The sequence below is a fragment of the Spermophilus citellus genome (assembly GCF_964194105.1).
Source record: "Spermophilus citellus genome assembly, chromosome: 11".
NCBI lineage: Eukaryota > Metazoa > Chordata > Mammalia > Rodentia > Sciuridae > Spermophilus > Spermophilus citellus.
In genome coordinates, this window is record NC_138192.1 from 40,718,882 (window position 1) to 40,779,239 (window position 60,358).

Consider the following 60,358-nt stretch of genomic DNA (forward strand, 5'->3'; position numbering starts at 1 on the left):
AAATCAAGGACTATCTAGAATTGATTTTCTGTGTCACAAGCTCCTGACATAGTTGCTGGCACAGAAAAGGCACTCACTATACACCAGGTATTAAGAGGAATTTAGAAAAAACTTTTTGTGGTTCTGCAGTTGAATCCAGGGATGCTCTTCTACTGAACTACTTCTTCAGCCCTTGTTTTTTTTTTTTTGTTTGTTTGTTTGTTTTTAAATTTTGAGAAAGGGTCTCACTAAATTGCATAAACTGGATTAGAATTTGCAATCCTGCTTCAATTTCTCAAACTGCTGGGATTATAGGTGTGTGCCATCATACCCAGATATTTAAAGTGTTTAAAAAAAAAACCTCAAACTTGTGTTTTGATTATTTACATTATAAACTGAATGGATTCCTCATCTTCTCAGTATTGAACAATATGGAAAAGGACACAAGAGACCAATCCTCATCCCCTAGAATGGAGAATGCTGGGGGCTGGGGATGTGGCTCAAATGGTAGTGCGCTTGCCTGGCATGTGTGCGGCCAGGGTTCAATCCTCAGCACCACATACAAACAAAGATGTTGTGTCTGCCGAAAACTAAAAAATAAATATTAAAATTCTTTCTCTCTCTCTAAAAAAAAAAAAAACCCAAAAAGAGAGAGAGAATGCTGAAGGCAGGATGGGGGTAACATAAAAAGATAAAAGTCCCAACTAAAACAAGGCAAAGGGCTGGGGACACAGCTCAGTGGCAGGGCACTTGTCTAGTATGAGGAAGTCCCAGGTCCAGTCCCCAGTTCTGGGGAAAAAAGGCAAATATTTGAATAGATATTTCTTCAGGTTATCACTAAGCACATGAAAGGCACTCACTATTTTTGAATCATTAGCAAAATGCAAATCAAAACCACACTAAAAGTCTACTTTATATCCAGTAGGATGACTTGAATAGCAAGTGTTGAGGAGGATGTGGAAAAATTGGAATCTACATATGCTGCTGGTGGGAATGCACAATGTTGAAGCTGTTTTAGAAAACCCTTTGGTAGTTCCTGAAAATGTGAAATATAGAATTAACATTTGGCCCCGTGATTGCACTATCAGGTTATTTTATTTTATTCTTTTATCTTATTTAACAAACTCTAATGTAGTACTTGCTATAAGTCAGGCAGTTTTAAGAAACTTACAAATATTAATTCAATTCAAATTTACAATGTTACTAGAAGAACCGATTTAAGATTTGATCTTAATTTATTTTATTTTTTTCTGTCATGATAAAGTTCATAAATTGGCTGGATGGTTTGCTACAAAGGGTGAGGGAGTCCTTGGTGATAATGATTAGTATTGCATTTAGACTCACCTCCCATGACCTGTGACTTGTATTCTTGAGACACTATCTAATAACTATGGAAAATGACATCAACTAAATGTAAGTTATCAACTATGCTTATCTTAGGACACTGAATTTGCTCACCAAATGTTCTTCAATTAATATACTATCATCTTAGTGTTCTTGTTATAATTTCTTCCTTCTTAGTACAAATTGTACAGATACTCTTGCTGCTTACGAAAAGGACATTGAGGTTTTTCTCCCTAGCTGTCCCTTTAAAATAACAATAAATTAGTGTTTGTAGATACTCATTGTAAAAATGCAATACTCCATGACATTCTTTATTCTTCTCATGCTTGGAAACATACATGAAAACACCTTCAGAAATGAACTTGTGTGAACAGATAAGATGCTGCCTTAGAACTGAGTTTTCTTCTAAACACTTTTTCCTTCTTTTTCATTTTTTTGCTGGTGATTGGACCTGAGTCCTTGCCATATTAAGCCGACATTCTACCCTTCTATCTCTCTCCTTCCTTCCTTCCTTCCTTCCTTCCTTCCTTCCTTCCTTCCTTCCTTCCTTTCTTTTTTCTCTCCACCCTCTTTCTTTCTCTCTTTCCCTTTCTTTCTTCCTCCCTCCCTAGCTCCCCTCCTTCTTTCTCTTTCTCAGTCTTTTGTTCTTTCTTGTTATTGAGGATTAAACTTGGGGGTAACTTTACCACTGAGTACCATTCCCAGCCCCTTTTGAAAAATTCTGTTTTGAGGCAGGGTTTTGCTCAGTTGTTGAGTCTGGTCTCAAACTTGCAATCCTCAGTTTCCTGAGTAGCTGGGATTATAGCTATGTACCACCAGGCCCAGCTGTTCTGTCCACTTTCTATCAGAGTTCCAAACCTTGCTCCTCCCATCCTTTCCTGCAGTCTCTCTTTCCCTTTGTGTCAGCATGTAACCACCAAGGCCCTTCCCTTAGCTCTCAATGAAATGGGATCTGAGGAAGTACTCAAAAGGGAAAAGGGGATCTCAACTCAGCCTGGAAGTTGCTTGATTTACACCACAAAAAAAGGAATCTCAGATATTTGTGCATCAAAAGAGGGACAGATAGTGATTGTTCAAGGAAGCAAGATACACACTCAAAGGGAGGAGTATGAGCACTTGGGAATGAGGTATGCTTTGGGGGTCTCAAGCTTCTTCTTTTAAAGAAACTTTGTAAATGGTGAACACTAGAAGCATATGGTAATAGCATTAGCCTAAAGAGCTGGTTTCCTTTCAAGGATCACAGATGTGCAATAGTGGTCTGGTGCTCAGAATCTTGAGGTTGACCTTATTTAGTTAATAAGCACTTGAACTGTACCCATACCATGGGTCTTCAGCACTCTCCCTCTAGGCTTATTTTAATTAGTCTAAAAATACATTCTGTTTATATATACAAGATATATAGAGTGAATTAACTGGACATAGAGTAGTCTAAGATTTATTGGTCCTTAAAAGAATTTTAAGCCTGGAGAAAAAAGGCCTAGGTAGAGAAGGTGAGCAAGTTCATGGAGCTTTTAGCTTCATAACTAATATACACTTTTTTTCTTTCTTTCTTTCTTTTTTTTTTTTTTTTTTTGGAAGTACTGGAGATTGAACCTAGGGCTTTGTGCATGCAAGGCAAGCACTCTACCAATTGAGCTATATCCCCAGCCCTTACACTGGACATACATTTTCGGATTTAAAATGTTAATATTATAATCATTCTTGAGATAAAAGAGTGTTTGGATCTCTATTTACAAATGTTTGGGGAACAAAAAACCAAAAGCTGAATATTCTCTCTCTCTGATAAGTGGATGCTGATCCATAAGGGGGAGGGAGGCACTTTGGGCAAAGGAGAGGGAAGGGTAGGGATAGAGTATGGGGGCAGGAAAAATGGTGGAATGAGATGGACATCATTACTCTAGGTACTCATAGTATGTATGACTGCATATATGGTGTGACACTACATCATGTACAATCAGAGAAACGAAAAGTTGTGTTGCAATTGTGTACAATGAATCAAAATGCATTCTGCTGTCATATACCTAATTAAAATAAATACATTAATTAATAAAAAAAAGTTTGGTTCTATCAATTCTTGCCTCATCAATTTTGATGCTCTACTATTAAATCCCTTATTAGGATTGCTGCATTTTTGTGGAGGATTAACTCCTTTATAATTATACAATGATCCTTTTCATTCCCAGTGATCTTCCTGTTTTTAAGTCTGCTTCCTCTGAAATCAATATAGCTACTACCCTGTGTTCTTTTATTTAACATCAACATGGCATTTCTCTGGACTTTCTTTAACTTTTAGCCCATCTCAAATATATTTCAAGTGGGTTTCTTACAGACAGCATGCAGGAATCCATTAAGGTGTTCTAATCCAATCTCAGGATCTTTTTCTTTTATCTGATGTTCACATCTAAAGTAACTGTTGATAAAACATTTACCATTTTATAAAGTATATATGCTCATTGTATTTGTTCTCTGTAACAAATATAATTTGTTACTTTTTTGTATTTATAATAAGAACAATTTGATGGCATCTTGAAATTACATCATATGTAAATCTCAGCTATCTTGTAACAGTGTTTGGTGGATTGGCACTACTATTACCCACGCCACTTACCCATTTGCTGCAAACACCAACTACAATATAGTAACCAACTATATTGATACTGTCATTGCTTTAAGCAGTTAGTTATCTTTCAAATGAGGAAGAAAAATAAAAATAAAATAATTAATTTTATCCTAATGTATTCCTTTTCAGATGCTCTGCCTTTTATGGAGGTCCAAGTGTTAAACTTGTATCATTTTCTGTCTGTCTAAAGAACTTATTTGAACATTTATTTCATGGTTTCTGATGAAAAGTTCACCATAATTCTTATTCTTGATCCTCTGTAGTTAAAGTGTCCACTCCCAATAACCCCTGTGAGTTTTTAAAAATGTTCTCTTTGGTTTCTCTGCCATCTGAATATATGATATGTCAGGTAGGGGTGTGTGTGCGTGTGCATGTGCATGTGTGTGTGTGTGTGTGTGTGTGTGTTTGTGTGTGTGTATTTGGCAATTATCCTGTTTGATATTCTGAGTTTACTAGATGATGTGTTTGTAGTCTTATCTACTAGATCTTATCTATAAGTCTTATCTACTAGATCTGTGGTTTGTAGTCATTTTAGATATTTCTCAATCATTATTTCTTTAATACTTTTAATGCCTCATGTTTTTTTTTTTACTCCTTCTGGTATTTGTTACAAAGGTGTAACATATATTTACACCTTTTGATCTGTTTCACAGTTGTTGGGTGTTCTATTCTTCCTCATTCCTGCTCCACCTTCCTCTCCCTTGCCCAGTTAATTTTCTCTTTTGTATTTCCATTTTGGAAGTTTGAATTGTCTCTTTTCAAATTCACTGACTTTTTTGCTTTCTATTTTTATTATGGTAAATATACATAACAAAATTTACCACTATGACCATTTTAAGTGTACAATTGAGCAGCATTAAATACATTCATAATTTTGGCAAACTGTTACCACTATCCATTTCCAGAACTTTTTCATCATCCCAAATAAAAACTATATCCATTAAAAAATGATTCATTATTCTACCCTTCCCATGAGCCCCTGGTAACTTCTATTTCACTTTCTGTCTTTATGTAGTTACATATTTCAGATACATCATTTAAGTGGAATAATGCAATATTTGTCTTTTTGTGCCTGCCTTATTTTTACCATAGTGTTTTCAAGGCTCAGCCATGTCATTGCATATATAAGAATTTTATTGTATATTTAAGGCTGTATAGTATTTCATTGTATTATTATGCCACATTTTATTTATTCAGTTAATGAACTCCTGTGTTGTTGCCACTTTGTGGCTATTGTGAGTAATGCTGTAGTGATGAGTGGTGCACAAATTATCTGTTTGAATTTGCACTTGGAGTTCTTTTGTGTATGTACTTAGTGGAAATGATGTGTTTTTTGAGGAACTGCTAAACTGTTTTCTACTAAGGCTGTACTATTTTACATTCCCACCAGGAATGCACGAAGGGTCTGATCTCTTCATATACCTACCAATACCTTTTCTATCTTCTTCTTTAATAGTTATCCTTCTGGAGATGATATGGTATCTCATTATAGTTTTGATTTGCATTTCTCTAATGATTATGAATGCTGATAATCTTTTCAGGTGCTCTTGAGGCATTTGTGTATCTTCTTTGGAGAATTGTGTATTGTAGTCCTTTGACTTTTTCCCCCCATTTAGTACCAGGGATTAAACCCTGGGGGTACTCAGTCAATAAGCCACATCTCCAAACCTTTTAAATTTTAATTTTAAGCCAGGATCTCACTAGGTTGCTTAGGGCCTTGCTAAATTGCTGAGGCTGGCTTTGAACTCATAATCCTTCTGCCTCAGCCTCCCTAACTGCCAGGATTACAGCATACGTCAGTGTCCCCAGCCCTTTGTCCATTTTTTTAAATCAAATTGCCTTGCTGTTGGATTGTAGTAATTCTTTATGTACTCTGTATTTTGCAATTTTGGTGAATTAATTTATTTTCACCAGCATTTTTGTGTGTGTGTGTGTGTGTGTGAAGTTTAAGGGACTTCTATGTATAAAATAATGTCATCTAGGAAGAGAAATAATTTTACTTTTGCCTTTTCAGTTTAGATACATTTAATTTCTTTTTCTTGCCTAATTGTTGTGACTAAAACTGCTATACCATGTTGAGTAGAAGTCAGGAAGTGAGTACTATCTTTCTCCTGATCTTAGGGGAAAGATTTTAGTAATTTACCACAGAGGACTATGATAATTGTGGCTTTTTCTTATACTTCCTTTATCATGTTGAAAAAGTTTCTTTTTGTTCCTAGTTTATTGAGTATTTTATCATGGAAAGGTGTTGGATTTTGTCAATTTTCTGCATTGATTAAGATGATCATGTGGATTTACTCCTTCATCCTACTGACATGCTCTATTATAGTCCAATTCTTCAATGTTTCCACATCTTTGCACATCAGGATTAAAACTCACTTGGTGTGTAATCCTTTTAATATGTTGCTAGGTTCGGTTTGCTAGTATTTTTGTTTAGGATTTTTACACCTATGTATTCAGAAGGGATATAGGTGTGTAGTTTCTTGTGTTTTTATCTTGTCTTGCTTTGGTATGATAGCAATTCTGTCTCATCAGATGAATTAGGAAGTGTTCTTTTCTTCTTCCTCCTCTCTTTCCCCTCTTCCTCTTCTTTTTGGAATAGATTAAAAATAGATTTAAATCTTCTTTAAATGCTTGGGGAGTTGGGTGCAGAGACTTGGGTGGCTAAGGAAAGATGGTGCAGAGACTTGAGAGGCTGAGGAAGGAGGACCTTACGTTCAAGGCCAGCCTCAGCAACTAAGTGAGACCCTATCTCAAAATAAAAAATAAAAAGGATTGGGGATGTAGCTCAGTGGTGAAGTGCCCCTAGGTTCAATCTCCAGTACTGCCGGATATAAAACAAGACAAAAAAAAAAAAAATCAGTTTGGGGAGTTCACCAGTGAAGCTATCCAATCTTCATAATTATAGTTCTTTTCAGATTTTATATTTTATTGTGATTAATTCTGGTGGATGTGTGTTCTAGAAATTTGTCCATTTCATGTAGGTCATTCAATTTGTTGGCACACAAGCATTAATAGCATGCTCTTCTAATCCTTTTGATTTCTGTAAAACTGGTATTAATGTCTCCACTTTCATTTATAATTTGAGTCTTTCCTTTTTTGTTCTCAATCTGGTTAAAGTCTTGTCAATTTAGTCAATCTTTTCAAAATACCAACTTTTGATTTTTCTTTATTATTTTTCTATTCTCTATTTTTATTTATCTCTACTCTAATCATTATTATTTCTATCTTTATGGTAGCTTTGGGTTAGTTCTCTTTTTTCCAGATTCTTAAAGTGTAAAGTTGGGTTATTGATTTGAAATTTCTTCTTTTTTAATGAATGCATTATGGCTGTGTATTTCCTTATTCACATTGCTTGTTTTGCTCCCAGAAATTTTGGTATGTTGTGTTTTCATTGTCATTTATCTCAAGGTATTTTAAAACACAGCTTACTGATTTTTTACTACTTATTTTGAGTCTACTGATGAGTTTATCACAATTATTCCTCATTTATGAGATGATTTTAATCTAACATTTTCTTTTGATTTTTTTCCCTTAGACCTTTGTTAGCTTACATTAATCACCCATTCTTGCATGTTGTCTACTTCTTCAATTAGTGCCCCTAATGTATAAATCTTAGTTATTTTATACTCCCTGTCTGATAATTCAATTATCTTTGTTATATATGAATCTGGTTCTGATGATTGCTTTGTCTCTTCACACATTTTTTTTTCTTTTGCCTGTAGCAGTGTTAAATAAACATCACAGGAGGCCACTCTTTTGTACTAAGCTCCAACAGACCAGACTAAAAATCAAAATGGAGTGACTCATGCTAAAGTTGCCTGACACCAAATGGAAACTAAGCTGTTACCCAACCTTCAGAGAAATCAGGAAAGAAAGAAAACACTTGAATTTTCCAAACAGGTTAGTTTCAATGGACCTAATAATAAAGCTCTCTCTCTAATCCTTTCATACACACAGAGAAAGGTAACCTGAAGTAACCTGATATTAATCAATCTATTGTTTTCCTATTATTCTGTCTACCTGTCTCTGCCTTATGAGGAAAGTCATTTTGAAATGCCCAATCCTCTTTCTGTTCTTCATTTCTGCATTCTCAGCCTTTCTCCACCTAACCTAGGATAAAACCAAATTCTTCTGTTCAAATCATTGGAATACTCACACTATTTTATAGAATGAAGTGTTGCCTGATTCTAGAGTCAAAACTAAAGCCAATTAAGATCATGAAACAGCTGTAATTTTGTCCTTTGAAACATTGCTTTGTAAATTGCTGTCCAAAGCCAAGCATTTATATAGGATAACAGGTACAGAGTCCAATAGGTTATTATGGTGGTTGTTGTTGTTATTATTATTATTATTATTATGCGATGGTAGAGATAGAACCCTGGACCTCTCAACTTGGCTCTACCACTAAGCCAGACCCCCAGCCCTATCAAAAGCTCCCAATGTAAGGACGTATGTTAATCTGGCAGGCAACTAGACTGTCAGCGCGTCATAGCCACAGATACTAGAGGCTTCCAATGACTCAAGTGAGCTTATTTTCCCCTTTCTTTTCTTTTTCTTTCCTTTGTTCTGTGCTCAGAGTGTGTTCTTGTAGACCTTTTAGCTATAACCTACGGTCCTCATCATGGGAGCCTTGTTGGTGTGGTGGCAGTGTAAGAGCATGGTGGGGGACTGTCCCCCTCTGATCTTCAACTCAGTCATCGGGGTGGGATTAAAATTTGAGTCTGGTCCCTTTTCGGTGTTTCCAGTCCATTTCTGTGGAGCCTTGACCCTTTTTGACTATTGCTTGAGCTGTTGATTTTCCTTAGGTGGAACAGGAAGGCTAGAGAGGTCTGGAGGGATGGGCTCTTTCCTTCAGCCTTGAGGTTTTAGCATAGCCCTGGGAAGCCCCTCTTCTTCAAGGGAGGCTTTTGTTAGGGACAAGGGGTCACAGTTTTCCCAATGCCCTCCCTTCTACCATCCCCATCAGGGCCATGAGGATCTTTCTGTGATCCTCATTCTAAAAAATGTGGACTGGTTCCTGGAAGAAAATCCTCTCGAACTTTTGGTTCCCTTTATCACCCAGGCCCCAGCTTCCCACTCAGTCTGCAAAAACATGTCAAAATTTCTATGCAAGTGTTCCTGCCAGTTCTAGGTATCTCTAGACTTCCTTCCAGGCTACAGATCTTGGCCCCAGTACTTCTCTGGATATGTGCTTGGATCTGGGGGTGGCGGGGTGGAGGGTGGCCCTGTGATCTCAGTTCTCTGATAGGTCAAGGGAAGTCAATGATATTCAGTTTGTCCAACTTTTTCTTATTAAAGGATAGGATGATGATTTCTAAGGTCTTTACCTGTAATAATAACAGCAATAACAATAAAAATCACTCCCCCCTCGACCATGGAGTTTGAATGTGAATGTGGAGTTCAGGCATTAACGTCAGGACGGGCAGTTGTCGTGGGAACAGAAAGCTCTGTTCATTATAAACATACCTACTTTCACTGTTACGATGAGTTCTGTTTTCACAATTTTGAAGAGGACTTTAGAGAACAGAGAATAAAGAGTGAATAAAGCTTCGTTTATAATAACAAATATGGGAAACAACTCTAATGTTCAACAACTGGGGAGAGTTTCAAGTAACTGTCACCTATGAGACGGCCCTGCAGTTGAGGAATAGGGGGAGGTCTCCAAGCCCAAGGAGGAAGTCCTGGGCAGAAAAAAAAGAAAGAAAAGATCAAAGGTCACATGCATTTATGTCATGGGCCAGAAAAGTTCTGAGGACACACACCAGAATTTGAGAAGGAGGGAAGAAGAGGATGCCCTTTGCCTGACCTGGTTGCAATAAATGTGAATTAATTTTGTAACAACAGAGGGCAAAGGAAGGAAAGATGGAAAATTGATTTTCACTCACAGTTTTCCCTTCTATGCCTTTTGACTTTTCATCCCATGTATTTATTCCCAATATAGAAAATAAATAGAAAACCAGGGAGGGTAAGAAGCACACTCCCTGGCAGCTTGCAGGATCTCGCCTCACCCCTTCTTTTCTAGTCTTCCCACTCTCTAGCTTCATCCCAATGTGGCCTGCCACACTCCCACTGCCATTCCAGCCTCACCCAACCTGTCCCAGCTTCCCAGTGCACCCCGGCCATCCCTTGCCACCCCTAATGTGCAACCCTAGACAAGTCACTCAGGCTCTGTGGGAGAGCTGGGCGCTATTTCTCCAGTTTTTATTACACAGAGAGAAAACCTGTGATAACTTCTACAGCTGTATGTGAACAAAGATGGTTAGAAATGATCAGAAGGCCGGTGCGGTCTCACACACCTGTGATCCCAATAACTCCAGAGCCCGAGGCAGGAAGATCACAATTTCAAGACCAGCCTCAGCCATCCTTGGCACTTACTGAGACTCTATCTCAAAATAAAAAGTGAAAACAAAGAGAGAGAGAGAGAGATAGATAGATAGATAGATGGGGGTATAGCTCAGTGATAGAGTGCCCTTGGTTTAGTTTCAGGAGAGAGAGAGAGAGACAGAGAGATAGATATAGAGATAGAGGGGGAGGAGGAGGGGGAGGAGGAGGAGGAGGAGGAGGAGGAGGAGGAGGAGGAGGAGGAGGAGGAGGAGGAGGAGGAGGAAGAGGGGGAGGACGAGGAGGAGGCGGAGGAGGAAGAGGAAGAGGGGGAGGAGGAGAAAAAAAGAAAGAATGAAAGAAATGACCAGAGAGTTCTGAAAATGCCCACCCAGGCCTCTTCCATTCCCAGCACAAGATCAGACACCTTAGCTGACTCCAAAGTCCCTCTTTCTTCTCATTGGGTCACCCTAAGGCCTATGGAGTCTGGCTAGGCTGGCCCTTCCTGGACTTCTCTTACAGGGGAGGGCAGCCTGAGTGGAGTGTGGGGAGAGAAATCACCTGAAAGTGAGGTCATACTAACCTCTTCCATCCTCCCAGCAAGTTGCTCACGGTCCACTTTGGGGACCCCTGCCTGAGGAGGCTGAATAAGAATTTCTGGAGAGCTGGGGTTGTTTAAACCCCTTCCCAGGTGCAGAGCTACTGGGCCTTTTGATTCCTCCCAGGTAGGCATGACCCTGGTTCTGTGTTTCCTTAGCTCTGCTGCTGGGTCACTGCAGACCAAACCTTGCCATGGCTTTGGGTCCTTGGGTGCCCTTTGGTTCCCCATCCCTGCTAATTCTAGGCCCCCTTTCTGGGCTGGATGGCCTTGGTTCCTGTCCTTTCAAATGCTCTTAGGTTCTTCCCAGTCACCACAAGTGACTATGACTCAAGTCCTGATGAGGAATCACTGTCTCCTGCCATGAGAAAGGCATTTGGCTCTCAAGCAAAGTCATGTTTAAACTTACTCTGTTTCTCTCCCTACATGGATCATGGTCAACAAGAAATTAGAAAAGCATATTCAACATTTTGACGCTTCATTCTTTCAACACATATTTACTGAGCACTCACTCTGTCAGATACAATACAAAGCCAGATACAATACAAAGGCTATGATTGAGGGAGGGTGGACTCTCCCTGGGGTCTCAGCCTGCTTCCAGAAAGACATGTGGCTGGCACCCTTGGGTGCCCAGACATCAACGGCCTGGAGGAAAGATGGGGGAAGGCTCTGAGGTGGGCTTTTGCTGTGAGAATTCAGCAAGAGATTCCAGAGCCTGCCAAAGAGCAGGGCTTTTGGAACCAGGAGTGGCGTGGTAACCTGACCAACCCCACATGCTATCTGTTATGTGTCCATGGGCAAGTCACACGGGACTCTGCATCTGTGTCGAGATCTGAAAAGGATAAGAATTGCATTTTTAGGATGACGCAGGGTTGGGGCAGACTGATCCCCACATAAACCTGCTCACAGCCAGGCTCATTAACGTTGTGATCATGTGTGTGTGGGGCCTGGAAGGACGATTCAGATGTGGCTGTGCAGGAGAGGTGGCCTTAAACCTCCCCCTTGTCCCAGATCTGGATGGGCCCAATCAAGAGCAGTTCTGTACCTTTTTAAACCTGCAGTATCCAGCCTACATCCTGCACACAGCATGTCTCAGCGAGCTGCTGAATGAAGGCCACAGAATTTCTAGACTGAAATCAAATGTCAGACATCCAGGAGAGGCACCATCTCTGTTCTACCTTATGGGACTGCAGTCTTTGTATGAAATTCCTCCTCTGTCTTCTTCCCACAGTTGGGACTGGTGCATCTCTCTTCCCTACCTATGGAAGCTCTTCATGCAAGGTGATTTCTCTTACAGTTTGTCTACAATCTGATTCACCCACTTTCCCCTGGAAACAAATTTCACAGCTGCCTGTGGTGCCCCATCCTTTGCCTCTGACTGCAGTGTTTTGGCTGAGAGAGAAGTTAATCCTGTAGAAAGCAAGTGGGTCGTCTATCCTTGCACCTGCTTCCCTGACACTGGGCCAGAACGGACAACGGCCCTTCCTGGGGACACCAGCTGTCTTCTCCCTTCATGGTTCTGAATGTTTTTGTGCTGTGGCCTTTGGAGTGGGGGCACAACCCATTTCAAGGCAAGTTTTCCTGAAAGAGGGAATAGGGATGCTGAGTGTGGAGGGGGCAGAGAGAAAGGCCTTTGCCACTAAAATGTAGAATTGCAGATTTGAGAAGAAAAAAAAAATGGGCTTCTTCTCAAAGAGCATTTGGCTCTCCATGGCTTGGAGAGTGCAAGTTGAAGGAAATCATTACTCACACAGGTTAATTTGTCACAGAAAATCCAGTAACACCCATCAGCAAGGGTTGGCAAGTTTTGGCTAGCCCTGGCAGTGTTGCATAATAATGCAGGACCTTGGCTGATTCAGGGCTCTTGCTGGGATGGGACTGGTTTGGCTTCATAGTCCCTAGCACAAGCCTTTTAATGCTCACTCACCCCCATCTGTTTCCTGCTCCAGGCCTTGAACCTCATGCTTCTCTCATACCCATGCAGAAACATAGGTTCTCTTAGCCTCCTCTCATTTTACAGTGTGGACCATTTTTTTTTCCCATTGGTCCCAAGTCTGAACTCCTCTCTGACATACTGCATGAGGAGCAGCTAGGTGTTCACAGTTTTGAGTTGTCTTTGACTTTGGATTCAGGCACGAATGCCTCCGCATGAAAATCGACCCCTCCCCCCATTTGATTGAGTCCTGCCCCCTCCCCCCAACACAGTCCTCCAATTTCAGACAAAAGGTGGAAATTTGGTTCCTTGGTTCTCCTGAATATGACTGTAAAGATGCAGCTCCTGAGGAGGGTGAGCTTGTTTTACAGATGGGGCTCTGTCATGGTTTGCCTGGAAACCCCAACTTCCAACCAGCCTCAAGGGAGGCCTACTTGGGTCAGGAGACCGTGGCGGCATGTGAGGACACTTGCAGAGGAGCCCACCTACCGCTGACTGTTCAAAGTTAGGCCCAGGATTTCTGGGGGATATCCCCGGGGGTTCCGCCCAGCAGTAGGGCCTGAGGGAGATTCAAAGTCCAGCTGACCCCTGTGTCCTCCTGCCTGTGCCACAGCCCTGGGACTGAGCTGCAGTGACTGGCCCTCCACGGAGGCACAGGTCTGGGCACCCAGTCTGGTGGGTTCCAATTTGAGCTGGCTCAGGTTCAGGATGAGGCCTGGACACCTCTGGTCATGTGGACTGTTCTGGATGGGAAGGCCACAGACAGCTACCCCATTGGGAGAACTGCTGGTCTGTTTCTGCTGCAGAAGGTCAGGGCCCCAGGCTGGAGACTGCCTGAAGGGTCCACTGCCTATGTCCTGCCTTGGAGGCTGGCTATCTGGGTGGATCTGCAAGGCTGCCATGCGGGCCACATAGCCAGCCAAGGTGGGCCCTACATCCAGAGCACTTCCCCCAGGACCTGGCCTCCATGGCCCTTGAGAATTCCTCAGGTTCTCAGGTGGCCTGGGTTCCTTCTGTGAGCCAGACCAGGCAGTGGAGTTGGGAGCCTTGCCTTTACTGGAAATGTCTCTTGTAGAGGCTGAAGACCCCACAGAGGAGATCAAGCCATGAGGGTAGCCTTGTGTCTCTTCCTCTAGAGAGGAGTTCTTGGAGGGGGTGCCAGTCCCCCTTACAGTCTCCCCTGGGACACTACTCTCTTTGACAAGCAGGCCTTTAGTGCCTGGGTGAGTCCACAGCTGCTGTCTGCTAGGTGCTGAGCACACTGTGGCCCTGCCTGCATCGGAGGCCTGTTCCCCGCTGCCCTCTAGCTTCTCTGCCGGTCCTCTAGGGGCCCTCTGTGGACCAGATGAGGTTGCAGGCTCCCCAGGGGCAGGGGCTGGGGCAGGTGGAGCTCGGCGAAGCCAGTTGACAATGCCCATGGTGATAGCGAGCTCTGTGTCACAGAGCTTTAGCAGGCACTCCTTGCCCTTCCAAGAGCTTTGCAGGAAGCCCTGGCTAAGCAAGTCAGGGCCTGGTGCTGGGGCCAGGTTCTCCTCAGCCCCCACGTGGAAGCTACACATGGACAGTGGTGTCCCCAAGGCTGGTCCCGACAGACTCTCAGACACACACAAGTCATCGTCCAGGCTTGGGCCGACAGGGGCCTCACTGGGGTCATAGAAGAGCTCATAAAGGGCATCCCCACTGTAACTGTCCCTAGGGAAGGCAGCTGCAGGCGTTCCTGGGCTTGGGGCCTCTTTCTTATCCTCCTCAAGGCCAGGGGAGAAGGAGTCATAATAACCCTCATCACTCGTAGACACAGATTCTGGCTGCTCACTTTTGGGGGTGCCTGTGTCTACAGAGCTGGCTTTGGAGCCACTTGGGGGGCCCCTGCAGTGAAACAGGGGCAACTCTGCCAACCCAGTTACATCCAGCCTGGGTTGGTCTGTGTTTGTCCCCTGAGGACCCACCAGCCACGGGCCTAGCAGGGCACGCTGCTGCTGCCTCACAGAGCGATTCACACTGTCCCAGAACTTGGTGAAATCCAACACCTCATTCTGGGCAGGTGATGCCAGCTGTTCCACACTGTCTTGGGAAGGGCCCCTGGGATCCTTGCTTTCCAAGGCTTGGGACACCCGACCTGGGCTCTCGGGGCCTTCGCTCAGCTCCAGGGGTGGCAACGAGCTCTCATCTGCAAAGATCTCCCCGCAGCCTGTGAGTGAGTCAAAGCTCTTCAGGGAGGCTACATCCTCGCACAGGGCACTGCAGAGGTCGAAGGGTGAGTCAGGCAGGAACTCACTGTCAGACAGGTCCTGGCACAGGTCGTCCAGCCCCAGCCCCTCGCCCTGGGAAACGAAGGTTTTGCCTCTCTGCCTTGCAGCATCCGATGGGTCCCCCGGGGAGGACAGGCTCTTCCCTTTGGCTGCCAGTGAGGCCAAGTTCTCTGTCTTGTTTCTACGGATGTGGAATAGGTTCCGGAAGCACTTCTTGGGCCGTTTCAGGGAAATCCTCTTCCTTGGGATACTCTTGGCCACAGCTGGCACAAAGGGCATCTGGGGCACAAAGTGGCGGTAGTCAATCATGCGCTGGCTGCCAGAGGGCCCTGGGAAGCTTGCGCTACCCACCAGCTGTCCTGGGGTAGTTGCTGCCTTGCTGGCCCCTGGAACACTCTCATGAGTCTTGCTCTTCCGTACCAATTTGAAGGTGGCTTGACCTCCTTCAGGGTCAGTCTGTGCCCCTTTGTTGAGGCACCGATCATACCCTTGGATGCTGGAGCTGGCTTCAGAACCCTTCTCACAATGCGGTCTCTGCTGCCCTCCCAACGAGACTGACCAGGGACCTGCATCCTCCCTGGTTACAGCAGTGGCTGCAGGGTCTGGGGGTTTCTCATGGGAAATCTGCAAGCTGGATTTGATGAAGGTCTTTCCCCTCTTCAGCTCCATGCTTCCAGTGACCCCGGCGACTGTGGAGGAAAGCAGGTGGTACTCAGTATCAGAGACTGGAAGGTATCAAAGACCTCTGCCCACCCCTGTCACATGACTTGCTCAACAGCAGAGGCCTGGGTCCCAGTGGGTCCTCCATGGTGGTGGGGGAGAGGGGAATGGAACAGCCTCATCCTCATGCACCACTCTTGTTTTCATAGACAACTGATGCCCTGAGCAGTTAAGTCACATGCCTAAAGGCACACTGTAGGAGTCAAAATGACAGCTGCTGACCTGTGACCTGGTGCATGCTGCATTCATGAGCCCTCAACTCCCTTAAACACCTTTTCAGCTCATCTGGTCAATTTAGACTCCCATTTCTAGGCTTGAATTATCAACAATAGTTCACCCTCACCAGATCCCTGCCTTTCAGAGTGGATGGAGCAGAGGATCCAATCAAGTAAGATGCCTCCTTCATCATACTAAGAGAGATGCACCGGCCTGCCTCCCAGGGCTGAGACAGCTACCCCTCCAGGACCAGAAACCTTTCAGTGGAGGCAAGACTCAATCTACACAGAGGTCATGGGGCAAGACACAGCCGGCAGAGCTCTAAGACAGAGGGGAGAGAGAACCTCACAGTAGGAGGCAGTGTGGAACCTGGTGAAGGTCAACTGGGAAACACAGAGTATGATAGGCAGTATCACCTTTTATGCACACTTACTGACAGATATTGGTGTCTGTAGTGTCATCCAGAGAAGGTTTCTCATGTCCAGGCTGAGTTCCATGGGAAAGGCACTGGGGTCTGCCCTGGGGGTGGAAGTGGGGTAAGGTAGCAAGAGTGCTCAAGACTTGCTTGTCCTGGCACAGCTGGGGTATCTGGCCTTATCCTGAGGTCAATGAAGTGCCACAATGATCTTCTAATGAGTGGGTGGATCTGGACGGAGGATACAATAAATGAGGAGAGATGACTGTCAAGAAAAAGTTCAAGTGAGCTGAGGATGGGGACTATAGTAGATATCATTGTGAGGGTGAAGTTATTAGGTCTTCCAAAGAAAGAAACACCAGGATTCAGCAACCACATGGAGAAAGAGAATCTGGCAGGAAGTCATGAATACTGAGGGCCCGAATTCATGCCCAGAGAATGGGATGGAACAAGGTGGGGAAAGTCAAGGAAGGAGGTAGGGCAGGAACAGAGTGAGGTTGGTAAAGGGACCTGTGCCAGGAGCTGGCTTGTGGGAGAGGAGCAAGGATCTAGTTTTCACATGCTGCTCTTGGGGTAAGTTTGAAGACTCCCCAAGCTCCAGCAAGTGGGGTGCAAAACCAAAGAGCACAATCTGAGAACCTCCTGAGTTCTTGTCTCCCACACCATCATGGCTTCTGCTTTCACCTGGATTTGATGAAGGTCTTTCCCCTCTTCAGCACACTGAAACACACTCTCCCTACCACTGCCCCCTTATCCACTTTCCTTGGTGGTGAGTGACCTGAGGGTTGTCCACTGTCAGTCTGGCCAAAGAGATGCTGGAAGAGAAAGCTTGTGACTGGCTTCTTTGACTTTCCATGAGGACAGCTCCAGGGGTGGCCCTGTATTCACTTGCCCCAGCTCCCAGTTTGTGAGGGGAACTGCAGCAGGCAGAATGCACATGGCCAATGGAGCCTATATACCTGCAGACCCACTCCCAAAGAAGCTGTAGAGTGCCTATCAGACAGCACTCCTTGATCTGTGAAGCCCTAAAATGCTTCTGCATGAGTGATGGGTGACCAGAGGGGTTGTCTTCTAACCCATTGGGCAAAGCTGTATGCTGCCAAGGCTCACAGGGACAAGATGATAGGCCTCCACCTGCTCCCACCTGTGGGTAGTGCTTCCTCCCCTCTGAGGGGCACCTAGGACTTTTGGCTGGAGGATGAGAGAAAGAGTAGGCATCATGCCCAGGAGCACTGCAAAACTCAGGCTTGTCATCAGCTGCAGCTTGGCCTTTGGTGGCGGCAACCTGGATACTAGGACCATGCCTCAAGCTGTCATTTTGGCTTTTCTGTCTGCTGCCAGATGGTGCATGCCCAATGCTTTCTTACCCTGCAGCTGCAAACCCTTCACACATTCTTTTGCAGCCTAAATAAGGCCTCCCCCAGCTCTGATAGGCTTTGCTGCACACCACATAGTGCTTACTCTGGTGTCAGATGACCCACACTTGAGTCTTGGTCACATTCACTTCATCAGGCACAGAGCTTGGTCCTTCACCTTAGAAAGGACATACTATTAAAAATTAAAACCCCCATTTTATAAAGAATAAATTCAGGTTCAGAAAAATCAATAGATTGGCTAAGTTCACATAGGTAGTAAGTGACAGAACTGGGATTGAACCTGATGTCCTATGAACCAACAGTTCAGATTCTCTTTTGTGAGAAATCTAAAGTAGAAAAATAAATGTGTTCTCATGAGGAGTTTTGGAAAACACAATGAAAGTGAAGATTCCAGGTAACAATGGTAGCTCACAGAAATTTAGAAAAATTATTATTTAAGGTAATATAACTTTGATGGCAAGATACTCATTCCAAAATCTTTGTTTTACTTATCATTTTTCTATGTTTTAGAAAAATCCTTTGTTTACCACACCCTTGGAAATAACTTCATCCAGGCTACAATGAAAATCATTTCACTGTGTGCAGAATTCTGCAACTGCAAGAATTAAAATGGTTTGATGGAGAGCTCTATAAATAAACTACCGGTTTCTCAGTTCTCAGAACAATTAACTGACTTTAAATGATGAACTGTTGGAAATTTCACTCTATTCTGCACTTGGAAAATGATCCTTAAAATAGCTGTCATTGACTATCAATAACTGGGCTCGATGTGACTAATATTGACAATGCTACTTTTGAGTTTTCTTAGCAATCTGCACATAAATAGCACAACAAGTACAGAGGTACAGAACAATGAATTGGAAACAGCAGTACAGAAACATCACATGGACTCTATTATGTATTCACTGTGGTCAGTTTCTGCATTAAAATATTTTATCAAGCCTGTCTCTTTGGAAAGTGTAGCCTGCATATTATGTGGGTGAAAACTCCCTGGCTAGAGGCTGTCTGAGCAGTCAGCTCCCATGACAGTTCTCAGGGGCAGACTGGGATCTATGTAGACATCCAGATGCTGGCACTGTCACTGCCTGAGGGCAAAGGCCAAATGTGTCTAGATTCTCAGTTGCAAAAATGCACACTCTGCTTTGTAACCCTGTGGCTAAAGACCTGTTAGTGGAAGCTTAGCAGGAAACATGACAGGTACTCCCCCACCATGTGCCACATCTCTTTCCCCAAAAGGGAAAGCACGTTGTCCCTCCCTTTCCAGTCTGCACTACTCAGCAACCACTTATTACTCATTCTGGTGCTTCGTCTTGTTCCCCAACAAGACTGACATTCTTTAAGGCCTAGAACTCCAGCTCTAGTAGCCTGTGAGCTATTATTTAAGTGAAATATTTTATATGTTTATGATACCTTAACCATATTTTACATCTAAGTTTCCTAAATAAAATTCAGGGTCTGAAATTTGTGGGGTAATTTTTAATTCTATAAAAACAGTTTATGTGTATCATTTTCTAAGATAAGTCTTGGTGACACCAAATCCCTAGGATAAGTCTCTCATCTCTAAGACAAACTTGCAAAAAATCTATGATAACAGAAACTACATAGTGTATTTATTTAACCAATTCTGTTTCAGGGATGTGATATTTACACCAACACCAAGAAGATGGCAGAAGACAACCAGGCAAAAGATGTGGAAAAGCATATTCTAGTCAGAGGAAACATACTGCAAAAAGGCCCCAACAAACAAAGAAAGGAGTCTATTTAAGGATCTAAAAGTGACCAGAACAGCAACTCGGTGGAATAAGGCCAGGAGACTGGCAAGACAAACCACACCTGGTTTATGGTTTGAGGAAGGATCTTGCACTTTTTTATAATATTTATTTTTTACTTCTAGGTGGACACAATATCTTTATTTATTTATTTTTTGTTGTTGTTGTTTTTTATGTGGTGCTGAGAATCGAACCCAGTGCCTCATGCATGCTAGGTGAACACGTTACCACTTGAACCACATCCCCAGCCCCTGCACGGTCTTGCTCTTAATCCGTTGAGTCTTGAGGAACCACCCATCAAGAGCAAGTGACAGGGCCAATTTTCAGTTTTTACAGATGACTTCAGTTGCAGGTAAAAAAATGGAAAGTCGAGCAAGAAAGAAGCCAAGGAGGTGTGTTAGGAGCCAGACCAGAGCTCAGCAGAGAAAAGATGATGGCAGAGATTCCCATATCTGTACCAGACATACAGCACACACAAAGATGTGGATTTACTGCAAAATGAGCACCCGAAGTCATTCTGCTGTCCAATTTACTGCATGATGTCTAACTTCAGCTCAGCTTACTAGGATATTCTTTTGCCTTTGAGAGGGTAATGCTGTGCATTTCTTTCCTTTCTTTCTTTTTTCTTTTTTAAATATGACAGTGGTTGGGTGCTTGGTTTCATGGAACAAAACAAAAATCTCGGAGGAACACACATGCAGCAGAAGCATTTTAAGATGAAAAATGTTTGGCTAGTAGTTTTGGTATTTGCTATGCCTTATCCTGTACCGCCCCCAGTATCCAGGAAAGTCACAGCAGTGAAATACAAAGACAGGTGTATGGTAATAAGAAAGAGCAGACCTAGGAAGGGAGCGCTGCCTAGGGACTCGTTGAAAATTGGGGTATGGGTGGAGGCTATGGGGCAGTAGTTTATTTCTGTAATAGGCTGCCTTGTCATTGGATGGATGGAGTGAAGGCCATTGTGAGAAGGGAAAGCTCTTGTTTTCTGGGGTGGGGGTAGGGTGGGGAATAAAGCAGAAATAGAATCCGCGGTAAAAACATCACCAAGGCACCCCACCCCCACGTTGGGGAGACAAAGGGCCTTTTGAGGGGGCGAAGGTCCCAGCCCACCTCTGAGGGAGCCCCTGGGCGTTCCTCATCTGCTCGGATCCAGAGAAGATGGGCCTCTACAACCTTATCCGTTCTTCCCTTGCACATGCACCCGCAGAAAGAGAATTTCTTTCATTCCCGAACCTAAAAGGGTCACCACCCTCAGACCCCAGGCCCTGCACCATCCGCGTTAAGCACCGCAGGGTGGAGGGGAGTGCCCACCTTGGTTCCTCCGCACATCGCTGTAGAGAATGTACAAAATTTACCAAATTATCCTCCACCCCCAAATCCACATATGTAGGACAGGGACCGACCGATGCAGACTCTCAGGATCCCGGCGACTTACCGCTGGGGCCCCGGAGTGTCGCAGGGCGCGGCGGTCCCAGCACCCGCGCGGTGTGCTAGCCGAGTCGCGCGCTCAGTACCACGGTCAGCTCCCGGCGCAGCGCGCAGCCGCGGGGCGGCAGGAAGCCGAGCACCAGCGCCCACCAGCCGCTGCTGGAGGGGCTCTGCCGCGGCGCTGGGGACAGGCACTCAAGGGTTAAACAGCCCCAGGGCGACAGAAGGGGGCGGGGCCGGACTGGGAGCCCGTCGCACGCAGAAGACCCGCTCAGTGGTGGGCGAGGTGACGCTAGTAGGGCCGGGGTGGGGGCTGGTCCCGGAGGGCCGCCGCCTCAGTGCGCCGCCGCTGCACCGACCTCGCCCTGTCTCGCTTTGTGTTTCTTCCCCTGTCTCTGAAGGTGTCTCAGTCTCTGAGTCTCTGCCTCTGGGTTGTGGCTTTGCATCCCTCTGGCCTATTCGTCTTCCCTCTGTCCTCCGCACGGCGCCCCGCCTACTCCCCAACTCCTTGGAGACCACAGGTGTGGGCGCCTCTCCCCCTGCTGCCCCGAGCTCCTGCGGACCCCTAACCCTCTTGGAAGGGCCCCGCCATACCGAGTCGGAGCGGGATCGTGAGAAGTGGTAGGCCAGTCTGGAGAGGCAAGGTGGAGTCTTCTAGAATCTTCTTTACATGCCTGTAGTGGACCTGGTTATGATTAATGAGAATGAAAGGCGCTTCCCCTATAGGTACTTACTTTATCGGGGCTGCTGGTGCTGTGCCCTGTCGCAATCTTGGGGGAGGGGGAAAATGCTGTGGGGACCCCTTCCCTGCAGAGCTGAGGATGAGGGTCCGCAGGCTGAGTCAGTTCTAGGGACAGTGTGGCAGTCAGGGATAAAGTAGAGAGTAAGGAACTCCAGGACTGGTCCGATGCTAGCTAGCGCCAGGAGCATGGGCACAGGGATGAGGGGTGGGAAGGCTGGAGGGTGCACTGCTGGTGCTGGGGAGGTGCCATCCCCACAGGAGAAGTGAGTGTAGGCAAAGAGAGGTGGTTCCAGCATAGGCTTGGGCTGAGGCCCAAAGTAGAGCATCAGAGACTTTCTTACTCTAGGGCTCTGATAGTTGTCTATGACACCTTTCCTTGAGCCTAGAGGGCTCCCTCCATGTCCCTTTGTCCAAACAACACTGGACACAAGGTGCACCCCCCATCCCGGTTTGAACTGGTTTGATGGTCATAATCTATTAGCCTTCTCTGTAATTAGTCAAGAGAGTCAAGAGCTGGACCCCACCCTGAGCTCCTCCAGGATGACCACGACCACTTTCTTCAATTTCTTGGAGTAGAAGCTTCTTTCTACCCTGTAACTAATTCAGCGGGTACTCTGTGTACCTCCCCCCCCCCCCACTCTCTCTCTCTCTCTCACACACACACACACTTTGTAGATCCTGGCTCTTCTGGCAGTTTTAGCCATTGAGGTCTCCTCCATCATTTCTTCACCTATTGAGGTAAAGGTGAATCTCTCTTCTTGCCCCACACATTGGGAATCAAGGATAGTACTCTAAAATTAATAAGCATCATCCTCTTGGGGGGAGCAGGTACGGGGGATTAAACTCGGGGATACTTGACCACTGAGCCACATCCCCAGACCTATTTTGTATTTTATTTAGAGACTGGGTCTCACTGAGTTAGCACCTTGCTTTTGTTGAAGTGGGCTTTGAATTGGTTATCCTCCTGCCTCAGCCTCCCCAGAGAAGATGGGCCTCTACAACCTTATCCGTTCTTCCCTTGCACATGCACCCGCAGAAAGAGAATTTCTTTCATTCCCGAACCTAAAAGGGTCACCACCCTCAGACCCCAGGCCCTGCACCATCCGCGTTAAGCACCGCAGGGTGGAGGGGAGTGCCCACCTTGGTCCCTCTGCACATCGCTGTAGAGAATGTACAAAATTTACCAAATTATCCTCCACCCCCAAATCCACATATGTAGGACAGGGACCGACCGATGCAGACTCTCAGGATCCCGACTCTCAGGATTACTGGCATGCATCATGGTTCCCTGAAGCTATCAGCTTTTTGTTATGCTCTCCATTCTTCTGCATTTAAGGACCTTTTATGTTTCTTAAAATTTGAGAATAATTAATTATGGACTTTAGCTTCTTCAAATAGGTAACAATTGCTATTCTCTCCTACTCAAATTGCCACTCTTTGGCCAGTGAGAGCTATTGTAAGCCATCTATATTGTCCCTTTCAAAAAGTTTGAAATTATTCTTTCTTAGGATAACAGGAAAGTATATATTTTTAAATTCTTTCTTTCCCAAAGACATGGGGTCAGATCTTCTCCAAGAACCTTTGGAAAGATCTTTTACACCTATTTCTCAGTTCAGATATTACAGAATGATTTTTTTCTGAAACATTGTTCTAAGGTAAATTTCCTTTTGTTATTTGTACAATACATTGACTTAGGTTTTTCCTCATTGTTGAGCTGTGGCTACAACCCTTGTCTTTCCTGGCACTGGCTTCCTAGTTATTTGATTGCAACCAAGGGCTTCTGATGTTTTGACCTTGCTTTCTGGACAGATCCAAAGGACTGTGAACACAAAGGAGCCAACAGTCTGTGGTGCCATGAGGTCAGCTGTATTAGTGGGGGTGGAGTCCTGATCTGTGGCCCTGTGGATCCCCACATCTGGGGGTCTTGGAAGTAAGGAAGTGGGATCCCATACCTCTGAGCAAGACTGGCAGGGTGAGGACTGTGTAGCCTAGAGAAGAGCAGGCTCCAGGGGCTCCAATTTGGGTGGTTGGCTGGGTGGGGAAGGGGGACAATAACTCCAGGGGTGGGTGTGAAGACAGATACTTGGGTACTCAAGTCACTTCCTCTGCAGAAAGACATCCTCCTATAAACTAATCTCAGACAAGTGAGGATTAAAGATATTATCACATGAAGTGATTTACTTCTGTGAGTTGTTTGTCTTTTAAATTTTTCTATATTTTTAAACTTTCCCTCATATTTTTTAAAACAATGAACAATTTGTTTCTTTTTTCTTTTCAATGTCAGAAAATATACATAACTTAAAATTTACTATTTTAGTCCTCTTTAGATGTATAATTTAGTGGTACTAAGCACATTCTCAGTGATATACAACCATCAGCACAGTATTTCCAAAATATTTTTTTTATCACCCCAAACAAATTCTGCAGCACTTAAGTAATAACACCTAATTTTTCTCTCCTCTTAACATCTAACTGGTAACCATTGTTCTTCTTCTTTATAAATTTGACTATTTTGGGTCCTATGTAAATGGAATCATAAAAAATTATGTGGTATGTGACTTATTTAATCAACACTCATCCACACATCAGAATTTCATTCCTTTTAAAATGCTGAATAATCTATAATTGTATGTATATACTACATTTGTTTATTCATGCATCTGCCAATGGGTATTTGGGTTATTTTCACCTCTGGCTATTGCAATTATGCTAAGATAAACATTCTTGTATGTATATCTGTTTAGGTTCTTGCTTTCAGTTCTTTGAAGTTTATACATAGAGGTGCAGTTGCTGGATCATATGGTAATTCTATGTTTATTTTGAGGTATTGGCATACTGTTTTCCACAGTGGCTGCACCATTATACATTCCCACCATCAATGCACAGGGTTCAATTTTTCCATGTCTTTGCTAACAGTTTTTTTTTCAATTTTTTAATTATTGTTTTGTATAATAGCCATCCTAATAGAAGTGAAGTGCTATCTCACTGTAATTTTAATTTGTATTTCCCTAATGATCAGTTATTTTATTTTTCCTTTTCCTCCTCTTTCTTTCTTCTTTTTTTAGATTGACTCTTACTGTTTTCCAGGCTGACCTTGAACTCTTGGGCTCCAGTTGATCCTCCTGCCTCAGCCTTCAGAGTGCTGGGACTACAGAAGGGTGCCACCATACCTAGCTTATCAGTCATTTTTTCTATAAAGATTAATGACATTTATATGCTGTTGATAATTTGTATACCTTCTTTGGAGAAATGTCTCTTTAAGTCCTTTGTCCATCTTTGTATTGTCTTTTAGTTGTTGAGTAGTAGCGGTTCTTTATATCTTCTGGATATTAATCCTTTATCAGATATATCAGATATTTTCATAGGTTGCCTTTTCATTGTGTTGATTATGTCCTTTGGTGCACAACATTTTAAATTTTGATTAATTTCAAGTTATCTTTTGCTGCCTATGATTTTGGTATCATATTAGAAAAATTATTGCCAAGTCTAATATCATAAAATTTTACCCTATTTTCTTCTAAGAGTTTTATAGTTTTAGCTCCTACTTTTAGATTATTGACTCATTTTCTGTTAATTTACCAGGGATTGGACTCAGGGGCACTCGACCACTGAGCCACATCCCCAGTCCTATTTTGTATTTTACTTAGAGACAGGATCTCACTGAGTTGCTTAAAGCCTCACTTTTGCTGAAACTGGCCTTGAAGTTGTGATCCTTCTTCCTCAGCCTCCCAAGCTGCTGGGATTATAGGTGTGCACCACCGTATCCGGCAATTTTTGTGTTAATTTTTGTAAGGTAAGGGTACCACTTCATTCTTTTGCATGTGGACATCTAGTTTTCCTAGTCCCATTTGTTGAGAAAAGTGTTGTTTCCACATTGACTTATCTTGGGTACCCTTGTGGAAAATCATTTGACCATATGGGGAAGGTTTACTTCTGGACTCTGCCCTATTTTGTTGGTCTATATGTCTGTCATTATACCATTTTGATTACTGTTGCTTTGTCCCAGTCTACTTGGTAAGCACACAAACCTCCTTTATTTCAAAATTTTATGTCAGGCCTCTTTAGCTCTTATATTTCTGGTTTTTTTTTTAATCATTTAGATTAACAACCATATTCTTAGTGATGCTAGGGATGTAGATCAGTGGTAGAGCACTTGCTTAGTATGTGAAAGGCCCTGGGTTCAATTCCAAGCACTGCAAAAAAACAAACAAACCCCAAATATCCATATCTTTGGTCACTGAGAAGGAAATATTGATAGAAAGGTTTTTTTGTTGTTGTTGTTGTTGTTTTTTTTTTTTTTGGCATGATCTCCTTTAACCTATATAAGGGCCTGTGCAACAAAAGAAAGAGTCTGAAACTACTCTTTTTGGGATCAGGGCATCATCTACTCCAAATGTAATTTTTTTAAAAAATATTTTTTTTTTTGTAGTTGGACACAATATCTTTATTTTACTTATTTTTATGTGGTGCTGAGTATCGAACCCAGGGCCTTGCTAGGCAAGTATTCTACCACTGAGCCACAACTCCAGCCCCCCAATTGTAATTTTTTAATTTTTAAAAATTTTTAGTTGTACATGGATACAATATTTTTATTTTATTTATTTATTTTTATGTGGTGCTGAGGATTAAACCCAGTGCCTCGCGTGTGTGAGGCAAGCAACTGAACCACAACTCCAGCCCAGTAATTTTTTTTTTTTTTGATAGGGACCTGGCCAATGAGCATGGAGCACCACCCACATCCCATAAATAGCATCCACATGTACAAAATTGTTTCCTGATTACTAAGAGAACTCACACAAGTCTCTTGCCTCTTCCTACTCCTTCCTTTAAAGCATTTGTTGACCCCATTTTCTTAGATTTTATTATCTTCTTTATACCAATGTGTCTGCCCTGTCGTCCATCCACCGATCCATTCATCCACTCCATTTGATGACTATTACATTCATCCACTCCATTTGATGACTATTACATTCATCCACTCCATTTGATGACTATTACATTCCAGGCATTCTGCTCAGCACTGGGGAAAAAAAAACAGATATTAAGCTCTGCCTTCAGGGAGCTTATATTCTGTTTGAGGGAGACAGACAATAAATAAAATAAGTTCGTTATTTATAAGGAAATTAGTGGTTAAACTATGGAGAAAAATAAAGCAGGTTAAGGTACTAAGAAATCATCAGACATAAGCAAAACTTGAGAATGTTTATGATGATATTTAGACTGCTAGTAATTGTTAAATGAATTGGAACATTCAAATAGTGAGAAATTGTGAAGTCATTGAAAATATGTTGGACACCATATTTTTTTTTAACCTGGCAAAATATTCATGGAAAGTTTCTAAGTAAAAAATCTAGGCTGGGGTTGTGGCTCAGTGGTAGAGTGCTTTCCTAGCCTGTGTGAGACACTGAGTTCGATTCTCAGCACCATGTATAAGCAAGTAAATAAATAAAGGTCCATCAATAACTAATAAAAATACTTTTAAAAAAGTATCCTGCTTGTATGTGTTTTTTGCGCATACAATCTTGTTTTAATTCTATAAAATAAACCTAGTATATTTATCAAAATGTCTTGAAGGACAAACACTAATAGTATAAAATGATTGTATTTGGGTGGGAAATTATGAGTAAGTTTGAGTTTTTTTCTAAGTTCTTATTAAATCAACATGGTGGGTATAAAAATACCAGCACAGACACATACACACAGGGGTATACACACACACACACACACACACACAAAGACACACATACTACATATATATGTATATCTGACAAACTTTAAAAAAATTTTTTTAGTTGTAGATGGACACAATACCCTCATTTTATGTATTTTTATGTGGTGCTGAGGAGTGAAATGAACCCGGTGCCTCATATGTCTGAGATAAGCACTGCACCACTGAGCTACAACCCAGCCCCTTGACAAACATTTTTGATAGATAAATTTAACATGGGAATGCCTGTAAGTGTATTTCTACCATATTACAATATACTTAAAATTACCCATGTCTTCAAATTTCTGATTCCTTTTCTGCTCTCTGTTGACTGCTTGTTTTTCCTAACACTGTGAAATTAATGCAATTAGCCTTTAGAAGCATCTCACTTGCATATGCTCCATTTAAATTTCACTTTTGTACCTGATTTTGTTGTAGTGATTTTATTTTGTAAAATTATATAACTTTTAGGCAGCACAAATACTGTGTCTGCCCCTTTCCTTACTAGTTACCATTACTTTTTTTTGGAGAGAGAGGCAATACTGGGGACTGGACTCATGGGCACTCGACCACTGAGCCACATCCCCAGCCCTACTTTGTATTTTATTTAGAGACAGGGTCTCACTGAGTTGCTTAGAGCTTTTTTTTTTTTTTTCTTTTTCTGAGGCTGGCTTTGAACTTGTGATCCTCCTGCCTCAACCTCCTGAGCCACTGGGATTACAAGGGTGCACAACCATGCTCAGCTCAGTTACTTTTACTTTTAAAGACATATTGATATTTTTTTTTTAGAAAAATCTGAAGTTAACCACCCTCCTTCCCTCCCTGAAAAGGCAAAAGCCTTCACGTACATTGACTTCTTCCCTATTGGGTTCCCTTGCCTTTCATGATCTTGTTCCTATTACTTTAACTGCACCTTATTGTTTTTTTTAAAAAGAGAGAGAGAATTTCTTAATACTTATTTTTTAGTTTTTCCGCGGACACAACATCTTTATTTTAAGGTGGTGCTAAGTATAGAACCCAGCGCCCTGCGGATGCAGGGCAAGCGCATTACCACTTAAGCCACATCCCCAGCCCTTAACTGGGGATCAAACCCAGGGTGTTGCACATGCTAGGCAAGTGTTCTACCACTGAGCCACAACTCCAGCCCTCCAATTGTAATTTTTTAAAATTTTTTATTTTTAAATCACTATTGATACCGGTGATAAAAATCAATCAGGGCTGAGTCCCTTTCACCCAGATGATGAAGACTGAACACCCGAGAAATGCCAGGGCAAATGTAAAAAGCAAGTTTTATTTAGGTTGATTTGAGGTGGCTAAGGGAACAAAGCACCAGGCAACCCACATGCTAAAGAACAACCAATCAGGTGCCGACAGACAAGAGACAGCAGTGATGGTGCTGCATAACACCTGTCAATCAACGGGGTCTCCTGACCAATCCTGGAAGGACACGGATCTCAGCAAGATCCCCAACCTTAAGAGGACCAGGGACCCTAAAAACCTTACTTTCCTGTCCCAAGCCCTCCCTTCCTGCCCTAAACCCAATAAAATTCCAATCCAGTGAGCCTGGGTGCCATTCCCCTGGATTGCTCTGTTGGACTGGAGGGCCTCCCCAGGGAGTGAATCTCAATAAAGCCTTGTTCAGCTGCTTTTAATCTGTCTCCTTTTGGTCACCAGTGCCTGACCTTACACAGAGACAGACTTCTCCACAGGGAAGGAGCCCAGAGCTGGAAGTCTGAGGAAGTGGGGGGTGTCCTGCCCTTTTTATACATTTTAGATTTCCTTTGTTCTCATGCTCTCCTCCTCCCCCCATCCTGTCTTCATGACTAGTGATCCAAAAGGTGGGCCAAAGGTGAATGATCCTGGGCAGGAAAGGAAGGGGGCATTCATTTATTAACACCTCCTTGTAGGTTGGATCAATTCCCTGAAGGCAGGTCACCTTGGCAAGGGTGGAGGAGTGGGAAGTGTCCTGAAGGTATTAGCATTTCATTTCCTCCTGAATCAGCCACCATCTTTCTGTCTAGTCATTTATTTATGTTTAAAAAAATATTTTTTTAAAAATTTATTTGTTCTAATTAGTTATACAAGTGCATTTTGACACATCATACATAAATGGAGCTTAACTTCTCATTCTTCTGGTGGTGCATGATGTAGAATTACACAGGCTATATAATCATATGTGCACATAGAATAATAATGTCTGATTCATTCTACAGCCATTCCTATCCCCAAACTCCCTCCCCTCCCTTAACTTCCCTCTGATTAGTCCTAAGTACCTCTATTTTCCCCCATCCTTTGTTATGAATTAGCATCCACATATCAGAGAAAACATTTGGCTTTTTGTTCTTTGGGACTGGCTTATTTCACTTAGCATAATATTTTACAGTTCCATCCATTTATTGGCAAATGCCATAATTTCATTCTTCTTTAAGGCTGAGTAATATTCCATTGTGTATATATATCACATTTTTTAATCCATTCATCTGTTGAAGGGCACCTAGGTTGGTTCCAGTTTAGTTAATGTTATAAACATTGATGTAGCTAAATCACTGTAGTGTGCTGAATTTAAGTCCTTTGACCTAATCAATTTTATCTACGTTGGCTATCTTTTTGTTCCCTGGCCTTACTGTCATCTATTTACGCTTTGGCCAAGCAACTTTTCTCTTCCTCTTCTTTCTTTTCAACCATGTCTTGAACCCAGTGGACCCTCAATACACCTTGGTTTATGAATGAATGAAAATACAATCCTGCACCATCTGTGACATGTGCCTGCACATAATCCCACTGGACCCCAATACAGGCCACTGAAAGAAGAGCCAAATGTCTTCCCAAACACCTAGATGCTGGTGGCTGAGTAGACATCTGATATCCTGACCATGTTTTGATCTAAACTCTCCTTGACTGTTTTTCTCGGAAGGAACCACCCTCTTTCAAAAGTCTTTGTGAGTAACAGGATAGGTAACAGACCTTAGTTCAGGCTTTTTTTTTTTTTTTTTTTTTTAATGTAAAGGCCACTCTATGAAAATAACCAGAAACATTTCAGCTAAGCCTTTGTCCCAGAGTGGCAGGAAAACAGAAGTGGGAGTGGACTTGAATGGAGGTTACAGGAAAGTTCAAATCCAAGGGCTAAAAGGACATGCCAACTAGAAGGTCATGGGCTAAACCAATAACATTGGTACTTTTCCAATACATGTTTAGCATAGGTTTTGACCAATAGCCTTGGTATTTTTCCAAGATCTGATTACCATAGATCCTGATCAATGCCCTCACTATATAAACTCCTAGATTACTGCACTTAGTGTGGCAACAACCCCTATTGGGTCCCTTTTTGCCCTGAGGGAGTTTGTTTCTTTTCTTCTCATTTAAATAAAACCTGCTATTTTATGCTCACTCTTCCTCATCAGTGGATTTCATTCTTCAAATTCATAAGAAAAGAACTTGGAAAGCAGACACTGGCAGGCGACTGGAATCTGCTGCAACACTAAGCAGCAGAGGCTTAAAATCCAGTTTCATTTTGCACAGGAAACAGGCTGAGTCCTGGCTAGCATGACTTTGGGGCCATGACTGCAGGGAGCAAAAGAAGACTTTCCTTGTGAAGAAGGACCTCTACAGAGCTTGTTCAGAGGGTGAAGGGTGCCCAATCCTCCTTGGACGCCATCCTCCTGGGGTTTCTCCAGAAGTGGACCCTGAGGAAATAAGTGCTAATCATTTATTTGGGATGTGATGGCAGGTAGCCCTGATAGTGGGTGGGGCTGAATCGCAGTTGATACAAGGGTATGCTCTCCAGCCATTGGCAACTGTAAGGGGCTGGTCCTCAGTTTTACTGCAAACTTGGAGAGATCGTTTAGAACATTCCTCAGAATTCTCCACAGCAGGGGAAAGGGACACAGATTTTAGCATCCTTCATGATGGGGGGCTCCATCCAGAGCCTGTAAGTGTTGGGCTCTGCTAGCTTGTCCAGCAATGAACTGAGGCTGCTCCTGTGCCCCCCAGGAGGTCTGAACAGGGACACCTACCACACCTGGAACCTGATCAGGTAGCTTGCTTATCTTCTGGACAACATGTAGCTGATTCTTTGTAAGTGGTTCATCTTTCCTCTCGGTTGCCTTTCACTCCCTGGTGATGTGTCTTTATGCATATTTCTTCTTATTTATCCCCTTTTAAGCTCCATGGGGTCCTGAATCTGAGGCTGTTCACCCTCAAATGTTTGCAGAAGTATTCTCAGGTTTTATTTCAGATGTTGCTTTTTCCTATTCTCTCTATTGTTCCCTCTGGAATCTGATTGTGTTAGATCCACTCTCTCCTTTCTCCTAACTCTCCATCCTTCCTAAATTTTTTTTAAAATTCTTTTTCAGTTGGATTCCACATCATTTCTTTAGATCTACTTTTCATTTAATTAATTTTTGTGATCTTTTTTTACTTTCCATCAAGTTTCAAACATCAACTACTATGTAATTCATTCCTAGAAGTTTCTTTGGTTTGCCTGCCTGGACCTGCATCATATCTGCATGATAATTTTTATACTCTTTTTTTTAAAAAAAAATTTAGCTGTAGATGAAAGCAATATCTTTATTTGTATTTATTTATTTATTTATTTTTATGTGGTGCTGAGGATTGAACCCAGGGCCTCATGCATGTATACAAGGCAAGCGCTCTACCACTTGAGGTAGAGAGGGAAGATGGGAGGGGAGGGGTAGGGGGATAGTAGGGGATAGGAATGGTAGCAGAATACAACAGTCACTAATATGCCATTATGTAAAAACATGAGTGTGTAACCGATGTGATTCTGCAATTTGTATTTGGGGTAAAAATGGGAGTTCATAACCCAATTGAGTCAAATGTATGAAAGATGATATGTCAAGAGCTTTGTAATGTTTTGAACAACCAATAAAAAATAAAATAAAAAAATAATAAAAAATTTAGCTGTAGATGAAAGCAATATCTTTATTTTTATTTATTTATTTATTTTTATGTGGTGCTGAGGATTGAACCCAGGGCCTCATGTATACAAGGCAAGCGCTCTACCACTGAGCCACAACCCCAGCCCCTATGCTTTTTTTTTTGATTTTCAAGATTTCTAAGATTTTTTTCTTAAACCCTTTAAACTTACCTTATGCTTCATGCTTGCTCTGAAGTCTATGGCAATTCTGCAGTCTACTTTTCTCCCTTATTCTCCCTTATTATATTATTTCATTGTGTTTTGAGATTTTTTTTTAACAGTAAACTGGCACCGTAAATTTCCTTGAACTTTATGGGAATTTCTTGAAGCTTTAGTTGAGGTTTACTGTCTTCAGGAAGTATTTTAATCGATTTTTCTCCCATTTTCTGAGGGCTCTGACAAGCTAGGATCACTTTTATTTGCTTAAAACTTATTAAATTCTGTGATTGAGTTTTCATTTTTGGTTTTTTTTTCTGATTTAAGGCTGAATTTTCACACAATAATTGAGTTTTGGTCTTGAATTGTCTGGTGTTTCTTTTTTGTTTGTTTGTTTTGTTTTGTTTTTCCCTTTCCATCCATTGCCAAGTTCAAAACAGTCTTTGACTCTCTCAGCAAAGAGGGCTTTTATCTTGTTCACCCTTAGGTCTTGATATGGTTTGGGTGTTTGTGTCCCTCCTAAATTCATGTCAAAACTGTGGCTCAGTGGTAGAGCTCTTGCTTAGCACATGCGAGGCCCTGGGTTCAATCCTCAGCACCACATAAAAATAAATAAATAAAATAAAGGTATTGTGTCCAACTACAACTAAAAAAACAAATATTAAAAAATGAAAACAACAACAACAACAAAAAACCCACTTAATCTTCAATGCATTAGTATTAAGAAATGGGCTGCTAGGAGGTGGTTAGAAAAGAGGCTTCACACAGCTTTCTTTGTCCTTGGTGTCTTTCCCTTCTTTCTGTCATGTAAAATAATGGTATTTCTCCCAAGGACCTGGGACTGCAGGTATGTGCCACATATCCAGGCTAAGCTGTGCTTCTAGGCCACAGCCCTTCAGAGAGTTGGAATGGATAATTGGAAGGTGGTCTGTTGTAGTAGCTGCCCCACTGACCTAAGGGAGACTTGATACCCCTCCAGGAATTAGAACATGGCTACAGACTCTTGTTATTTGAAGCCCTCCTTTAAATATGAAATCAAACTAATGACTTGCCCAAGATAATTAATGTAATTTGTTCATAATAGAATGGTATAGAGTTTGGGTTAGTTGTCAGGATTTTTAACCTATTTATGTTTGGCAAAATTTTTATGTAACATTTTAATTAATTCGTTGTCAAAATGTACAGATTTGTTATATACAGCATGTTGTTTTGAAATATGTACGTCTGGTTCTCTGTATTATGGGTTTCACATCCATGGAGTCAACCAATTGAAGATTGAAAATATTTGAAAAAAAAATTCCAGAAAGATCCAAAGAGAAAACTTTAATTTGCCAAATGCAATTCTGAATCTGTGAATAAAGAAATGTATAGGCATTGTATTGGGTATTGTAAATAGTCTAGAGGTGATTTGAAGTATTGGGGAGGATACCTGTAGGTTATATGCAACTGCTGTGAATTTTTATATAAAAGACTTGAGAATCCAAGGATTATTGTCTCTGAGGGAGATACTGGAACGGATCTGGCAGGGATACCAAGTATAGATTGGTGTAAATTGTGTAATAGCTACATCAAGCTCATTAACAAGCATCATTTCCCTTGTTTATCCTTATCTTGGGGGTGATTCTTCCTTCTTTCCCTACTTTGTGGTAATGTCTTTGCATAAGTCCTTTGCTAGTTCCTTTGTGAATAAATTCTCCCAGATCAGCTGCTGGAAGGAGGCTCTGCTGGAAGCAGAGAGCTCTGGAGCTGTCCTCCAGGCCACCTGGATTCTTCATTTCACATGTGAGTGGGTCATTGTGTTGACCCTCTTCTTTTCCTCGGCTTCAGATCTGCACTCAAAGGCAGCTCAGGGTATAGGGCTCCCTCTCACCTCACCATAATCCAGTCTTTTCCTAATACATATGGCTTCTCTTTGTGACTTCATATGCAGCTCATCACCCTGCCTTCCCAAGAAATCCCAGGAAGCTCCACTGCCATCCTGAGTTGCAGTTTCTGTGGGTACTAACAGACTCCCTTGGATTTGCCATTCTCACTGTGCCCTGATTCCAGGAAACTGTGTTCTGCTGGCTGTCTTTGAAGCTGTAACGACTACCCTCATGTTCTTTCCCCTCTCTCGTTAGAGTGCCTGTGTCCAGCAGTCCTCTTTTCTATTGTGTGATTCAGAATTACAAATATCTCTTCAATTTTTCAAAAGTATCGTCTCTGAGTCTGTACCTCCTTTTCCTGATTGGCTTTGGATGCTTAATTAGAGAAGTGGGAAGCACTCCAGCATTTTAGAAATAGAGGTTTGCAAAAGTTTTGAGCAGGAAATAACTGCTGAAACCTGTGCACTATTAGATGGGCCTTCTTGGTTGAAGTTTGTAGGTAGAATTGTTTCTTCCATCATAGTTTCTTCCATCATATTCTCATTTGTGGAATGGGGGTGAAGTGGCACCCCCTTTCTCCACAGAAAAGCCCTCCTCACCCTGGCTGATTTTAGGGACTGCCAGCAAAAGAGTCTATTGTAGATAAACTTCCTATTTTCGTGTGGCCCTGTTTATTTGGCCACTGGCCGAGAAGATACCAGCACTCCAGGTGCTGGACACCCCCTTACTAGTTTTTCACACACATATCTAGTATAATACTTTATAGAAATGTGCAAACAAGGCCTCTGGCCTTGAGCTGGGGCTTCAAAGAGATGTCTACAGTATTAAGATAAGTTACAAATGGGCTCCATGGTAACAGCTGGCAGGGGGAGGAAAGAAAGGGGAAAAGAAGCTCTCCCCTTCTCAGGTGTTGTCCTTGAAGGGTTAACTTGCCCAAAACAGTGAAAGAAAAAGCTGCTTTTATGTGAACTTCTGCAGACTGTGAATTTCTGAGCCCCTCCCCTTACATGCTGGGTATAAAACTTTGAAACTCCCTGAATTCGGGGTTCAGGGGATTGAGTTGTTACAGCAAAAGCTGTGCCCTCTGAACCTGGCTGCAGCCAAATAAAACTGTTTCCTGCTATCTTCGGTGCCTTGCCTCGTCTGTCCCTACAGCAGGGGAAACAATGATACCTGATTTATAGGATCACTGAGAGAATGAATGTGGTCACTAAATCTAGTGTGTAGTTAAGTGTTCAATTAGTGCCTCCTGGTGTTATAGTTCATTACCTTCACAATAACCTTGTGAGACACATTATCTAGCACTTGAAAGGTGAGGAAACAGAGGCCCAGAGTTGAATGACTTGATTAAAATAATTAGCATAACTTGTTTAGAGCACAGCAGAATCTAGAATCCAAATATATTTTATCATTGCACCCCAAACCTATGTTTCTACCTCACTATTCCCTGAGAACTGTCAGGCTACCTCTAAAAATATGCAGGCAATCTTGTTTGTATCTCCAGGACTCAGATTATGGCCACTTAAGCCTGTTCATTGGTAAGATTTGTAATGTGATTTGCAAACTTTATTTTTTTTAAATTTTTTTAATATTTATTTTTTAGTTTTCGGTGGACACAACATCTTTATTTTATTTGTATGTGGTGCTGAGGATCGAACCCAGCGCGGCACGCATGCCAGGCGAGCTCGCTACTGCTTCAGCCACATCCCCAGCCCGATTTGCAAACTTCAGAGGAAATCTTTTCCCATAGAGACATTGAGCAGTCCATCCTGGCAAGAGATTTTTCCCACATATAGTATTCATAAGGAGAAAGAGACAGGAATTGTAGACTCTGGGTAAAATCAATCCTGTTCTACCAAAGACACCTAAAAATGTCTTTGAGTAGGAGGGATGAGTTCGCTTTTATTAATTTTATTTTGTTAAATCCATACTGATAATTTAACTAATATTTACATTATGATTATGATTCCTTCCTCATAAAACTGTTCATTATTCCTGGTGTTAATCATTGCTTCTTTTTTGTTTAATTTTCCAGTGTATCCTTCGTTTCTCAGACTCTAATGACTGTGTAAACAACCTCCCCATGTATTTTCTGCATGGTCAAATGCATTCCTAGTCTATCAATTTCTTCCTTTCTTTTTCTTTTTTGGGTGGCTCTTCTCCCACCCCCAGGGGCCTGATTTTTCTTTAGCCCTGCAGTACAGCCCATGTCCTAGGGTTTCTCTTCTCCATCATCTGGGGGATGGCCTTTCTATATCTACCATGTTGGATTATTTCCCTCTTCTTGGTTAATTAATTGGCTTTGTTTTAATCTCTATTCCAATAGCTTCCTTAGCTAAATTTTTTGAAACCTTGAATGTCTAAGATATTGTATTTTATTTTCAGAATTGACTAATAGTTTGACTCAGTGTTAACTTCTAGGGGGAATAATTTTCCCTTTGAATTATAGAGGTGTTGCTCCTATTTATTCCATTTTCAGATCCTTGGTCACTTGTTTACTTTTATTTCTTTCTGGAAAGTTTTAACATTATTCCTGCTGTTCTGATATGCATTGGTAATATTGCTTGATGAAGTATTTTTTTTTTCATTTATTGTGCTGAACACTCAGTGGGTCCTTTTTTATTTAAAAAATTTTTTGGTGCTGGTAATGGAACCTAGGGCCTCATGCGTGCTGGGCAAGCACTCTGCTACTGAGCCACACCTCCAACCTTCTTTAATCTGAAAACCAAATTTTGAAAAATTTTATTGAACGTTTTATAATAAATCCTTTCTTCTCTTCCTCTGGAACTCCTAGTTTTAGGGGACAGACAGACAAGGATGGTGGGAATGTGAGGTTAAGAGATTAATTTTATAAAATGGGCCCACTATGCTGACCTTCACATGCTCTCATTTCTAAGAAGCAATTTATCTGAAGCCCTGCCTAGCCTAAAGGGACAGAATAATGTCACATTCTTGACCAAACCACCTGTTAACTATAGGAGAAATGAAGGCCCAAAATGTTGATAAGAGGAATCCAGTTACCCTGAAGGGGAAGACTTTTGTAACCAGATCCTGAGATAAGGATAGTTCCTCCTAACCATAAATCTGTAAGAATATATGGTTAAGAATCCAGTTACAACTTCTCAGCACAAGGCAAGGTAACTTAGAGTTGCCATGGCAATGGGGACCTAAAAGTCTGACGTCATCTTTCTGTCAGTTAAAAATCTAGAGGTGGACCTGGGTGGGGTTCTCTGGAAACTTCTCTGGGATCCCCTCAAAAAGCTGGAGGCACATTGTCCCTGTTCTAAGATGACTTACTCTCTCCCTTGAGAGTGTCCCCTTTCCCTTTTCCTATCCCTTCAATAAACGCATTCCCATTACTCTGAGTGACATACAGGTCTGAAATCTTTCTGACTTGATGGCAAGTATCAGGGTTTGAAGGATGGGTCTTTGTGCTGCCTCAATTTCTCAGAAGGCCCCAGCCCCATAACACTAGTATTATAAGTTGTACTTCCTGAATTGGTCTTCTAATTTTATTATTTTTCTCTATTTGGTAGGGTTTTTTTTTCCATATTTATCTTTCTGGCTTATTTGAATATATCATTTCTCTTGTAGTTCTTTGTTTCTAGGAGTTTCTAACAGACGTCAGGGGTGTTTCTGACCCTGTTTTTTCCCCTTCTTAAAGCATCTCTTCCTCTCACATCAGGGAGTCTATATTTTCTGCTTGTTCTGTTGTATAATTCAAGTTTCTTTATGTTCCTGTACCCTCTTATGTTCCTGGCACCCTCCGGTTCACTCAGCCTCCTTAAGTAACTTTCTACTTTCTCTGAAGTACTTTTGTTCTCTGTATTTCACTTTGGAAGCTTCCCCCCAAATATTTCCCTAATTGTTCCTGGGACTTAGTATTATTTAAGGGTGAGGCATTGGAGGTGTGTGAGTTGCTGTGTATCAGTAGTCCTTATCAACTGCTGGGCATGTGGGACAGGGTGATGGTGCAGCATCGAGGCTGGCCGATGCCCACACATTCCACATGTTCCACTCCTTCAGTTTCTTTGGAGAAGAATCCTTCAGTTTCTTGTTTTATGGAGTCAATGGGCTCCCAGCAGCCTAGTGGGAGAGTGGGTTGTGGTCTCAGCACCACAATGTTCTTTGAGCAGCCACCTGTGTGGGCCTGGGGCTTCACACCTGCTCAGGTAAGTGGAGTGTCCTAGAGTGGGAGTCTCTGGGGCTCCTCACACAGGTGGTGACCCTGGTTATCCCACTCAGAATCCAGCCCCAGCCTCTCTCACCTCCAGCAGGATGGATCTGGGTCTTTGTTGTCTTCCTCTCGCTGCTTTTGCTTCTGTTTGGGCTCAGGCCTGGCCCTGCTGAAGGAGTTCCTACCCCTCATCTGCTTCTTACCTCTCTTCCAACAAACTGTTGGCCTCTCCTATCTGTTGTCCTCTCCCTCCCCCTCCCTCCCTCTCTCTCTTTCTCCCTCTCCCCACCCCATCTCTCTTTTTTTGTGGGTTCATCTGTTGTGTAAGTCTGCAATGGCATTTCTCTGGTGTTTATGAAGAATGCAGAGGTAAGGGCTGGGGTTGTAGTTCAGAGGTAGAGCGTTCATCTAGCATACATGAGGCACTGAGTTCAATCCTCAGCACCACATAAAAATAAAAAAAAAAAGATATTGTGTCCACCTAAAACTAAATATACATATATATACATATATATATATATATATATATATAAAGAATGCAGAGGTAAACTGAGTATTAGATCTACCACTCTAATTAAGAATGTGTTATGAGTGTGTCTCTCTCTTCCCCTGGAAAAATGTGCCATCTTTCTCATCTGTCCCCCTGGGCAGCAAGGAAATGCTATGAAGCTGGGCCACTGAGACACCTTCCTCTGGAGAGATTGAAACCTGGCACAGCTGGCCCCAGGGCACCCAGTGCTGCCTGGGAAAAGGCCCCATAAACTAAGGGATTTGTACTAGTCTTGCCTAGTGTCACCTGCCGGGTTCTTGTGTGACTTTCCTGGAGAGCAGACATCCGGGGCACAGCACCTCATCTACAGCCCAGAAAGGACCTTCTGTCCCACCAAGAGGTGAGGAGCAGGCATAAGGCTGGTAGGAGGCTTGTCATCATGGGCCTTAGCTCTGGGACCCTCTCAATCTGTTTCCAGGCTTTGGGGTTCAGCCTGAAATATGGGCTATCCCACTCATGTTACAAGGCACCTCAGTTCTAGTGTTCTGCAGGCTGGACAGGAGACACCAAAGGTGCGGGCTCCTGGAGCACGGCAGCTTCCCCACGTAAAGGCTCTTTTCCCTCTGTCCCCTTGCTGGTCTTGAGAGAACAAACACTCTGTTTAGTCCACTCTGGTCCATTCAATTTTCAGGAGCAGATAACTGTTTTCAAGTGTCCTTTGGATCCCTTCCAGAATCAGCACCTCATGGTTAAGCCCATGTGCCTTCTTATCTCTCTTCCTGTGTTTGTTCAGGCTCATGATCCATCTGTTATCTGCAGATCTCTGGCAACGGGTACAGTCCTGGTGGTTGTCAGGAAAGAGCAAGAAGTTCTCTGAGGACTTAGGGCCCTAAATCAAACTAAGAAAGGCATTTATTTTCCCATATTTGCATTTTCCAAGGACAGACCTTTTCTAGGAAGGAGTCCTGGTTTCCTGTCATCTTTGCTGAGCCAGGTGGTAGCCCCTGACCTGAGCCAAGAGGTCAGTAGGTGGTGACCTCTTGGAATTTGCTTCCTGAAGCCTTGTGCCAGCTAGGTCTGGACTACCGGGACTGCACTGGGACTTTGTTCCCTACAGACTCCAGCCATATCCCATGCAGTGGCATATTAAGAAGCCCAGCTCCAGGGAGGAAGAGATGGACCAGTGTGTCTCTGTGCTGAATTTGCTCACGGGTTAGGGGCACAGGTGCTTTTAAAGAGCTCAGGCTTCTTTTAGAGACAAGATTAGTTATCAAAAGGCAGAATTGGGAAGGTAGTTCAGTGGTAGAGTGTTTAACTAGTATGCACGAGGCTCTGGGTTTAATTTCTAACACCACAAGGAAAAGAAAAACCTACTGAGAGGCAGATGAGAAGTCACCTGTTGCCTGCCTTGTGGGCACTAGATGTGGGGGCTGGCTGTAGGGCTCAGAGAAATTTGAGGAAGTATAGAAAGACCCAAGGAGGCTGAGGTTGGCAGAGCACAGCACTGCAGGCAGGTAGCTGGCATGACAAAGGCACTGGGCAGCTAGGAATCTGGTGTTTGGGGGGAGTGTACAGCATGGCTTCTCTCATGAAAGGTTATCTTATGCAGATAATCCATTTATCCATGTGTGGGCAATTACATTTTCAGGATTTTAGTCCCTCCTCAGATGTTTTCTATTGAAAATACAAGGTCAAACATTTGGTCTGGATTTTTCTCTTTATTTTCTCATAAAAATAGGTAGGAAGGAAAGGGAGAATAAGGAAGAGAAGAGGGGAGTAATGAACTTGTTCATTTCTGGCTAGTCATCACTTGCTTAGGAATGCATGTGATTAGTCTCAACTCACATTTCCATTTTCTTAAATACCTATGAACTACCATAGCTTGGAATTGATCTGCCGCCTAAGGCTCTTTCACCCCAAGGGACACAAACATGTCCTTATCTTCGGGTTATACAGGTACAGGGCCAGTGGGTTCTTCAGTCTTTCACAAAACAATCTGAAGCCCACTGGCTCTGGTGAGAGTGAAGGCCTTGGGAACAGGGTGATAGAAGCAAGGCTTGTGTCTTGTGCATCTCATTCTGGCATCGCCTGGCTAGTTTGCACCTTCCCACTCTGTCCAGTTTGTCACTTTTACATGGTTACAGGAATACAGTGTCCTTACTTCTTCTCAGAGAGTGAAGATGCAAACCCAGTACGGCTCAGAGACCCCTTCAAGGCAGTGGAAAGCCATGATGTCTGGAGTAAATTAGCACAAGAGAGTTGTTGACTGTTGTTTAAATCTGGAACCTCACCCAAAAGCTCATGTGTTAAAGGCTTGGTCCCCAGGGTGATGTGATAATTGGGATGTGGTGGGATCATCAAGAGGCAGGGCCTAGTGAGAGGTCTTAGGTCACTGGGGACATATCCTTGAATGGAATATTGGGACCATAGTCTCTTCCTTTTCCTCTTTCACTTCCTAGACATGAGATAAATGGCTTTGCTCTTGCCATGATGGGTCTCTGTTGGCCCAAAGCCATGGACCAATCAATCATGGACAGAAAACCTCCCAAACTGTGAGCCAAAATAAACCTTTCCTCTTTATAAGTTGATCATCACAGGTATGCTGTTATAATCTCAAAAGCTGATGAACATAAAAATTAAAAAACAAAAACTACAATCCATACAGTCGTAGCTGGTCCCAGGATTAGAGATGACATGAGTCATCTCCCTCATCTTTTACCCCTTCCAGATTCTTTCACCCTTGGCCAGCATGACCATGGCTGGTCTTGCTGTTTGCCAGGTGGAGGATGCTTATGGTTAAGTATGAGAAGCAAATCACAAAGGTCTAGATGTTATGAGTTTGGTCCCCAGGGTGACTCCATTGGGAGGTGGTAGAACCTTTGGGAGACCAGGCCTGGTGAAAGGTTCTCAGGGCATTGGGGGTGCCCTGAAAGGATATTGTGGGGTCCCACTCATTCCCTCCTTCTGCTTTCTGACTTGAATGTGACTGCTTGCTCCAATAATAAGCCCTTTCCAGAAGCCCAAACTCACGCCCCTCTGCCCAGTCTTGGTTCAAACCTTTAAATTCTGAGCTACAAAACCTCTTTCTCTTTATTAATTAATTGCTTCAGGTATTTCATTATAGTAATTAAAAACGAATATGGGAGATGACCCAGACTTCCATCTTTGAAGGATCTGAGACCTTGCTTTTCTCACCCTTCAGAGGGCTCTAGCTGCTCAATCTCTCTGTGTTCCTGTTTTTCCTGGGTGTCTTTTATAAACAGCATGTATTTGGCTTTATTTATTTTTTTATTCAGCTTGAGAATTTATTCTTTTATTTTTATTTTTTTAAGAGAGAGTGAGAGAGGAGAGAGAGAGAGAGAGAGAGAGAGAGAGAGAGAGAGAGAATTTTTTAATATTTATTTTTTAGTTCTCTGCGGACACAACATCTTTGTTGGTATGTGGTGCTAAGGATCGAACCCGGGCCGCACGCATGCCAGGCAAGCGCGCTACCACTTGAGCCACATCCCCAGCCCTCAGCTTGAGAATTTAATTGGAGCGTTTAGTCCATTTTCATTTGCTGGAATTATTATTTTTTTTTCTCTATATATTTTCAACCCTAAAGATCCTTTCATTTTTGGCTGTATAAGATAGTAAATATTTGTATTATTTATCTTTCCGGTTTCCTTTGTTCCTTCCTGTGCTTCATGCACCTTGAAGGGCACCTGGGTTCAAGACTGCATCTTAGTTCAGCACTTCTTGTTCAGGTTTTTGGTAAAGAATTTTATTCATTTTAAAAAAAAGAAAAAAGAAAATTGGGGCTGGGGATGTGGCTCAAGCGGTAGCACACTCGCCTGGCATGAGTGCAGCCCGGGTTTGATCCTCAGCACCACATACAAACAAAGATGTTGTGTCTGCCGAAAACTAAAAAATAAAGATTAAAAAAAAATTCTCTCTCTCTCTCTCTCTCTCTCTCTCTTAAAAAAAAGAAAAGAAAATCGCCTTTATTTCACTTTTTAAAGACTATCCCTTTTTAAAAAATATGTTTTAGGTGTAGATGGACATAATACCTTTATTTTGTTTTTTTATGTGGTGCTGAGGATTGAACCAAGTGCCTCCCATGTGCGAGGTGAACACTCTCACCACTGAGCTACAACTCCAGCCCTATTTCAATTTTTACCATCTAAAAGAATGAGTTTCTGTAATTTTTAAGTGTAATATGTTATTTTGTTTCTATTTATCCTCTTTGGTTTCCATAGGCCATCTTTAATCTGAGTTGACTTCTTTTTGAAAATCCTAGTTAGTATTTCTTTAGATGTGGTTTCTCTCTCAATTCCTTACTTCTCCTGGAATTCCAGATTTAGATACATGTGTTTGTTTTTTTATGATGTCACATGTATCTCCCATACCCTTCCTGTAGTAAATCCTGATCAGTTATTTTCCTCTAGTTGTTAGCTTGTTGCATAATTTCTTGGAGTCCTTCCTACCAGTGTAAGCTTGGAAGTTAGACCACACCTGGAAGAGAAGGAGTATGCACATTTTCCATCTTCTCCCCTCACTGTGCCTCAATCTGAATATGTTTTACAGTCTACCTGATAGGTCCTTTTAATTTTGCCTGTGGTGCTCTAGCACGCCCCTTACTCCTAGTGTACAAATACCAATTAAACCTGTCATGTGCCTGTGGCCGTGCCCCCATAATTGCCCTTGAGTAACCCTAGTTGGATTTTCCCTCATAGTTTCTCCACATACTGTAAACAAAGTAAGGTGTGCCTTACTTTGTTCACGAGGGGTATGCCTGATGTCTTTGATATTACCTTGAGATAAATCAGATACGTTCCAGCTTGTTCCGGCTTGGATGAAGTCATTTTTGTCCAGACTACATTATAAGCTCCCAACTTCCGATCCAAATCAAAAGAATCCACCTGGTCTTGCTGCCACCTACGACCATGCTCTGTCAGTAACCCCCCCCACACACACACACAATAAATTGATCTTTCTTAAACCCTGGATCTGCCCGCCTCTTTCTTTGGTCTCCTGGTACCTTGGGCCTGTTTTTCATACTGTAGAACCTTCCTGGGATCTGAAATGAGAGCCCAGCATGTTCCTCAGGGTTCTTCCCCATGGCAGTACTTACACTTCAATTTCTGTCGACCTGCGGCTGTGGCTGTAGTAAATCCTGATCAGTTATTTTCCTCTAGTTGTTAGCTTGTTGCATAGTTTCTTGGAGTCCTTCCTACCAGCACAAGCTTGGAAGTTAGACCACACCTTGAAGAGAAGGAGTATGCACACATGGGGGTTCCTGTCTGTCTGCGATATCGGCCCTCCCACCCCCTTCCCAGGTATGCTGTGTTTTTGAGCTTCAGCTCTGTTTCTCATGGGCCATTACACTCAGAGGGGAAGAGCCAGACTAAATATGGAATACAACTCATGAGTTTTATTGTTTTAAATACTTTCTCCCTTAATTTCTGCCTGCTTTGACCACTCTCTCCAATGCATTCTATACTTGTTTTATAGAATTTGTCCAGCTTTTATCAATTCCATAATGTGAGAATAGACCCATATAAGCTATCCCTATGTGAAGTCAACAATTTCTCTTGGTAATTTTTTTTAAAATATAAATTCATATTAGATGCCTCGGTTATTTACTGGATGTATTACATTCTAATTTATGGGTTATTACACTTTATTTAGGTTTTTCTCTTGTGGAGGGAGATTGGCTACTTCTCAGTATTTTACTACAGTAAATATCCTTGGATATATTTAATTTATAAATGTACAAATTAAATAGAAATAAGTAGGAGGGGAATCCCTGAGCAGGGGTGTGGAGGAAAATGCTCATACAGTGCATAATCCTGTGTGCTTCAGTTTCCTGACCTGTAAAATGGGCAAGGTCATAGAGATCTATTGCATAGAATTATCACTATGTGTATTTAAAATATCATTGTTTATTAAAAATCGTGCTCTCTGGAGGTTTGTGCAATTTATGTTCTCACAAGCATTGTTTATCATACTCTTAACAACAGTTAGTGTTCTTACATATCCTCAATTTTTAGCAAGTCAAGAAGTGAGAAATTACTGGGTGTGGTGGTATAGCCTATAATCCTAGAGGCTCAGTCAGAAGGATCACAATTCAAAGCCAGCCTCAGCAACTTAGCAAGGCCCTAAGCAACTTAGTCAGACCCTATCTCAATATAAAAAGGACTGGGGATGTGGCCCAATGTTTAAGCACCATAGCACTAGGACCAGTTTGTCCTGGATTCTATCCCTGGTACCAAAAAGAGAGAAACAAAGAAATAAAAAGTGAAAAATGGCATATGGCTGTCATTTTATTTCCTACTTCTACTACTTGAGTGTGTTAGTTAGCTTTCCATTACTGTGACAAAATACCCAAGATAATCAATCACCTTATAAGGAAGAAAGGTTTATTTTGGCTCCGTCTATGGTCAGTTGGCACATTGCTTTGGGGGCCTGTGGTGAGGCAGCACATCATGGTATAAGTACATGGCAGAGGGGGAAGTCCATTTCATTTTCTTGCAGGGCAAACCTAGAATGACTTTTCCTCTTGGTAGGCCCCACTTCCAAGAGGTTCCACCACCTCCCTATAGCACCACAGCCTGGTGGCAAAGCCTTTAACACATGGGCCTTTGAGGGACATTCAAGATCCAAACTACAGCAACGGGTGACATCCATCACCTTTTCATGTGTTTGTGAGCCACAGCCACTGTCCTTGATGTGGACTGTGTGTGTGTGTGTTCTTTGATAATTTTTAATTGAGTGCTATGATTTGGATATTAAATGTCCCCTAAAGGTCCATGTGATAAAGGCTTGGTCCCCAGAGTGGCTCTATTGGGAGGTGATGAAACTTTGAAGAGAAGGAACCTAGTGGCAGGTCCTTCGGTCGTTGGAGGTGTGCCCCTGGAGGGGATTGTGGGGTCCAGTCTCCTTCTTTCTTGTTTCCCCTGCCTTATGATGTACAGGGTTTTGCTCCCCTTTGTGCCATTATTGCCACCCAGCATCCTGAGGCAATGGGGCGACTTGAAATGAGCCTTGTTGATATTAGTAGCACACATTTGTCAAAATTTTTGGATTAGTCTGTTTGTTTCACTTATGATACTTTTCTCTGAAAAACATTATCCATTTTATATAGATAAATGAACATTTCATTGTAACATTCGTGTGTTCCAGATCCTATTTAGAAAGTCTTCCATGCCTTGAGAGTATAACAAAGTACAGCTTTTTATGACTTTAATTTTATGTTTAAATATTTGATCAATCTAGGATTTGTTTTTATCTGATAGTTTCCCAGGTGTCATAAGCTGATTGACTGAATAATACATTATTTCCCAGTTAGGTGGAATGACTTCATTATCTCTTTCTCTCTATCCATCCAACTATCTTTCTCTCAATCATCTACGATCTATCTCCCCATCCATCCAAATATCTACCCATCTCTTTCTATAAATCATTTTCTGTCATCTATTATCCTCTATCTATTATCGATGTATCTGTGTGTCTATGTTTTATCTAATTGTGTTAATCAGGAACCAATAAGAAAAACAAAACCCTATTAGTCATTTGAATCAAAAGAATCGGAGGTATGGAATTGTTTGAACATGTTATCTCTGTGTTACTCTCTCAGGGATCCTGAGAGAGTAACACAGAGATAATGACCTTAAGGAAGTAGCTGTTCTCCCAAAGACTATGGGACAAAGGGGACCATTTGGAGTTACCAGAACACAGAGGCACAGAGAAGGGCTTTGTGTTGCTGAGACTCAGACCTCTGAGAAAGGAGCGTTGCCCATCCGATGCAGGTACTTGTGAGGGACCATCAGGAGAAAGTATCTGAAAGAGTGTGTGGCATTGTGAAATAAATATTTGGCCTTCCTTCTTATTTCTGGCATATAGCTCTGAAAATCCTTGGAATCTTCAAGGTGATAAGTTTCTTTGGTGTCTTAATGACCTGACAGATGGCTGGTCATGCCCACTAGACCAAGGCAGGAATAGGGCTTGGATTTTTAGCCTACCCCAACCCTCTGCCAATCTCTGGGGAAGTGGCTATAACTGAAATTTGAGTTGATCACCAGTGGTCAAGGATCTAATCAATCATGCCTGTGTAATGAAGCCTTCAATAAAGCCCTAGAAGAACAGGGTTCAGAGAGCTGAACACATGGAGTTTCCTGTCGCAGAGAAGGCGTGGCAGCTCCATAGTCCTTCCTAATACCTTGCCATGCACCACTCTTCGTCCGTATTCTTTGTAATGTCCTTTACAATAAATCAATGAACTTGTTTCCTTGAGTTTCATGAGCTGCTTTAGTTAACTAATTGAACCTGAGAGGGGATCTTGGAAACCTGGATTTTTAGGTAGTAGGTCAGAATCACAGGTAAATCAACCTGAGGCTTTCAATTAACATCTGATTAGATGATTCCTCCAGATAGATAGTGTCACTCTATCAGACACTATATTAGAATTAGAAGACACTCAGCAGGTATGTGGGGGGAAAACCCCCACACACCTGGTATCAGAGCCTGTTGTGAGAGTACAGTGAGAAAAATGGAGTTTATTCTCTCTACCCAGGGTAGAAACTAGACCCAACTGTTTCTGCTGAAGGGAAGGGCTACATAAAGCAACATGGAGCAAGACACGAAGCATCAGAGTCTTGTCACCCCTCAGGCTTTCCAGTCTCTTTCTAATGAATGATCCTTTTTGGCAAAGCCTGGCAGGATACTAGCTGATAAAGGAGAATTCGCAGAACTCCAGTCCCACCATTACAAAGAGAGTATGAAGGGCAGTTTTTGCAGAGAAACAATAGCTTAATAACCTGAATGACAGATGCTTTAGAAATATTTCAGAACTTTAGAAATCATTCCATGCCTCTGACTGTTTATTTACCAGCATCACATTTTCTATACATCTGGTAGAGCTAGCTCCCATTCATTACTCTTCTTTTCAGAATAATCCATTTGCCTGCCTGTCTGCCTTCCTCTCTCCCTTTCTCTTCCCTCCCTCACTTCCTTCCTTTTTTCCTTGGTCCTGGGAGTTCAACCCAGGCCTTATGCATGCTAAGCATACTCTCTACCATTGAGCTATACCCTCCAGCCCAATTTTATTTTTCTAAGAGTAATGATGCTGCTAGTATTGATTTGGCTTGTGTTCATTTACAAATTTCTGGTGAGAATTATCCTGTTGATCATGTAGAGTTTTTAGGCCAGTGCTTCTTAGAAATTTAATCCTTCTTTTGCTATTATTTAAAGCCACAACTTGTAACAAATCTGCTTTCTAGTACCAAATTCTGTATAAATCCATGTCTTGAGTCACAGCAACAGAATCCTTGACTGGTTTAAGCAGAGAAAAAGTGCCCTGAAAGATGCTGGAAGGCTCAGAATGACCAGGAGGCCCGCATAACCAAACCCAGACCACACCACAGTACCATCCTTAGTGTTGGCCAGGTAAGACTGTAGCCCTGTTCTGCTGACCACCCAGCACGGAGGAGATGGTCTTTGCTGCATAGGAAAGTGATGTTTCACTGACCACCATGGCTGACACTGGCTCCTGACTCCAGGTCTGAGGGGACATCTCACCAGCCATACTCAGGTTGCACTCAGATTTCCCAGCGAAACTACCTGCTAGTGAAGGGAAGGCTGTGTCTGATTGCAGCACCAAGAACATGAGGAGAGATCAGAACTCTGCTCTCTGGTGGCTACTGATGGCTGCTGTGGGCCAAAGCGCTGTCAAATGAGCCTGAAGTCTTGTACCAAAAACATCCAAACCTTTCCCTCCGTAGATAGGTGACTATGATACATGTTCACCTTTGGAGCAGTGACAGTTCCCTGATGATATGGTTTGAACATGTTCCCTTAAAAGTTTATTTGTTGGGCTGGGGTTGTGGCTCAATGGTGAAGCACTTGCCTATCATGTGTAAGGCACTGGGTTCGATCCTGAGCACCACATATAAATAAATAAAATAAAGGTCCATTGACAACTAAAAAAATATTTTAAATAAAAGTTTATTTGTTGGAAATTCATATATTAATGGCAATTGGAAGTAATTAGGATTAGATAATATCCTGAGGAAGGAGCCCCCATGATGGTATCAGTGATTTTATAAAAAGAAGAAGAGAGAGGATTCCAACATGGCGGCGGGCGCAGAGAGATCAAGTCTCTGACCTCTTCAGCTGTGCAGGCATAGGGAGTCGTAAACAACCTAAATCTGTTTGCTCGGGATCACTAGGCAATGCTGAGCTGACGTGGATCTGGGGCGAACAGTCTGGGCCTCTCAGAACACACTCTGAGCCCGGATCGGCTGAATTCAAGCTCCCGTTCGCCTGCTTCCCGCAGACGAACAGCTGTGACTCAGCACTAATCCATCTGGCTGAAACAACTGGTCAGCCCTTCTGATCCTACGGAGGTAAATGCCTACCGAGCCTTCATAGGTAGTGGCCACAGGTTTGAAACGGGGCTTGGGAGAGACAGTAAGGACCCACCCATTGCATTGGTTGTCCGGCAAAGGGAAACAAACTGTCGCCATTTGCAAGAGATACCACCATGGCAGAGAACTGACGTCATCAGACTGCGGCAGAGGAGATAACTTCATTGAAACCTGCGGCTACGGTGTGTAATTCCCTAGCCTTCCCTCTCCACACATCGGGGAAACCTTAAGGGCCCCTCCCAGCTCTCCCGTGAGCACAATAGCCGGACCCATGGAATCAGAGGTAGCGCGGGACCCGTGGCACGGAACTACCGCTCCCACCAGTGCTGACAGCTGAGGTCCCTTGCACCAGCTACCGGGAGAGTGGCTACCGGAGGGCAAGTAAAATTCTCTGAGGATTCTCAGCCCCAAGCTCTACAAACTTAGGGTCTGAGGGAATGGCAAACTGGAAGAGTGTGCCCAGTCATTCATGAAAACAGGGCTCCAGGGAGCAGCAGACCTGGCGTGTAGCCAGTATTGTGGTGAGCGGCACCCGTGAGAGGGACCTGGCTAGAGGAAAACTGGGAAGTGACTAGACACAAGAGGAGGCCCTAGGCACTCAGGATTGGAGACTCGCCCAGTCTGGGAGGAGCTGCTGCACAGTGATTGGTTCCCGCGTATTGACAGGAGAAACTTGGCCTGGTGGGCACAGCGCCACCTACTGGAAGAGAAGTTAATCAAACTCTAAGACTGCATTTATTAGGTTTTTTTTTCTTTTTTTCTTTTCTCTTTTTTTTTTATTTGTGTTTTTCTTTCATTTTCATTTTTCTTTCTTGTTGTTTTTTTAAATTTTTTTTACAATTTTTAAAATTTTTTTTCTTCTAATTTTAATTTTAATTTTTTTATTATTTTTTTTAAATTTTTTTCTTTTTTTATTTCCTATTTTTTTTCTTCTTTTCTCTTTTCATTTCTTTTCAATTATCTTATCCCCCCTTCTTTGAATTCTACCTGCTTACTCTCATTCTCTTTAGTGACTTCTTCCCTTCCCTTCTAATACCTTTCCTCCCAAGCATCTAATAAATTTATAGGAGTAAACAGTAACTCATCAGTCAAACAGAACAAGAAGTAACATGAGCAGCTTCAAAAAGCAAGGAAGAAAAGGAGTACAAACAATGCAGGACAGCATAAATATTCAGGAGGACCTAGAGTCATCAGGAAAATGGTCATATAAAGAACTCAAGGAACACCTTAGACAGATGGAATGGAACCTTAAAGAGGATACAAGACAGCAAATTCAAGCAGCGAAAGAACACATTGAGAATGAATTACATAAACAGACAAAAGAAGAAGTTAAGCATCTTTATCAGGAGATAGAGATTATAAAAAATAATCAAACAATAATTCTAGAAATGAAGGAAACAATAAACCAAATTAAAAACTCAATTGAGAGTATCACTAACAGAGTGGAGCAAGTAGAAGCCAGAACGTCAGATAATGAAGACAAAATATATCATCTTGAAAAGAGTCTAGCCAACTCAGAAAGGCTGGTAAAAAATCACAAGAAAAACATCCAAGAGTTATGGGATAACATAAAAAAACCAAACTTACGAGTCATCGGGATAGAAGAAGGTACAGAGATTCAAACCAAGGGAATGAGTAACCTGCTGGATGAAATAATTACAGAAAACTTTCCAGAAATAAAAAAGGAAACAGATATACAAATTGAAGATGCATGCAGGACACCGAGCACACAAAATCACAGTAGACCAACGCCAAGACACATTGTTATGAAGATATCCAATATACAGAACAAAGAGAAAATATTAAAAGCTACAAGAGAAAGGGGACAGATTACATTCAGGGGTAAACCAATAAGGTTAACAACGGATTTTTAATCACAGACACTGAAAGCAAGAAGGTCATGGAACAATGTATTTCAAACACTGAAAGACAATGGATGCCAACCAAGAATTCTGTATCCAGCAAAATTAAGCTTCAGGTATGACAACGAAATAAAAATCTTTCATGATAAACAAAAGTTAAAAGAATTTGCAGCCAGAAAACCAGCATTGCAAAGCATTTTGAGCAAAACACTACACGAGGAAGAAATGAAAAACAATAACCAAAACCATCAGTGGGAAGTGCCTCAGTAAAGACAGAGGGTGAGGGGAAAGATAATCATGGAGAAACAAACTAAAATTTTTTTTAAAAAAAGGATAAATAATCAAACATGTATGGAAGTACAAACCATATATCAATAGTAACTCTGAATGTTAATGGCTTAAACTCTCCAATAAAGCGACATAGGCTGGTATCATGGATTAAAAAAACAAATCCAACAATATGCTGCCTCCAGGAGACACATCTGATTGGAAAAGACATACACAGGCTGAAGGTGAAAGGATGGGAAAAAATATACCATGCACATGGTCCTCGTAAGCAAGCAGGGGTGGCCATCCTCATATCGAATAAAATCGACTTCAAGACTAAGTTAATCAAAAGGGATAAAGAAGGACATTATATACTGTTAAAAGGAACCATTCACCAACAAGACATAACAATTATCAAGATTTATGCACCAAATAATGGTGCTGCGACATTCATAAAACAAATTCTCCTCAAGTTCAAGAATCAAATAGACCACAACACAATAATTATGGGTGACTTCAACACACCTCTCTCACCATTGGACAGATCCTCCAAACAAAAGTTGAATAAAGAAACTATAGAACTCAATATCACTATCAATAACCTAGACTTAACTGACATATATAGAATATATCAACCATCATCAAATGGATATACTTTTTTCTCAGCAGCACATGGATCCTTCTCAAAAATAGACCATATATTATGCCATAGGGCAACCCTCAGTAAACATAAAGGGGTGGAGATAATACCTTGCATTTTATCTGATCATAATGGAATAAAACTGGAAATCAATGATAAAAGAAGGAAGGAAAAATCCTACATCACATGGAAAATGAACAATATGTTACTGAATGATCAATGGGTTACAGAAGACATAAAGGAGGAAATCAAAAAATTCTTAGAGATAAATGAAAATACAGACACAACATATCGGAATCTATGGGACACAATGAAAGCAGTTTCAAGAGGGAAATTCATCGCCTGGTGGTCATTCCTCAAAAAAAGAAAAAACCAACAAATAAATGAGCTCACACTTCATCTCAAAGCCCTAGAAAAGGAAGAGCAAAAGAACAGCAAATGTAGGAGAAGGCAAGAAATAATTAAAATCAGAGCGGAAATCAATGAAATTGAAACAAAAGAAACTATTGAAAAAATTAACAAAACTAAAAGTTGGTTCTTTGAAAAAATAAATAAGATCGACAGACCTTTAGCCATGCTAACGAAGAGAAGAAGAGAGAGAACTCAAATTACTAACATACGGGATGAAAAAGGCAATATCACAACAGATGCTACAGAAATACAGAAGACAATTAGAAATTATTTTGAAAACCTATATTCCAATAAAATAGAAGATAGTGAAGACATCGATAAATTTCTTAAGTCATATGATTTGCCCAGACTGAGTCAGGAGGATACACAAATTTGAACAGACCAATATCAACGGATGAAATTGAAGAAGCCATCAAAAGACTACCAACCAAGAAAAGCCCAGGACCGGATGGGTATACAGCGGAGTTTTACAAAACCTTTAAAGAAGAATTAATACCAATACTTTTCAAGTTATTTCAGGAAATAGAAAAAGAGGGAGCTCTTCCAAATTCATTCTATGAGGCCAACATCACCCTGATTCCAAAACCAGACAAAGACACCTCAAAGAAAGAAAACTACAGACCAATATCTCTAATGAACCTAGATGCAAAAATCCTCAATAAAATTCTGGCGAATCGAATACAAAAACACATCAAAAAAATTGTGCACCATGATCAAGTAGGATTCATCCCTGGGATGCAAGGATGGTTCAATATACGGAAATCAATAAATGTTATTCACCACATCAATAGACTTAAAGATAAGAACCATATGATCATCTCGATAGACGCAGAGAAAGCATTCGACAAAGTACAGCATCACTTTATGTTCAAAACATTAGAAAAACTAGGGATAACAGGAACTTACCTTGACATTGTAAAAGCTATCTATGCTAAGCCTCAGGCTAGCATCCTTCTGAATGGACAAAAGTTAAAGGCATTCCCTCTAAAATCTGGAACAAGACAGGGATGCCCTCTCTCACCACTTCTGTTCAACATAGTCCTCGAAACACTGGCCAGAGCAATTAGACGAAAGAAATTAAAGGCATAAAAATAGGAAAAGAAGAACTTAAATTATCACTATTTGCAGATGACATGATTCTATACCTAGAAGACCCAAAAGGGTCTACAAAGAAACTACTAGAACTAATAAATGAATTCAGCAAAGTGGCAGGATATAAAATCAACACGCATAAATCAAAGGCATTTCTGTATATCAGCGACAAAACTTCTGAAATGGAAATGAGGGAAAACACTCCATTCACAATATCCTCAAAAAAATAAAATAAAATACTTGGGAATCAACCTAACAAAAGAGGTGAAAGATTTATACAATGAAAACTACAGAACCCTAAAGAGAGAAGTAGAAGAAGATCTTAGAAGATGGAAAAATATACCCTGTTCATGGATAGGCAGAACTAACATCATCAAAATGGCGATATTACCAAAAGTTCTCTATAGGTTTAATGCAATGCCAATCAAAATCCCAACGGCATTTCTTGTAGAAATAGATAAAGCAATCATGAAATTCATATAGAAAAATAAAAGACCCAGAATAGCAAAAGCAATTCTAAACAGGAAGTGTGAATCAGGCGGTATAGCGATACCAGATTTCAAACTATATTACAGAGCAATAGTGACAAAAACAGCATGGTACTGGTACCAAAACAGGCGGGTGGACCAATGGTATAGAATAGATGACACAGAGACTAATCCACAAAGTTACAACTATCTTATATTTGATAAAGGGGCTATAAGCATGCAATGGAGGAAGGATAGCATCTTCAACAAATGGTGTTGGGAAAACTGGAAATCCATATGCAACAAAATGATACTGAATCCCTTTCTCTCGCCATGCACAAAAGTTAACTCAAAATGGATCAAGGAGCTTGATATCAAATCAGAGACTCTGCGCCTGATAGAAGAAAAAGTTGGCTCCGATCTACATATTGTGGGGTCGGGCTCCAAATTCGTTAATAGGACACCCATAGCACAAGAGTTAATGACAAGAATCAACAAATGGGACTTACTTAAACTAAAAAGTTTTTTCTCAGCAAGAGAAACAATAAGAGAGGTAAATAGGGAGCCTACATCCTGGGAACAAATTTTTACTCCTCACACTTCAGATAGAGCCCTAATATCCAGAGTATACAAAGAACTCAAAAAATTAGACAATAAGATAACAAATAACCCAATCAACAAATGGGCCAAGGACCTGAACAGACACTTCTCAGAGGACGATATACAATCAATCAACAAGTACATGAAAAAATGCTCACCAACCAACCCAGATGCCCTTCAATAGATGAATGGATAAAAAAAATGTAGCATCTATACACAATGGAGTACTATGCAGCAATAAAAAATGACAAAATCATAGAATTTGCAGGTAAATGGATGGCACTAGAGCAGATTATGCTTAGTGAAGCTAGCCAATCCCTAAAAAACAAATACCAAATGTCTTCTTCGATATAATGAGAGCAACTATGAACAGAGCAGGGAGGAAGAGCAGGAAGAAAAGATTCACATTAAACAGAGACATGAGATGGGAGGGAAAGGGAGAGAAAAGGGAAATTGCATGGAAATGGAAGGAGACCCTCATTGTTATACAAAATTACACATAAGAGGTTGTGAGGGGAATGGGAAAATAAACAAGGAGAGAAATGAATTACAGTAGATGGGGTAGAGAGAGAAGATGGGAGGGGAGGGGAGGGGGGATAGTAGGGGATAGGAAAGGTAGCAGAATACAACAGTTACTAATAGGGCATTATGTAAAATTGTGGATGTGTAACCGACGTGATTCTGCAATCTGCATTTGGGGTAAAATTGGGGGTTCATAACCCACTTCAATCTAATGTATGAAATATGATATGTCAAGAGCTTTGTAATGTTGTGAACAACGAATAAAAAAATAAATAAATAAAAATGCAAAAAAAAATTCTCCCCAACAAAAAAAAAAAAAAAGAAGAAGAGAGACTCAAGCTAGTATGTTTGCTCTGTCTCACCATGTGATATCCTCAGCCACGTTATGATGCAGTCAATAAGTTCCTCTCTGGATGCTAAGCAGATGCCAGCACATTTTCTTGGATTTTCAACCTCCAGAACCATGAGGCAGATAAACATTTATTCTTTTTAAAATAATCTGGTGTCCTGTATTTTGTTATAGCAACAGCAAAAGACTAAGACACCTTAGAAATCTCATATGATTGATGTGGCTGGCTCCTGATCAGGAACGAAGAGGAACAGCCTGGGTATCAAGCATGGGGCAACCACCCTGACATCACCTAACTGTGGCCCTCTCAAACCAGCAAGTTACATGATTAGGAGTTGTGGAACCAGCACGCTAGCTCCTCAGTGAATAAATGAGGGACACTTCTCATTTGCAGAAGTGTCATGAAGAGACTGGAGGAGAGGCTAACAGTCATGGAGTTTATTAATTTTTTCATTTGGAACAAGCTGCACATTAAACAGTGTATATAAAATCTGTGTGATTTTAAACAAAAATACTCCTTGAGTTACAGAGGATTTACATCCTGATAAGCCCATGACAAGTTAAAAATATTATAAGTCAAAATGCAGTTAATCCACCTGACCTACCACACGTCATAACTTAGCAACACAGCACACTGCAGAGTGTCCGTAGTTTCCCTTCATGATTTTGCGGCTGACTGGGAACTGTGGCTTGCTGTGCTGCCCAGCTTCCCAAGAGAAGATCACACCATTAGCTCAGGAAAAGATCCATATGCAAACTTTGAAGGAAGGTTCTACTGAGTGTGTAATTACTTTCACACAATCATAAAGTCAAAAACTTTTCAGTGAAACCACAATGAGTCTAGGACTATATATACAACAAATGGAATAAGGGTGTGCACACACCATCCTGCTTAAGAAATTAATTAGCCATAGCTGAGGACCTTCTGTTTTCCCTTCCCAATCACATCTTCCTTCCTTCCTTCCACATAAATCACTGTTTCACTGAATTTTGTGTTAATTATTCTCCCCCTTTTTCTCTATCTCATTGAACTCTTTTTCTATATACCAGTCAGTTCAGGCTGCCAGAACAAAATACCATAGATCAGGTGGCTTAACAACAGAATATTGTTGTTGTTTTTTCCACAGTTCTGGGAGCTGAAAGTCCAAGGTGAAGGTGCTGGTAGAATTAGTTCCTATTGAGGTTTCTCTTCCTGGCTTCCAAATGTCTGTCTTTTCACTGATGTGTCCCCACATGGTGAAGAGAGAGTTCTCTTTTCTTCATATAAGGCCACCAAATCAGGTCAGGTAGGACTCTATTCTTATGACCTCATTTAATATTAGTTACCTTCTAAAGTCTCTATCACAGTCATTTTTGGGGTTAGAGCTTTCACATATGGTTTTGGGGAGCATGATACTCACCATTTAATACATCCAGCCCATTGCATGTATCACCAAACTACATGTTTAATCTCCCACTGTCTTTGTATTTTATATTAATGAAACTGAAAGCATATACTTCTGTGACTTGCTTTTTACCAACAATATGCTTATGAGATTTATCCATATTGATGGGTACAACTGTTTATTCATTTTTAGGGCTGTGTAGTATTTCATTGTGTGAACATTCCATAATGCATTTGCTCATTCTTGTATGTCATTTGGATTATTTCCCATTCTTAGTTAATTGTGCTGCTAGGAACATGAATAAGCATTTCTCTTACTGAAGTAAGGGCATCTTCAATCTTGCTGTTTTTCCGAAGTGATTGCAAATTCCAAAGGAGCTCTAACATTTCTCTTCCCTGTATCCTTTTTCCTTGGAATATGACTTTGGGTCCCTCCCATTAAGAGATAGAGCTTATTGTTTTCTTCCTTGGACCAGATATTGCTGAGTTTAATCCAGAATGCAACAGAAGAAATGCCATGCCAGTTCCAAAGTGCTGGGCATTTCTACTCTCTTGAAAACTTGCCACTGCATGTGAATGGCTAGGGTTAACCTGCTGGTAGGTGCAACATCATGGGGAGCAGAAAAGCAGACCAACCTAGGCCACTGAATTAGTTTCTTATTGGTGCTGCAACAAATTATCAAACCCTTAGTGGTCTAAAACAACATCAATACATTACCTTAAAGTTCTGAGGATCAGAAGTAAAGTAGAATCTTGGCTGTGTTCCACCTAAGTCTCGAGGGTAGAAGCTGCTTCCTTGCTTTTTCCGCTGTGTGGAGGCTGCCAGCATTCTCTGGTTGATGATTCCTTCTCCATCTTCAAAGCCAGCAATGCAGTATCTTCCCATCGTGTCTCCCCACCAATCGCTCTCTAACCTGGTATCTATCCTCATCACGTATCTCTCTCTCACCTCCTACCTTCCTTCTCTTCCTTGTAGGATCCTCAATTTAATCAGATCTGTCAAGCCCCCAGAGAGGCACAGCCAATGGCTGACTGATACATAACCTGAGGTTCTTTTTTTGATTTCTTACTTTAGATCCTGGTTTGTTTATTTTGAGCCATTTTTTTCTTCTTGAGGAAAACATATATAAACACATATTTTCTTCTAAATTCTGTTGGCTGCAAATCGCACATTTTGACATATAACGTTTTTGTTATTCAATTCTAATTTTCATTATTAATTAGTCTTTGATCTACAATTGCTGGGGAAAAAAATGTGTTTTTAACCATTGCACATGTGATTGTGGTCATGCACCATACAGAAACTGCCAGCCCAGAAAAGGCAATGAACTAGCCTCTTAAAGATATGGTTAAGGCACACCATCCGGTGGTGGTGGGTACACAGAATAGAAGTACTTTGGATTAAACAAAGGTGAATGAAGGAAAGGGAGGAATGGGAATATGAAAGATAGTAGAATGAATCAGAGTTAACTTTCCTATGTTCATGTATGAATACACAACCAGTGAAACACCACATCAGGCACAACCACAAGAATGAGAAGTTATACTCCATGTATGTATAGGAGGTCAAAATATACTGTCAATTATATTTAAAAAAACAAATAAAAATTTTTAAAAAATAAATAAAGATATGGTTAAGGCATTGGATTGGAAATGGTACCCTGCACAGAATGGGGAACTATCCCTTGGGATATGGAACACAGGTCTGGTAACTAACAAACAAACGTTAGAATGGTCCCACTGTCACTCCCAGTGACCCATTGGGGAAATTATGATTCTCATTGCCACAACTTTAGACTCTGTGGGTCTAATGTTCCTGGTTCTACCAAGCAACATAGTAAAAAAAATTCCTGAGGGCTGGGTGCAGTGGCTCATGCCTGTAATCCCAGTGGCTCAGGAGGTTGAGGCAGGAGGATCACAAGCTCAAAGTCAGCCTCAGCAACTTGGCAAGGCCCTAAGCAACTCAGTGAGACTCTGTCTCTAAATGAAATATAAAATAAGGGCTGAAATTAATGGCTCAGTGGTTAAGCAACTCCTGGGTTCAATCCCCAGTACCAAACAAATAAACAAACAAACAAAAAAATCTCAATCTGTTTTCTAAAGTTGCTGTACAATTTATAGTACATTCTCACTCAAAATTAGAATTCTTCACCAATATATGATATTATAAAACTTTTAAAAGTTTGTTAAATATGGTGAGCATTCAGGAGCATTTCACTGTTCCAATTAGTATCTGTTTAGTAATTATGATAAGAACACTTCTCAATATTTAACCATTTGGATTTCCTCTATTGTGATATGCATAATCAATTTGCCTATTTTTCTATTAGGTTTTCTGCCTTTTTTCTTACAATCTTAAATAGTTCTTTACATATTTGTTTGTTTGTTTTTTGTGGTGCTAGGGATTAAACCTAGGGCCTTCTGCATGCAAGGCAATTAAATAGTTCTTTACATATTTGGAAACAAGTTCTTTGTTTTTGTTAGTGGGATATAAAGGGTATAACTATCTTCTCCCAGTCTATTGCTGGCATTTTTATTCTTTTTTTAAATATATTTTTAGTTGTTGATAGACCTTTTTATTTTATTTATTCATACGTGGTGCTGAGAATCGAACCCAGTGCCTCACACATGCCAGGCAAGTGCACTACCGCTGAGCCACAGCCCCAGTCCACTGTATTTTTATTCTTTTAATGGTATTTGTTGGTGAACAGAGGTATTTTAATAAAATTAAATTTACTAGTTTTGCTTTCATAAATGTGGTTTTATATTTTCAATCATATTTTATCTAATTACTTTTTTGTTATTTATTTCTGACTTAATTGCACTCAACTCAGATAATGTGATCTGCACAAGACTCAAGTCTTTGAAATTTACTTCCAACTTGCTTTATGGAGTAACATATTGGCAATTTTCTTAATGATTCCAGGCAGGCTTAACTATACCAAGTCCCAAGTGCCATATTTTAAATTTGTCCACTAGGTTAAGCTTGTCAAATGTGTTGTTCAAAATTCTACATGCTTATTTATTTTGCCTCTTGGATCTATCAGCTAGGAAGAGAGTAGTCTTGAAATTTTTCTCTATGTAGGTTGGTTCATTAATTCCCCCTCAAATATGTGTCAAATTTTTCCTAATACATATTAGCACTCTTATAATGTGTGATAATTTTCTATATTTTAACAAATTGAGACTTATGTAATTTTATAGCAACCCTTTTTACTGTTAAAGCTTTGCTATAAAGTTTATTTTCTCTTCAGTTAGCTTTCATTTAGTGAGTATTGCTTTCTATATCTTTTCTTTTCCTCCTTCTCCCCTTC

The 60,358-nt window shown here is 41.6% G+C and overlaps 1 protein-coding gene across 1 annotated transcript; it reads right to left on the minus strand.

The window, feature by feature from the left end:
- Positions 1–13,283: 13,283 nt before the first annotated feature.
- Positions 13,284–16,480, minus strand: AMER3 (APC membrane recruitment protein 3; the record flags this gene model as incomplete). Its single annotated transcript, XM_081262201.1, has 2 exons — positions 13,284–15,736; positions 16,417–16,480. 2 exons carry the CDS (start codon positions 16,478–16,480, stop codon positions 13,284–13,286), a joined length of 2,517 nt encoding a protein of 838 aa, XP_081118327.1.
- Between the last annotated feature and the right edge of the window lie 43,878 nt (positions 16,481–60,358).